The sequence below is a fragment of the Uloborus diversus genome, chromosome 9 (assembly GCF_026930045.1).
Source record: "Uloborus diversus isolate 005 chromosome 9, Udiv.v.3.1, whole genome shotgun sequence".
In the NCBI taxonomy this organism is placed as follows: Eukaryota; Metazoa; Arthropoda; class Arachnida; order Araneae; family Uloboridae; genus Uloborus; species Uloborus diversus.
Genome location: NC_072739.1, coordinates 57969915 through 58030862, shown reverse-complemented (window position 1 = coordinate 58030862; position 60948 = coordinate 57969915). Strand labels below are relative to the sequence as shown.

Sequence of the window (60948 nt, the reverse complement as noted above, 5' to 3'; positions counted from 1 at the left end):
TGAGTTTTTTAAAAAATGTTTTTTAAATTGCGTCTAAAATGAGATACCGAACCCAGTGTCAGTTTGGCACGTTATTTCGAAATATAAAAACTCTTAGGTCTGCTCCTCCGTTACAAACAATAATTTGGGCGCTCCTGACCTTCAAAGCTCATGAAAAGTGATTGGTAGTACATTGTATTACTATTTCACGTTCCAACTTGAGAATCAATTAAAGGTCCTCATGCCATTATTGGTATCTTTCGCAATTGCGACATTTACGACACCACACATCATTTTCTGTACCAACAAAACTTGTACATGGTACAGTTTACATTATTGAATTTTGATTAAATGAAATTGTAATAATAAATTTAAATTTCGGAGGAACCATTTGCTCACATTTAAACATTTTGATAAACTAACTTGAACTCATGGTAATTCAGTAAAATTACTGTTCAAAAGAAAAAATAAAGACAATCAATGCTTCCGCCTCCCCCCCCTCCCCCTCTCGTCTTTCGATTTTTTTTTTCATTTTTCTGTTCTCCCCCCCCCCCCTTACCATATGTCCACCAATGCGCAATAATGCTTCAAAAATTATTGCAACACGTGACTTTTTCGTCTTTTGGTCGAAAATTTAAGAACTCTACCCCCCCCCCCCCCGAAACAAAATCTTGGCTATGGCCTTGATGACCCCTCCTAGTTTTGTTTCCTTTGGTTATTTCTAGGAGGAAGAAAATAACGAAATTTTCCCACTGTCTGTTGTTATAAGACAGAGTTAGTATTTGATTTTAGGAGTATTCAGGAAACGACAATCATTTTTATTTATTTTTTTTTTTTGACTTTTTCATACTTGATTTCAAAATGTTGTTTAATTTGGCGTATGTAGTTATGTGTCGCAGTCCTCAATTTCTATTTTTATTTTAACATTGCTGGTCCTTGCTTTAAATTATGCATGACAGAATTTAGGTACTTGCAAAATAACATCTGTTACACTTTCAAAATGACAATTCCGGCTAGTTTCTAAAGGAGCTTTGGAGGTAACTGCTCTGCTGCAGTGGCGGATCTAGAACTCGAGCAAGGGGGGGGGGGGGGTAACCTAGGTCTAAGTGGGGAGTCACTGTTTTAGAGGGTCGTTTTTGCAGGTAATCTCAATCAAGAGGAGGGGGGCAGGACCTGATTACTGAATAGGCTGACTAGGCCATGACCTAGAGCCCCCACTTTTTAGGGGCTCAAAATTGACTAAAATTTTTTTGCCAATGACCAAAATTGTATGGTTTAGCTACAGGGGGGGGGCTCCGAAAAACTGTTTGGCGAAGCCCCCACCCCCGACCGATACCTTAATCGAGCCCTGGGGCGGGGGCATCGCTCTTAGAGGTAAAGACACCCCTGTTTAAACAATATGAAATTTTCTCTCCAAGAGATCCCTCTCCCGAAAAATTTAGGACTTCAAATATAGCTTTTTACTTGAAATTAATTTATATAGTATACTGAAAAATATAAATAATTGCGCGAAAATTTTAAAAGTCTGAAAACACAATATGCACCTCAGTTGGATATAAAGCTACAAATTACCGCCCCATGGCCAGAGCTAAGATGGAATTGCAAGTAAACACCGGAAAAGTGCATCCAGAGATTTCAGCTTGCGATCTAGCTTTATGCTCATGAATCTGGAGTAGCTAAAACCATGCTCAGGCTAAAAGCCTCATATAAAGCTGAGTAGATTATCATAGATAAAAATACTTTCGCATAACAGAAAGATGTGTGCAAACATGGTATGACTCCCTATCGAAAAAGTCAAGATAAAAGCTAAGGTATAAGCATTAGCATGATACCCCCCATAGTTCTCCTCCGGTAGTCTTTCGACATTGAATGAAGAGGGTTCGGAGGCTCTCTCTGGAAAAGTTTCGTCAGTGAAGTCCGAAAGACGCAAGTTTAGTCGATGTTTGGTTAAGTTTAGAAAATGGGAAGTTTTGGAGGCTTTCTATGAAAATATTTTAACAACTAAGTCTTGAAAAGGTGGCGTTTCGCTTGGGAAATGGAAAAAGTTGAGGGGCTGTCTCTGGAAGTTTTTTGACCCTTAAGTGCGAAAAAAAACTCAATTGTACGCCTTCTTCGTCAACATTAGGGGGACTTCCTAAAGTCACAAAAGTGATGTCAGGTCTTTATTCCGATTTTTTTTTCAAAATTGCGGTCCTATAGCTACAGGGGACTTAAGGTTTAGGTTTGGGAAAGATAGAGGAAAGATGACTCCCTGCCTCCTCTTGACTCTATCGGCCTCCTTCCCTCCCGAAATCTGTCATTTTTAGGTTCAGGTTGTATGTGAAGAAAAATGGTTCGGGGATTCTCCCGAGGAATTTTCTAAAACGAAATTTAAAGCTATCTCTAATTTAAAGCTAAGGGAGAGGTGCTGGGGGAGATCCTCCAGAAATGTATAAAAATTGAAGCCGCAAAAATTTGGCTGTGTTTAAAGACGTTTAGCGTGTAGAGAAGAATTTGGGTATCTTCTTCGGATAAATTTGGAAATTGTAGTTTAAAGGCACACTTTCTTCTATCTTCAATTGTAATATTAGGAAAATGAGTGTTCGGAGATCTTCTCCAGAACTTTTTCGAAATCGAAGTCTTTAAAACGCATTTCAGGCTTTCTTGGACGATGCTAGAAGACGAGTTGGGGTTCAGATGTTGTTTTCTGAAATGTTTTGAAAATGAAGTTCTGAAAACACAATTTTAATTTATATTTTGATGGAATGGGTTGTCTTCAAAGAAAATGTTTCAAGCTTGAAGGCCTAAATATAATCTTTTTTCAGTCACGTTAAGGGAACAGACAGTTTTTGAGGACCTTCAAAATTTCGACATTAAAGCTAGAAAAGCAATATTAAGCTTTTATAATGGTATTGTCAAATGAAGGAGATTCGAGAGTCCTTCGTCCTAAAAACATATTTTAAAGCTCACTTACGTGACGATAAATATAGATAAGGGCAGTGGTTGGAAGTAGCGCGCTACAAGTAGCGACGCTACTGTAGTAGCTACATTTTTGAGTAGTTTGTAGTGTACAGTGGCGGCGCGAGAGCAAAAGTAGACGTCGGCGATGCAGTTTTGCGAGGCCCTTTTAATCATAAAATATTTTCAGACAAACCATTGAATTCACGGAATTAATTTTTGTACTAACTATTGGCACTTATAGTTTCCAATTCATTTAATTGCTAGGGCAAAAACGTTTCGTGACTAGTAGCGCAATCAAAAAATTTTTTTTGGTGGTGGGGGGAGGGGGCGGCACATTGAAAGAGGAAAAATGTCCTGATAGAAAGGTGGGTCCGGGGGGTCCTCCCCCGGAAAATTTTTAAAATTTTTAGTTTAAAAACGCCATTTTAGGCTTTCTTTGCTGATGTTAGGGGAAAAAATTTACAGAGGTCTCGGTGGAAATTTCTAGAAATTGAAGCCTTAAAAACGCAATTATAGGCCATTTTTATTGACTTAAAGGGTCAGAGAGTGTCCCAGATCGATTCTTTTGTTTAAAAAAAATAGGTCAAAATCAATCCCCTGCAAATTCTCGAAACAGGGCCGATCCTAGCAGGTGTGCAGAGTGTGCACCGCACAAGGTCGGTCAAAGCAAGGGGCGGCCGCGGGCCGCATCATGTAGTTCTTATAAGCAAGAAAAATTCCTCAAGAATTTCTCACAAGAAAACTTATAATTAGTCGAATAAATATGCTGAATTTTAAATGTTCAATTATCAAAGTAAGTGTCGGTTTCCCGGCAGTATAGCATAGTTTAAGAAAAATAGAATGTTTGGGAACATTGTGTTGGTTCATTGTCCATTAGTATTTTCTCTTTACACACATGCTTCATTTGGTTGCAAAGTTTGTGACAGAACCGGTAATCAGGCATGGATACAGGGGAGGAGAAATGGCCCCCTCCTGAAGCACATGAAAGGGTGCCTTCTAAAAGGAGCACCGAGGGCGGCCACTAATGTTTATCCCCAAGCTTTTATAGAACTAAACAATGAAGACATATTTTATTTATATAGAAAAAAAAGCTATACTGATTTGACACTCTCGCAAGCATTTCAAACAACAAATTCTGTATTCAACAATCGTGGATGCATGGAAAGAAAGTGGAAAATTGCGACAACTCTGAGAGTCAAACATATATGAATGACGAACTAGAATTTTGTAATTTCCCCCCCTTTACGGAAATTTTTTCTAATTATAATCCCGAATGAACTGCCCGATTTCAAATCAGGTAGGAGGACAGGGCTCTTCCCCCGGGTAGCAAATTTAAACGAAGCTCCTAAACGAAGATCAAAAAGGATGCCATGACCTCCTTTACGAGACTAAAGAAGGCTTAAAATTGCATTTCTAGGACTTTAATTTCGGAAAATTTTGCTGGTTGAACCACTGATCTTAAGTCTCTGATTCCCAATTAAAATTATTTATTAAGTCTTTGATTCACCCCTTCCACCTTAACTTAATCAAACATAGCCTAAAAATGTTGGCTTCAAAATCCAAAATGTGTTTTTAGAAGACAGCCCTTCCTACTGTCCTCAAAAATTGCTTAATGACATTTTTCGGATTTCTTTTTCGAAATTTTTGTGATGGACTTTTTGCGATTACTAACAAAGACAGTCTCAATTAGCGTCTTTAGAGAGGCCCCTAATCCCTAACCCTCTCACTTAATTTATTGAAAAACAAAGTAAAGTTGCGTTTTTCAAACACCAGTTTCAAGAACTTTCGGGGAAGGACCCCGGATCCCCCTTTTCTCCAATGCAATATCACTATACCTCAAAATTTCGTTTAGACGGTTCCGTGGAGCCACAGAACCCTTCCTGCCTAAACTAGCCTGAAATTGACTTCAGTTTCAAAAAAACAGTTCGTGAGGACACACTGAACCCCCGTCCGCTCTTATCCCATCGTTATCAAACAATGCCTAAAATACGTTTTTGGGACTTAAATTTTTAAAAAATTCCGGAGGAGAACTGCTTGGCATATGTAACTTTTTACCGCACTAGGGCATAACCACCAGTCGTCAAGGTAAGGTGGAAAAAGTTCTATAGTTGTATTTTTCCGATATTAATATCGAAGAACATCCGTAAAGATCCGCCAAAGCTTCCCAGTTTCGTTAACGTCACCAAAGATAGTATAAAATAGCGCTTTTAGAAACATCCGCTTGGGAGTCCCAAAACCCTTCCTTCTAAAAAAAATAACCTGTAATAGATTTTAGTTCTGAAAAATATTTCGGTTCGGAATATTTTCACGTTTCCCCTATTGTTTTCAAATACAGCCAAAAATGGGTTTTTGAAACAATTGCGCCGAGAAATTACCGGAGGAAAGCCGCTAGATCCCCTACCGTCACCAAAGACAGCCTAAATTTGCGAACTTCAATTTCGAAAACTTTCGATGGGAGACGATTGAATCTCCCTCACTCTAGCAAGGTCAACAAAGGTAACCCAAAATTGCGTGTTTAAAACTTCAGTTTCGGAAAATTTTCGGGAAGAGCGCCGATCCTTCCTATGCTACGGTCACAAAAATAACTTCAAACTGATTTAAATTTTGAAAGAATTTTAGGAAAGAACTCCAACATTACTATCACCTGAAGTCTCGAAAAAGTTCCTAAAATTGCGATATTTGACGTCAATTTCGAAAATTTCTCCATGCACCTTGAATATACCCGACTCTTTTGTCCTTGCAACCGAACGCAACCAAAGATTAACTAAAACTATTTTTCATACGCCAATTTCGATAATTTTCTCGGAGCAATCCCCCCCCCCCCCCCGCTTCCGTCCTTCCTCTGATGTCACGGAAGACAGATTATAAAATGCGTTTTTAAAACTAGTAAATTTCGGTATCTATTACTTTCTTCAAAGATATAAATTGTACCTAAGGAGTTTATTATTATAAAACTTTTCTTTCTTTTTACAAATTCAACATTCTTCTGTTTTTTTTTTTTTTTTTTTTTTCCTCACTCTTTTTTAAATTATAACTTGATACAGAAATTTGAAGAAAGATTTATATAGACGTTTTAAAGATTAGTCAAAATATTCAAATTATTCTTGAGGGGCGGCACATCAGGTCTTTGCACACGGGCGGCCGACACCCTAGGATCGGCCCTGTCTCGAAATCGAAGTTTCAAAAACAGAATTTTAGACAAACTTTGATGATTTTACGGAAAGGGAGGGAGCTCTTCCCTCGAAAAATTTTGAAAATTATGCTTCTAAAAACTTTAGCAATATTTTATATTCAGGAGCCAGTCCACCTAAACTTTTTGTTGATGTAGTTTAAAAAACCTGATTGCTAATAATATAAAAGAAAGGCGGTATGGGAACCCTTGCATGAATATTTTCTGATATTCAAGCCTTAAAAATGCGATTCTAAGGCCATATTTTGTAATATTAGTTCGGTAATTTTTGAAATTCAAGCTACAAAAACACAATTTTAAGCGATTTTCGATGTTGTTTAGTATTTGGGGGCTTTAGCTTTAAGCTGGAAATATCGCGAAATTTAAGATCTCGAAACGAACTTTCAGATGCTCCATAATGCTATCGGTGCGCGCGTGTATGGAGGGGTGTGTGTTCGGAGGAGCTGCATTTTGAATATTTTCTAATTTTCCAACAAGAGAAAAAGAAAAGAAATAGAACGGGGTGCGGGGGGGGGGGGAATAGAGTTAGCTGATCAATAAGCTGTAGCTAGTGAATATTTTAAATTCAGGTTCCTACAGAATTGGGCCCCGCATTTGCTAAAGCTGGCTCTGTGCAATCTCCGCTGCACGCACTATTTTGATTACTTTTGTATCTGTTGCATTTAATAAGAGCTTCAATTGAAAACATGGAAATTTCTTAAAACTTTTGAGAATTTACTTCTGAGAATTTTGCGAGGCCCTATCTGCGCGAGGCCGTCGGCAGTCGCCGACGCCTAGCGCCGCCACTGGTAGTGTAGCGCACTAGTCTTTTTAAAAAGTAGTGTAGTGAGTAGTTAACTACAAACAAATAGTAGTTTGTAGCGATTTCTGGAAACTACTTTTAAATAAACTGAAAAAAAAAATCAAGGTTCAAACGAATTTGACTGGCGCAAATTTTACACAAGTACATCAGCGGATGCAATGAGAAATAAGATTCATAAAAATACGATCTGACCTCATTCATTTCATTTTGACGCCATACGTTCTATCTGTTTGACGCCATTAGTTTTTTGCCGTCGTAATTTTCATATTTCACCAATACTTATCTTGCAAAATGCACTTATTTTCGCGAAAATGAAGATATCGGTGATTTCGCGAGTTGAAAATTTGGTGAATTTTATATTAACAGACCGGAAGATTGTAAAACAAAAATATTTTAGCGAGGCTTTCGACAGTATTCACCAAATAAAAAGAAGCTACTAAAAATGTTATAGAAAAGGAGGAAATTGAACTGTTCTGGAGGACTTACAATAAATACGAGCATTACAGTGTGTGAGAGTAAGATAACGGACATTTTTCTTTGTGTCTTCTGATGAGCTAATTTATCAATCTTTTTTTGTTCAATCCTCTTACGGTGTGTGTGTGTGCATTAGGGTGCCCCCCCCCCCCAAAAAAAAATCAAAAGTTGATTTTTCCAGTCATACACTCTTATATTTTATCCTTTTACGTCATTAAAAAAAAAATCATATAATTTGAACAACGGCAGCAAGTGCCGATTATATCTGAAAGTGTGAACCAGCACTTGTGTAATGCTAGGCAAATTAAAATAAAATGTTTTTTTAGAAACTCTAAATTTCTCTTGATAAAACGTTGCTCCTATACCCCACATATGCACCACAAAAACATTTATTCAAATTAAAAACCATTTAGATAGCCCATACGTGCTAACATTTATAATTTTCTACAAAAAACTTAAGTTTTTGATACATATTTTCAGAAATGTAAGATTTTACGAAATTATCAAGCTGAAAAATATAAACAGTTAATTAGCGTTAAATAGAAATTTTTGTTTACCTGTAATTTTTAAGTCTCCCACATAGTACTCAAAGATCTGGTTTTTTTCCAGGTTGAGTTAAATTTTTCATTTAAAATATATTATTTTTTATTATTCGTTTGTATTTGTTGATCTGTAAATGTGTTCGCCAGTGATTTTTGAACTTGATATTCTATTTAAATTTATATGTAATTTTTTGAAAGGTAACTGAAAAAAAAAATCAGTTTTTTAAATAAAATTATAAATTTTAGGTCAAGTGTGGCATATCTAAATGTTTTTTAATTTGAATAAATGTTCTTGTGGTACATGTGGGGTGTTGGGTGCAGGGGCAATGTTTTATCAACAGAAATGTCGAGTTTCTAAAAAACTTTTTTTTTTATTTGTCCTAGCATACAAGTACTGTTTTTACCCGACTGCGCGTGCGCGACGCAAAGCAGGGTAATGTGTTTATCAGTCTATGTATGTATGTCCGTTTCTATGTGGCGTTCTACAGGCTAAACGCCTTGGCCAATTTTGGTAATTCTTACGTCAATCGATTTGTCATAACCTTGGGAGTGTCACTAAACGCATGACAGTAATCAAAAGTAGCATTTCAAAAACCGGTTGCCATTTTGTCAGTTCGGGATCGGCGTACGTCGGGTGTTGCACACTGTGTCGCACGCTACCTGCGTGTGACAAATGCAGGTAGTTTTCGCTGTCTGAATTTTTTTGTTTACTAAGTCTACTAATGGGGGTTTCAATGGCCGAGTGGTCTAAGCGATTGCTTCTCCCACTTGAGGCGGTGGGTCAAGACACCCTCGCTCCGGATGTACTTTCCCTTCTTTCTGATGTAAATTCTTTCATGTGTTCTTTATATGTATTCTGTACTGTAATAAAAAATATATCATGCGTAACGAAGGCAAGACACTCAGATTGTAGTCCTCATCAAAATAAAACCGTGCAATAAGCACCAAAATAAAGAAAGTCTACTAATTCGATTTTCATCTCTAACATGTTGCAATTGTTTTTGTTTTGATTCAAGGGACTGAGTTTCGCGACGTGTACTTTCTTGAGAGGTTTTTTTAGTTTGCGAGAAAGATTTCATTGACAAAGGGGGGAGGGCGTTTCCGATTTCGCGTCATCATGAGTTATACAGGCTGTTTATATAGCTGTGCTGTGGTTGAGTAAGTTTGATTGGTTGTGTAAGTTCGCGCATTTTTGCCGAAGGTCAAGCATATGTAACTTTGAGCCGAGTTAGGTCGCTAGACGGACCAATTATCAGTAGTTTAGATCACCGCAAGTTACTTAATAAACCTCACGATACAAACAAACTCTCTTAATGAAATGACAAGGTTGCGAAATGTACCATCTTATAATCATAATAACTAAGTCAATGAAAATTAACTAAAAAGTGTAAAATAAAAAATTATTAAATAAAAACCAAAAACCCGACTGCGTAAAAACCAAAAAAACTAAAAAAGGAAAGTGTATAAGCCCGGTAGTTTAGAATGTATTAAGTACTACTGAATAACTACACCGTTGAAATAGTTTTATAACCGTACACAGATAAGACAATTCATAAATTCAAAAGCAGAATAGAAAGATCAACAGTCGGGGCCCATTCCTTTCTGATTGAAGGAATCCCGTAAAATTTGAATGGGCCCCGACTGTTGATCTTTCTATTCTGCTTTTGAATTTATGAATTGTCTTATCTGTGTACGGTAATAAAACTATTTCAACGGTGTAGTTACTCAGTAGTACTCAATACATTCTAAACTACCGGGCTTATACATTTTCTTTTTTTTTTTTTTTTGGTTTTTACGCAGTCGGGTTTTTTGTTTTTATTTAATAATACACTTTCAGGTGCAAGTCGGCACGGGTTGCCGTTGTGCAAATTATATGAAACTTTTTCTCACGATTGTTTTGACACAAGAGGAAAAATACAAGAGTGTATGCGACTTGAAAAATTGACTTTTATTTTTTGAGGGACAACCTATTGTGTATGCTTTTTATTTACTTATTTTTTGGAAAGTAGCGAAGTAGCGACTACATTTCAAAAGTAGTTTGTAGTTGCTACATTTTGAAAAAAGTAGTTCTAGTTGTAGTTAACTACATTTGTAACAAAGTAGTTGTAGTTGTAGTTCGCTACGAAAAAAATGTAGTTTTTCCAACCACTGGATAAGGGTAGTTTCACACCAAAAGTAGTTTGATATTGAAACGCCAAAATAAAATTTCATTCTATGTTTCTCCAAAAAAGGGATGAAGACTGTAAATTGGGAAAAAAAAGCTAGAAAAATTTGTCCCAAAATATTCGAAAATAGTGTATTGAAAATGCAATTTTAAGTAATCTTTCATGACATTAGGGGGAAGCAGAGGCTCACACAACAAAATTTTCCGGAATTAGAGGCCTAAAAACAGTTTTAGGCTCTATTTGTAAAAGTATTGCAGTATTTAAAATCTCCAAAAATTCGGTCTCATACAGTGTGAGTTTTAACCTCATTGGGAGGGGTGGGTGTGGGGCTATATTATCAGCCCCATTACCTGAGAAAGAAGTAAAATATAAGACTGTGTTAATTTGAAACTGAGAACTTCAGATTACAAAACCTTGATAGCATCAGGACGAATATTTCGTCCAAGCCTTCCTATGCTATTGCAAATCACATTGTAATCTGTTGTAAGTTTTGACCGAATGGGAGAAGGAGTTACAGTTCCTTTACCCCCCTCCCCCAACTCACCATTAATACACCACAGTTATCTATTTAAATACAGTAGACCCTCGTTTTACACGGAGTTACGTTCCACGGAAATAGAAACTGCGTAAATTGAGACCTAATACTAGTGTTAAAATAGGGGTTTGGTTCCGTAGATAACAAAATATAATGTTGACTAATAGTATAATAAGTTTAATGTGTTTTATCGACTTATATACACATGATAAAAAATACATAAATTAATTTCGTGTGCTGTTTATAAGGAGGAGCTGGCTCTAATAGTCTTTTGGCAGTCATTAAGAATTTTTCTCTGTGATCCTTTGCAGAGCATTAACGCATCCATGATCACTTGCGTCATTTCCATGATAGAATCTTCCTTCACTAACAAATCAGAAAGATCATTTCTATTGTCTAGGGTTGGCTAAAACTTATCAATGTGAACGTTTTGATTGTGCGTCACCGACGTCGGTATCCTCGTTGGTTTTGGCCTCCTTTGTCACTCCTAAAAGCTCTTCTTCCAGTGAGTTCTGAACTGTGTGAGTTTAATAACTTTACTTCAGAAAAGAGGTCTGGAACAAATCACATAAAATGTCTCCAGCGGCCCAAGCTCGATTATTAGCACGCCAAAATGCAGTTGATCACGCATAATCTGCAATCTTTAGAAGTTTGGATTTTGAAAGAGAGGAAAATTTTATCTGTTTGCATTGCTACATCCGCGTAAAACTGAAACTCATCCACGTTAAAATAAAATAAAGGTGTCAAACCTTAAACCGCTTAAAACGAGAGTCTACTGTACAATGCATATTTAAATTCGGAAAAGCATTGAATTATTTTTAAAATCTTTGAAATTTCGGTTTTGTTCAGAGTTATTTCTGTCCTCATGGAAAGAGGGCGGGGGGGGGGGGGGGCATAGTCCCCTCAACCTGGGAACGAAGTTAATTATATGTGACTTGTTTAATTTGAAAATTATAACTTTCAAATTTAAAAAGAAAACGACTGCGGAACGAAACTGTTTCCTCCAAGCCTTTCCATTCCATTGCAGATCACAACTGTTTTAAGTTTTGAACAAATGGGAGAATGGGCGAGGCTACAGTCTTCTAGCCCCCCTCCCCCCCGCCATCTATTAATATGCCACTATATATTGTAGTTATATATTTAAATGTAATGCATGTTTAAAATCTCAAATATATTGCAGTATTAAAAGTCGTAGAAATTTCGATTTTATCTAGCGTAAGTTCGGACCTCAAAAGGGGGGAGGGGGGGGCTATAGCGCCCTAAGCCCCCCCCCCCTGGATCCGCCACTGCTCTGCTCTACATATTGTTTAAGTATGTCATAACGTTCAAAAACGCAACACAAACTCTGGAAAATTCTCAAGTATAAAAGCAGTTAAAAGTTCAGACAGATCACTCCTAGAGTCAAGTCACTCTCAGATCACTATAATATCTCTCACAGAATCAAGCTTAAATCATGATTTTAACGAGGCATAAATAATGCATTATTCTTTTTATGCCTGTTTCTACTCTTATTGTGTACTCAGGAGTTGCCTCGAGGGGGGGTCCATGGCACTGACTGCTGCACTGAAAATTTTAGGAAGGTTAATTTGAGTGGGTTTTCAATGCATGCTAGTGTGGATCCAGCTTCTAGTTTTGGAGGGGATTATTAGCAGAAGGGGTGGGGTGGGGGGTGTCAAAGTGAAATTTTTGAGCCCAAATAGGGAATCTGGAGTTAAAGGGAATTTCTGACTTTTCCCTGCCCTCGGTGGGGGTAAGAGAAATCACCGAGAAAAAATCCCGGTGATTTCTCTTACAGCCTGGTTTTGCATCCTTATCCATCTATATTGTTATACTACCTTGATACTACAAGAAGACTTTTACCATATAAGAAGTATTGGCATCTTTAATAAACATTGCTGTCTGTATTTTTCTTTAATGTTAAATAAGTTTTAAGGTTGTGAATTTGTTAGGGGAAAAAGTAATTTTAATAATTGGTTTAGTTTATTCGATAACTCTAAAAAACTTCATTGAGAAAAGAAATGTTTTTTTTTCCTTGGGGGACGGGGGGGGGGGGCTTTCTTACTCTCGGAGGTGTTTTTTCATAGCAATTGAGGGCGCCATTGTCCTCGAGAGGAATGGGAAATCTTCATTTACATATTTATGTCATATTTGATTTTTATTACACTTTATAATTGCATTTTTTCCTACAACACTTGCAATTAATAAAGCTTTTCTGAAAATTAGCCAATTCAACTAAGCAGGGACAATAATAGAATTTCATCAATCCTTTTATTTTTTTAATAATAAAGACAGCTGCTTTGAATCATTAAGCATTGTATTACAATATGAATTTTATTTACAATTTCATGAAAATGGAACATGATTAAAATTGATAGGACACACATTTTAACCATTCTCGTCATAATCAGCCTCCGATGGTGCTTGACTTTCTGAATTTGGGGCCGGAGGGAGTGTATCGCTAATGACAGCAAGAATTTCATTCATTTGATCTTCAGTAAATCTTTCTTCGCTTTCTTCTATCAGCTAAGAGTAGGAATAAAATATGAGCAATCTTAAATAGGGTAGACCGACCAGTGAATCAACGGTTAAGCACAATTTCATTTTTTTTAAATCCTATTAATTTTAAATTCTATACTACACAGATCGTGACAGCTAAAACATTTTAATTGATCTATGTAAATACCTCTAAAAAATCGCGGGAACTTAAATAGTACCACTTCCGCCTTTTTTATGTGTTTAAAGAAAAAAATGGCACAACGACCCAGTGAATGAACACCTCGAACCAATAAATGAACACAAATTGGTCCAGTGAATGAACATGATAAGTTTTGATTCAAAAAGAAACTAAGTTTCTTTGAGATGTATCTATCTATCTATATAACTATCTATATCTATTTATCTATCTATTTATGTAACTAGCTATATCTATCTATCTATATCTATCTTTTTATTTATCTATCCATCTATCAATATACCTTTCTATCTATTTTTCTATCTATCTATCTACTTATCCGTATCTAGCTATATATCTTATTATCTATCTATCTATCTATATATATATATGAACTTATCTATCTATCTATTTACTTATCTGTATCTAGCTATCTATATATTTATCTGTCTATATACTTATCTATCTATATATCTACTTATCTACATAACTATCTGCTAATCTATCTATCTATCTCCTTATCAGTATATCCACCAATCTATATCTATCGGTCTATCTACCTGTCTATATATCTAACCATCTCTCTCTATATCAGTATCTATATATTTCTATTTCTCTATCTCTCTATTTACCTGTCTATCTATCAAGAGAGATAAAGATATAGAAAGATAGGTGTAGGTAGGTAGGTTAATAAACAGATAGAGATATAGATAGATAAAAGATAAAACTCAATAAAAAGTGCATTGTTTACAAAGACAACTAGTATGTTGTGGCCATCACGAAACTTTCTTCTATATTTTTTTTTTTCTGATCCCGCCCCTTGCTTGACGAGGAAGCAATATTCCCAACAAAAACAAACTGACACATGCAAAAACTTGACGACTATCCCAATGTCTGAATTATTGCAAAAGCAAAGCAAAGAGCGAAAATTGAAAGTTATTTTAAAAGCCTTGCTTGAATGAATTACAAATATTTTATTTGTTAACAAACATAAGATGGCAACAGTTAAAAATTTTAAATCATTGAGATAATATTTCCTATCATTTCCATACAATTAAAATCACGAGAAATACGCAGACGACAATCTATTACGATATATCTTTCTTATTGTTGCATTAATAAAAATATTTTTATTCGCAAAAAAAAAAAAAAATCATCACCTCTTGGAGCGATCGGCGTCAAAATAGAACCAAAGCCTGTTTACATATGGATTCACATATATTCCAAATTTCAACCAGAACGTAGCATTACTTCTTGAGATAGGGCACTCAAAATGGAAAAAAAGAACGGGTGATTGCGCTACCCCCCTTTTAGCTGTTGACACAAAAATAAAATCAGTTCTTATACCCACTAAGGGCTACTTGCCGATAAATTTTTCTTTCATTCCGTTCATTATTTCTTGAGATACAGCAGTCACAATTGACGACAAAAAAACGTTCTACAGCTCAACCCCCGTTTGAGTTATTGACACCAAAATTGAATCAGCACCTGTTCCTGTTAATACCAACATATGGACCAAATTTTGTTTGATTCCGCCAGTAACTTCCTGAGGAATAGCAAGCACGCGTAACTCGAAAAACGTCCCATTGCTCCACCCCCCTTGGAGGAATTCGCGCCAAAAACTAATGGGCACAAGTTCACATAGGGGCACATATGTGTACAAAATTTCGTTCGATTTCATGCGGTAGTTTTTGTTGTAGAGCGGCCACAAAAAACTGGTCACACACAGACGTGACACACATACATACACACACACATACATACATACACACACACATACACACAGACAGACAGACATTTTCCAAAAATGGTCGAAATGGACTCAGCACACCTCAAAACGTTCGAATCCGTCAAAATTCGAAATTCGAAAATTTGCACGAATCCAATACTTTCTTCTATATATTAGATATAGAAGAAAGTAAAAATAAAGAAATTATAAAATATATAATGAAATACATAAATAAATAAGCATATAAAACTATCTGCATTAAAAAAGTATGAAAATATCTCAAAGAAACTTCAAATTTCTTTTTAAATCAAAAGAAATTTTGCCATTGTTCATTCACTGGATTTTTGCAATTTTTCGTACCCAGTGACTGAACACCCCTCTACCTGAAAATCTACGCATTCTGCATTGACTGAAATAATTTAAATCCATAGCCTGAATATGTATACTTAATTTTTCTTTTGTAGAGTTAAAAAATAAAATTTATCGATAAAAATAACATGTATCAAACTAATTGCTATCCCGAAACCAGCCTTATTATTTTGAAAGAGAGAAAAAATGATTCACTGCAGTAAAAATTTCAAATTTTTTCCAGGAAAAAAATACGTATCCAAAGTAACCAATCAGGTGTCAGATAGCTTAGAATATCAATAAAGAATGCTTTTGTAGTGAATTTATTCAGAAAAAAAAATTTTGGAAGCTTATTTTTTTTTAAAAAATGATGCGCTGTTCATTCACTGGGTGGTGTTCACTCACTGGTCGGTCTACCCTAAATACAAATTACAAACAACCCTATTTATTACTTTAAAGAAAATCTTAATGTTTTTAATACAATAGATTTTTGGGAGCAGTTTCTCGATTTGGCTGAGTCACCATTAATTCCATTTCATATCTTAATGCAATAAAAAGCCCAACACTTTTTAGACTTTCCTCCAAAATGCAGAGATAAACAGAGTAAATGAAAAGCTTAGGAAAATTTAACAATAAGCATAAAACTAAGCTTGGCATTAATTTCACCATATCAAACGTATTCATAAACAAGCATACAGAATACCACGCATACAGTTTCTCCATCTTTGTGAGAGTTAATCAGTAAGTTCACTCCACTTAAAAATAGACGCTTAGCATTAAAAAAAGTTTAGTTTCATTCAACAAAGTTAATAAGCGTATTTTTGCTGACCTAAAAATTATAGATCAGCAAAAATAAAACTTATAATTTTACAATGCAGCAAAGATGTAGAAAGTCTTATTAACCTACCAAAAATGGTAGGAGAATAAAATTTTTAATGACATTTTTTAAATTCAGAAAAAGCCAAAAAAAAAAAAAAAAACAGTTTCACTTGGAATAAAAGTTTAAATTTCTTTTAAACCATTTTATCTATAATTTCATTTCAGAATGCCTCACAACAAAAACCTTTCTCTTTCTAATAGTAATATTAAATAACTATTTCCTATGTTTAAGTAAGAAGCCTAAGGATTATCTACTCAGGCCCGGATCTATAAATTTTGCCCCCCCCCCCCCTGCAACAAAATGTTCAGGGCTCTAGAGGCCAACAGTGTATATTTGTATCGTTAATAAGTCTTAGTGCTATTGTTTTTTCAATTTTTTCATCCATTTCTTGGGTCTTTGGGCCCCTTACAAACGTACCCCCTCCCTGAACCTCTCCGACACACACACTGCGGGGTCTGCAGGTACGAAGAGTCGGGCCTGTATCTACTACTTACAGATAAGTTTGTTGACATTAAACATTTTTAAAAAGCTACAATAGTTTAATTGTTTTAACCTTTAAAGACGCAAGAAAATGATGTCCCAATTTATTAAATTAACTACAGTAGATCCTCATTTTACGCGGGTTTATTTTACGCAGTTTTGATTATGCGTGGTTTAAGATTTGACACTTTTATTTTATTTTAGACAGATGAGTTTCGGTTTTATGCAGATGCAGAGAAATGCAATCGAATAAAATTTTTCCCTCTTTCAAAGTGTAAACTCCTAAAGATTGCAGATTCCACATAATAAACTGCATTTTGGCGTGCTAATAATCAAGCTTGGGTCACTGGAGACATTTTATGCGATTAGCTCCAAAGCTCTTTCCAGAAGTAAAGTTATTAAACTCATACAGTTCAAAACTCACTGGAAGAAGAGCTTTTAGGAGTGACAAAGGAGGCCAAACCAACGAGGATACCGACATCGGTGACACACAACCAAAAACGTTCACATTGAAAATTTTGAGCCATTCCTAGACTATAGAAATTATCTTTCTGATTAGTTAGTGAAGGAAGATTTTATCATGGAAATGATTCAAGTGGTCATGGCTGTGTTAATGCTCTGCAAAGAATTACAGAGAAAAATACTTAATGACTGCCAAAAGATTATCATTGCCAGTTCCTCTTTATCTCTTTATGAACAGAACACGAAATTAATTTATGTTTTCTTTATACACGTTAGGCATAAAAATCGATATAAGTACACATTAAACTTATTATTCAATTAGTCAGCACTAGAATGAAGTATTTTTTTTATTTATGGAACCAAACAATTATTTTAACACTACTATTAGGTCTCAAATTACGCGGCATTTCCATGGAACGTAACCCCCGCGTAAAACGAGGGTCTACTGTAATGCTAACTGAGCAGAAAAAGGAAGAAATTATTGAGTCATTTTTATTGCTTAATCATGAAAAACACACAAATATTTGTTTCCAGATTTAATGGGGCTGTCCATAAATGTCACACTTCTTTTCAATGTTGACCTCACCGCCCACCATTTTGCCACAAAATGACACACCTCCCCCAAGGCAAAAAAAAGTTTCGAGCCTGGTTTTATTTTTCAAAATGTATGCAATATCAAAGTTTTAAAAAACACATGGCTGCTAAACAATTTATTGTAATTTCCTAATGGCATGACGTTTATACCATTTTTCTAAACTCCATTACAAAATTTTAATACAAACTTTTAAAATTGAATATTTAGAGCAATAAAGCATTAGAAATTATCTTTTCATACAATAACTTAATCATAATATTTCAAAAAAAGAAAAAAAGCAATTGTTTGAAAGAGATGGTGGGGAAAAAAATATAAAAGTCATTCAAGTCAAAACTAATATTGAAAATAATAGGTATGTAATTATAATCAGAAATGAAAAAATGCACAGAATAATAAATTAAATCTGAAAGCTTAAAAAAAAGAAGAGATAATTTGATTTACCAACTGAACTTCCACTAAACTGGTTGGGCGTAGATTCAACAGTTGCAGTTTCTCACCCCTGAAACGAAAATGATTTGCCTCTTTTGATCAGAAATAGTGTTCATGTTTAAAGTATTAACTTAAGAATTTTGCAGAAAACGTTAGGTAGAATCCATGTCAATTCAACAAGGGCTGTAACATGATGATCATTAAGCATTACGTAAAGAGTTCCTTAAAAAACCCCCATTTTTTCAAATGCCTCTAAAATCTGTTAAAGGAAAAAGTGGAAGCTCTCCTTTTCAGAGAATGTAGTGCTCAGTGGTACTAATGAACTGTAAAAAAACGAAAATTTTTGAAATTGACATATTTGAGAAAAATAAAAAACATTATTTTAGATTTTTTTTTTCAAAAGACAGTGGAAAAAAAAACTAAAGCACATATTTCAAAATGTTGCATAAGCTTTTAAACAAGAAAAAATATCCTTTTAAATAAAACAAACTGCCACAAAATTTGTTCTACCATTCCTGAGATAATGTACTTTAAAGATTTTGACGAAAATCCCAAGTGAGAAATCATGACAGGATCACCATCTTTGGCGACCTATATCTCAGCCCAGGAATTTATTTTGGGAAAAACAAAAAGATGCATTTCTTAATTTTTTTTATGAATTTCAACATATGTTCAATTCAAAAAAATCCAAGACCATAATGTTACAGCCCTTGTTGAATTGACATGGATTCTACCATTAGCATAATGTGATATTTGAAATATCTAACATTTTAAGTTTTTTCACAAAAAGCAAAAAAGTTGATAGATGACCAAATTCTACTGAAACTATTCTTTCAATTAGAGACGTATCGAGTGTTCGATAACTATTCGATACTCAGCCTACTCGGGAAATTTGCCGAGTACCCGGTACTCAGCCAATACCGAGTAGTTGCAAAAAATTGAATATTGTCCAAGACAGATAATAAAATTTATAAAAAAGCGCAAGCATATATAATATTCTGCAATCATTTACAATTCAAATTTAAATTTTGAGAATAATGAAGTTTGCAATGCTTCAATGGAATAAATCTTTATTTTAATGCCTGCAAAGAATAAAACTTAGTTATTAAAAATTGAAAAAAAGGCAAGTATAGAAAATATGAAATTTTTATACTAAAAATGGATTTTTGCTACAAACAAAAATTAGTTATAACAAACCTAAAAATACCTTTGCTCAAAAAATAAAAGGAAATAAAACAACATTAAAAGCACACTGCAGACATGTGTTTTGGCATTACAAGGAATTCTTTTTTCAATGCACAAAATGTGAGCTCATGGATTTAAAGGCATCAGACAAAAGTTGGATTTTTCGTCAAATGTCTTTACATTCTTTAGCTCACATTTTATGCACTGAAAAAGACGTTCCTTGTAACGCAGAAACAGGTGTCTGCAGCGTTCCTGCACATTTGCTTTATTTGTTTTTAAAAATTATTTATGTTTGGCAGACTAGAACTATAATAGTTTGGTGTAATTTGTTTTAATTCCAACTTGATTAATCATACCTTTTATTTATATTTATTTTTAATTAAAATTTTTTTTTTTAAATTTTTGACATAAACAAAATTTTTTTAAACAATGCATAATTAAATTTGAGCAGGAATTTAGTTTTAAAAACTATTATATGGACAAGGAGGTCTATACTACTATTCTAATAAGTTCAAAATTCATCACATGTGTGTCAGTGGTTCTTCTTAAAACATAATTGGTACTTAGTAACTCGGCCAAGTAGTGAAAGGCCGAGTACTCGGTAACTTGGTACTCGGCGGAGTATTCAGTACGTCTCTACTTTCAATCAATATATTTTTTAAAATTTTTTGAACCCAAAAATTGTATCAAGTCCATTCTAAATATTGATTTCATGTCTCTTAGTATTGAACCACTTTTTAAACACCAGTTTCATTAAATGCAAGGTCAAACCAGTTTTATATAATATCAAGGTTGCTGATAGTAAGTTGAACGGCGATGTCATACTTATCAGGTTTTGGAAATGTGGCATCAGTAAAACTTTTTTATGTACATCACTATCTCATTCGATTAGAAGTTCGCTCGAATTTATGAAAGCACAAAATTAAGAATCATATAAAACTATGAGTGCAATGGGCTAATAAGCTAATATATTTAGCATTTAAACTACTGTATTTCCCTGTGTATTATCTGTGGCAGCATATAATCCTCAGGTCCTAAAATCGGCCAGCAGAAAAAAAAAAATCTTCATTATAACCCCCAGATGATACAATGTAAAAAATGTAGTTTTGGCTTAGCATACTATTTTAGCATCTAAATTGAAAACATAAAAAAAGCAGTAACTTTTAAGGCATAATAAAAATTAATGAAAAAAATTATCTAAAAAATAATGGTTTCTTCTGGAAATTGTGATCTGGAAATATCTTGGGCAAATGAAGGCTTCTTTTTTCCCTGTATGGTTGTTTATTTTACATAGCCTGAATCGCGTAAGAGGAACATTCAAGCTGTGTAAAATAAACAAACTACAGGCAGCCAAACGGTCTCTATTGGCAAATCATACTGTAAAGACTGAGGCTAAATGTGTTGATGTTGAAAAAAAAAAGCACAGATAATCTACGGCTTATAGGCAGGAAAATATGGTAACTGATATGATCACTAAAATTTTAAGAGGGTTTTAAACCAATGAAGAAAATCCAGAATTTAGGTAACAAGCAACATTTTTTAACTTTTGTAAAATGTAACCATTGAAGTTCAATTATTTTGTTATTCCATTGTCATCTGAAACGCTTTTAATCAATTTTCAGAAAAAAACTAGTATGTTGTGGCCATCATGAAACTTTCTGAATATCTTTCTTATTATTCTAATCCCTCCCCATGCTTGACGAGAAAGCAATATTCCCAACAAAAACAAAATTAAACACGCCAAAACTTGACGACCATCCTAATTCCCCATTTATCTCAAAAGCAAAGCAAAGAATGAAAATTTAAAATCATTTTAAATGTCTTGCTTAAAATAATTACAAACATTTATTTTTTAACAAACACAAGATGGCAACAGTTAAAAATTTTAAATCATCCCGATTTTCTGTTTATTTTCCAACAGTTAAAATCACGCGAAATACGCAGACGACGGTGTATTACAATTTATCTTTCTTATTGTTGCATTTATAAAGCTATTTTTATTCACACAAAAAAAGAAAAAAATCAGCCCCTCATGCAGCGAATGGCGCCAAAATTGAACCAACGTCTATTTACAAATGGATTCACATTTATTCCAAACTAGCCGCCTGCGGCGACCAGCTGGTTCGCCTTCTTTCGTAATTCGCCTTTCTGTGCAAGCAGCCACCTACGGCGGCTGTTTGGTGAACTTGTCATTCAGCAGTATCAATCAATCCATCTCTTTTTTTTTTGTGCCATTCACATTTTTACGCCAAGATTGCCGCCTTCGGCGGCTATTTACCTTTATGATCTATCTCTAAATTTTGTTATCCATCTCTATTTATTTTAACCTCCCCGCCCATTTCCTAATAAAAACAAAGATCTGTCAAAAAACAGCTTTTTTTTTATTTAAGTAAAGCAAAAGAAAAAAAAAATCTCAAATTCCCCGTAGTAGTGCAAAAAGTAGTGTTTGACAAACATAAAAAAATCTCGCTGTTTTTATTGAATTAAATTCGCACAACCATGAAATGTAACGTAATATAGATACAGCAAAAGGTCCAGTTTGGGGGGGGGGGGGAATGCAAAAAGAAATAAATGCAATCCCTAAATTAAAAAAAAAAAAAAAAAAGCAAGCGCTGCCGGAAAAACACGTAGTCATCACGTCATAAAATGTTGAAGAAAGCTATATAGTAAAAAAAAAGATTAACATTGCTTACGATTAAGATTCCATCGTAAATATCGAATCGAAATCCAAGTAGTGACGTCACAAGTATAAAAGATTGAAGAACGCTTTTTTCGACCGATGCGTGAAAAGACATGATGTGTTCAGCATTAAAAAAATTGTAAAAAAAAAAAAACTATTCCGTATTTTTAAGAACTTTTTTTTTCTGAAGAGGGCGAAATGTTTTTACTATTACCAACTTAAAATTTATAAATGAGGCTTCTATTCTTCTCGCAGGATGATATTAGAAAAAAATAAAGCCCTGGAAAAAATGCAAATTAAAGGTTTTTTCAAAAATTCATAAAAAATATAAATATTGCTCAATCTTCAAAATTTTTTCATTCATTATATTTAAAATTAAATTTTCTACACTGTAGTACAAAAAATATTTGTATGGTGCGATTGGTTCGGGGTCTGTGAGGTAAAAATACTAAAAAGTGCAAAAAAAACACATAAAACATTAAATAACTTTTTTCTAATTAAAATATCAAAAATCGAAGCCCGAGGTGCACATCCTCGGCAAAAACTGTACCAGTATAGAGTCATTCCATTTCAAATCAGGCAGGCAGGTATGAAAAGTGTCATATGACCATCACCGATTTTTTTGAAAAAAATACAGTAGTTACAACTAAGGGACATATGAAATATCCTAAAAGGATTTTGCAAGAAAAATTTTTTTTCTTCAGTTACAGCCTATTAAAATTGTGCACAAAATCCGCCATTTTAGAAAAAAACGGCAAAACACTCCATTTCAAATGGACCTGTTTGAATAATTCTTTTTTCTAAAAATAAATAAGGACCCATGTATCCTATAGACATCGTTTTTGAAAGTTTAGTTAGGTTTTTTGATAAAGAAAAAAAATCATTTTTGTCGCGAAAAAACTGCATTTTTACCGATTTTATGATTTTTTTTTCTCCATGAAAAAAAAGATTTTTTTAACAAACGGAGATGGCAGTCTAAAGCCCTTATATGATAGTTTCATAACATATTTTATTATAATCCTTGGATGCATACAGCCTCGGAAAAAAAATTTGAAATTTTAAAAATGTTCAAAAATTAGTGATTTTTGAAGTGATTTTACTCAAAAAACCCATTTTTTAAAAATCTAAAAATTGGCTCATTTGAACCCCATATAATGCTTAACAAGTGGGTAGACACCGCATCCCGTATTTTTTCCCATAAAATGTTTTATGATTTTTTGAAAGTGACCTTATCGCCCATGGCATGCATGTAAAATAAAAATTTCTAATAATTACAGTCACTGAAAATCTGATGAAATTAATGCCTAATAGCTACAATAATGGTGCACTTTATCAGCAATAAAAAAATTTTTACTGACTTTTAATAATGTAGCAGTATCAAACCGCTTCTGATGACCCAGTCAATTCGTCTTTTTGTACTTCGTTATATGAATATATTTTTCTGCTGATCAGCGCCTAATTGTTATGAGAGCTGAGATCCCACACTTCCTTATTCGTTTCATTCAAATTTTTGTATTTTTGACTGATTTCAGGCCACTTACGCATTAAAATAAGTTCTGAAGACTATAGGGATCCTGACCTTCTTTTGTTAGAAATTGGATCCCAGGCTATAATAGCTACCTTTGGTGATCTGTTTGGTTACCTCAACTTACAACCATGTTCAATTAATTATTTCTCTCATAAAACAGTGGGCTTTTTAAGTTCTTAAACTACAAGTGAGTTTTGCGGTATGAATTTAGTATACATATTTTTACGTATAAAAGTAATCATACTAGGTAGGATCCAAAAATTATGTGACAACATTCGCCAATGTCAAACCAAAGCACGAAATTAAAATTAATCGTTTTAAATGCATTGTATTGTTCTTCCCTTTGATGGTTTCCCCTGTCGCGTAATTGAGTTGAAGAGAAAAGAATTGAAAGAGAAAAAATATGATTCGTTGCTGCATATGAAAGTAACGGTGAATGCATAGCTTTGGAGACAAAATAAAGTAATATTTATAAAATATATATATATATATATATAGATTTTTACTGTTACTGATAAAGTACATCATTATCGTAGCTATTAGTCATTAATATAATCACCAAAGGCTCTTCTATCTAAAGGCTACACACAGAGTCTTACAAAAAGACGAATTGACTAGGTCATCAACAGCGGTTTGTTACTGATATATTATTAAAAGTTAGTAAGATTTTAGTTGTTCCTGATAAAGGGCACCTTTATTGTAGTTATTAGGCATTAATATAACCAGAATTTTAGTTACTGAAATTATTAGACATTTTTATTTTACATGCATGCCATGGGCGATAAGGTCACTTTCAAAAAATCATAAAACATTTTATGGGAAAAAATACGGGATGCGGTGTCTACCCACTTGTTAAGCATTATATGGGGTTCAAGTGAGCCAATTTTTAGATTTTCAAAAAATGGGTTTTTTGAGTAAAATTACTTCAAAAATCGCTAATTTTTGAAAATTTTCAAAATTTCAAATTTTATTTCCGAGGCTGTATGCATCCAAGGATTATAATAAAATATGTTATGAAACTATCATATAAGGGCTTTAGACTGCCATCTCCGTTTAGTAAAAAAAACTTTTTTTTCGTGGAGAAAAAAAATCATAAAATCGGTAAAAATGCAGTTTTTTCGCGACAAAAATGATTTTTTTTCTTTATCAAAAAACCTAACTAAACTTTTAAAAACGATGTCTGGAGGATATATGGGTCCTTATTTATTTTTAGAAAAAAGAATTATTCAAATAGGTTAAATACTTTTGAAATAATGTCCATTTGAAATGGAGTGTTTTGCCGGTTTTTTCCAAAATGGCGGATTTTGTGCAGAATTTTAATAGGCTATAACTGAAGAAAAAAAATTTTTCTTGCAAAATCCTTTTGGGATATTTCATATGTCCCTTAGTTGTAACTACTGTAATTTTTTCAAAAAAATCGATGATGGTCATGTGACAGACCCTGCCTGATCTGAAATGGAATGGCTCTATACCAAATTTGATCTTTCTAGGCCTTATCGTTTTCCCGGGATGCGCGCCACACACACACACACACACACACACACACACACACACACAAACATCTTATTTTATTATATGTATAGATTTCATCCAGAACATAGCATTACTTATTGAGATATGGCACTCACAATGAAAAAAAAGAACGTTCGATTGCGCCACCCCCTTTCAGCTATTGACACCAAAATAGAATCAGCTCTTACACCTTCTAGGGGCTACTTGTCGATAAATTTTTGTTTGATTCCGTTTATTATTTCTTGAGATACAGCAGTCACAATTGAGGACAAAAATGTTGTATAGCTCAACCCTCGTGTGAGCTATTGACACCAAAATTGAATCAGCACCTGTACCTGTTAGGGGCAACATATGGACCAAATTTTGTTTGATTCCGCCAGTTACTTGCTGGGGAATAGCAGGCACTTATAACTCAAAAAACGTCCCATTGCTCCACCCCCTTGGAGGAATTCGCCCCAAAAACCAATGGGCACAAGTTCACATAGAGGCACATATGTGTACCAAATTTCGTTCGATTTCGTGCGGTAGGTTTTGTTGTAGAGCGGCCACAAAAAACTGGTCACACACAGACGTGACACACACACACAGACATTTGTGTCTGAGTGACACAAAGACACACAGAGAGACAGACATTTTCCAAAAATGGTCAAAATGGACTCAGCGCGCCTCAAAACGTTCAAATCCGTCAAAATTTGAAATTCGAAAATTTGCACGAATCCAATACTTTTTTCTATATATTAGATATAGAAGAAAGTAAAAAAAGGATAATCTAGCTTTACTTAAACTCGGAACTTTCAACTGGATTGAAAGTTCCAAGAGGGCGTGGCAAAAAAGCGATTGAGCAAGTCCTCTGCTATGTAATATGAGGTAAGAAGAGTTAAAATAATAGTAAGCACAAAATTAGCTATATCCATGTGGTAGAATCATATGGGAAACTTAAACGGGTGAATTTCAGTGTTGGAAGCAATCGGATTTTGAAATGCATAAAAAATTTGGACCACTGCAAAAAAAAGCCACTAAAATGTTGAAATTTTTATTAAAGGTGGCAAATATGTGATGTTTTAGCAAATGCGGAAATTTTACAGACCTGGAATTGCTCTGATTTTAAGCTAATTAAATGAGTTAAAAATAAAACATTAAAAAAAAACAACCTTTGCACAAGAAACAAAAACCGGTAAAAAAAAAAGACAAATCTCAAAAAAAAAAAAAGTAAAAAACAAAGCTTGTTGTTCCATCGCGCGATGCCATTTTGTGGCTTTGAAACTATCATAAGAATAAATTTATAAAAATTGCTTTAAAGTTTGGACCTGCTCCTTTTACTGTTAGCTAAAATGCACTGAACAACTATAAAGGGAGCATGAAAAGAGCAAATGATTGCTAAATTTAAAATGAAAAACCTTAGAGAACATTTCCTTGTATTCAAATGCATTTGCAAAACATCAAGGCAGACATGCGGCCATTTCTGTGATATCGATCAGCAATGAACGAATGACTAGCCAATAAAGCAGTGGTGTGCCGGGGGTGGGAGGGGGGGGGACTACACTCGTTTGCTGGGTTCCGAGCCTGAAGGGGGTCCAAGATTTTTAAAATGAGGGGTGAAATATGTGTAGAAACGCAGGGGTAAACAATATGGAGGGAGGGTGCATAAAAGTCATTTGTGACAAGCCGCAAAATTTCTGTGCAAGACCCTTGCCATGAAGATAAAGAGATTTTCAAAGTAAAAGAAAGCAAATTTGTGGGATTCTCCCCTGGGGATTGGGGGTAGTACTTGGATACAACCCCCCCCCCCTCTCCTTAAGTAAGCATTTGAAACTCCTATAAGTGGCAAGCAATTGAAAGAAAGAGAACTACAAAGGATTGGGAATACACCTTTTAAAACCTCCGCTTGTCATCCCTTGAGGAAAAAAATGAGCTCCACTCTGTTTTTGGTTTAACTTTCGGGGGGGGGGGGGGGGAATCTTGAGAGGAAATATCGTCTTGTGTGCTTGAAAAATCAGGTCCTTTTCAGGCCTCTCGAATCTTTTACATGACATATCACGTCAGCCGAACCCCTAATAAACCTCATTTGAAAGTTAAAATAAAACGAGCTGAGCCATGACTTCCTTTTACTCCAATTTACTGTCATTTTCTCATTATTGGTAGTTTTAATATGATTCAGTAGTTTACTCTCAAAATATCACCAACAAGTAGCCAAATTGAAACCAGATTAAAAAAAAAAAAAATTTAAAAAAAATTGCCAAATTTGTTGCCAAGTTGGCGACTAAAAGCTGGCGATATTTCGCCAAGTGTCTGCCAAATTATAACACCACTTGAGTTTACATCAAAATTAACAATGATTTCCCCCGAAAAGGGGCAAAAGACCCCCTTTGGAGAATACGAATGCAACCAAAAAGGAAGGTGCACAACTAGACCCCACTAGGAGTCTAGGTACCAAATTTCAACTTTCTATTACATTCTGTTCTTGAGTTATGCGGACAGACATACATACATACAGACGTCACTAGAAAACTCGTTGTAATTAACTCAGGGATCGTCAAAACGGATATTTCGGGTGTCTGTACGTTCCTAGGCACAGATCCACGTGTGGTCGAGTTTAAAAAAAAAAACTCGACATTCATTTTGGGGTGAGCAAAATGGAAATTAAGGCCCATTTTTGGGTGATAATTTTTTTGCGAATACAATACTTCCTTTTTTGTAAAAGGAAGTAAAAATATTGCAATAATTACAAACAAATGCCTCACACAAGTGATAAATTAAAACTAACAAAATTGAACAAAAGCAGCACAAAATAAGATGTAAAGCTTTTGAGAATTTCAACAACATACTTGATAACATTAGTAAAGAAAGAGAGAGAGAGAGAGAGAGACGGGAAGGAAAAAGATAAATATATATATATTTTTTACTTTGTTAAACTGTATGCACTTATAGCTGTTAAGAAAGTCTGCACAGATTCTGCATTCTGAGTAGCACATGGCATTTCTTCCAAGTATTTAACAGTCTGGAAAAGAGTAAATAGAAAATCAACATGAAAGTATTCTAAGAATAAATATTTCATATAATGAGAATATACAGAACTCGAAATTCATCAATCAATTGAAAAATTCAATAATTTTTTAGCTATGAATGTGAAAAGTAATAATTATATTTGCCCAAAATATTGCCCGAGAAGAGGAAAGGCAAAGAGGCACAAAATAGCAAAAACTCTTGTTTTAACACTTTCCTTCTTCATTCATACTTAACTTATTACATTACACCCAAAGCTGTTTTTGAGCATTGGATAGGGGCCGAATAAAAAAAAAAATGCACAAAAATAAAATTTTATAAATAACTTTGTTCGTTTTAAAATAATTTTGTCCATTTTAAACTAATTTTGTCAACTGAGTCCCAATCTGATTGAAATTTTCATTCACCGCACAAAAAAATAAATAAAATAAAATAAAATAAAATAAAAAATCACACACACACAAACACAAAAAAAAAAAAAAAAAAAAAAAAAACTTGCACAAAAACAGGTTTGGCTGCATTTCTTTTTAAGATAATACATAAAAATGATATTTCACACACTAAACTCATTAAATAACTTTGGTGGATGAATTTTGGGCAAAATGTACTGCAATAAAATAATAATCTAAAAATAAGCTAAAACAGAACAGACTTTTTTCAATTTTTTTTTCATAGTTAAATGAAAAATCAAAGAAACATTAAAAAATGGTCAAGTGAGGATAAATAGCAATTCATCATTACTCAAAAGAAGACGACGAAAAAATTAATGTTTGGAAAAGTAATAATTATACAGGTTTGAAAGTAAAAAACTACCAATAAACATTTTGCTTTTCAAATGACATAATGTTGTGACAAAAAATGAATTTTGAGTATAAAAAGAAAAAAAAAACCTAATATCAATAATAGTTTTCAATTGACTCAAAACTTTTCAAAAAGATATTTCCCTATTTATAAAAAAAAAAATCATTAATAAAATAATTACATCAAGAATTCAAAAATAAACACTTACTTCATAAACAATAGTATTCAGTCTCTGTAAGCCTTTCTCCTTTTTCACTAAGTTGTTGGGTCCATTTCATTAGCATTTTGTAGTCCATATTTTGAACCTTTTAAATCAGCTTTTAAATTTTCAAGTATCATCAATACCTATAAGCAAATGAAATGAAGTTTTATTGCATTATATTTCTCAAAATCAAGAGCTAAAATTAGGATGTAGGTAAAATGCAAGGATCATATACAATCAGTACACTTACATTATCACTAAATCTTGGGTATAAACAGGGGTGCCCATCCAGGGCCGGCTCTAGTAATTCAGCTGCCCTAGGCAACATTAATAAGTGTCGCCCCCTCCCCCAATTGAATAATAATAATATAAAATAATGTTTAATAAAATAATAGAAAAGTGCTTAAAATTAAAGTTTGTTTCTAGTTAAATTCCAGAATGGGTTTTGCATATCCAAGGGACTGGTACACACTTTAAATTATCTTTTTTAACATTGAAACAATGCATCTTTTGGTACTGACACAGATATTGATGTTTTCAGAAGTCTTTTAAATCAAGCAATTTGCCGCCTCTAAATTTAAATTGAATTTCTAGTTAAATTCTGAACTATGTTTTGCATATCCATCCAAGTACTGATACACATTCTTTTTTTTTTTTCAGCATTAAAGCAGTTAATTTTGTAGCGCTGAAAACAAAATATTTTATACTTTAAAAAAAAAGGTTTTAACTTCAACATTTTGCCGCCCCTAAAATTTACCTCCCTAGGCGGCCGCTTTACCCCAGTAGCCGGGCCTGTGCCCATCTCTCCTTCTGCCATGAGCAAGAGCCCTGCAAGAAAGAGAGAAAATACACTTCCAAACAACCCCTCCAAAAATTTCAATGGAGCCTGATCCCACCCCTAAGTCGGCACTCCTGGTATAAACCGCCAACCATCCTTAAATGGTAATGGTAAAAAAAGGGTGAGAATGATTTAAAAATAGAAGTTTTCTTCTTTTTTCTGATTTATACATACTTTCGAAAATACATTTTTTAAACTGTTCAACTTGAGTTAAAAACCGGATTAGCAACTTTAAAAAAAATTGATTTTAAAGGCTCAATACTAATTTCTGAATTAAAAAAAATATTGACTTTAAAGGTACAATACTAATTTCTGAATAAAAAAAATATACATACTTCTGTATTAGAAAGCAAAGCAGCATTTTCATTCAACCTAAAAATATAGACACAGCAAAAAGTTGGCTTTGTTACAATTAAAGTAAAATATTGCAAAATATTGAAAAGATATAAAAATTACGCATTTAAACTTAATAATGCAAGCAATATCAACATTAAAAAACATATTAACATTGTTTAAATTTATTTTATGACTGAATGAAAGCTTGTTGCAAATTTTGAACTATTTTGATAGTAGCATTTAAATGCTACATTTTAATGGAGAGAAATCTGTGAAATTAATGGAATTTGAACCGAAGATAAGAAGCAATTTTATAAATCTACTTCCACAATAAGCAAAAAATAAAAATAATTAATTTGAGACATTGAATACAACAAGATTTAATGTGTTATTCCCATTTTCCTGCTATTATATTACACCCATAGACGTAACAAAATTTCATCTCACCAACAAGGAAAATTTTGTGTCTAGCCACAATTAGTAGGTACAAGAAGTAAATTAAACAAACAATTTTACGGTGTAAACTACCTTAGAATTAATGTAAATTTATCTTTTCAAAAAATAAATAAATTTAAACAAATAAATAAAATCTCTTAGCAAAGAAGTAAGAGTCGAAAATTCTGATTTATTAAAAATAATTTTATTATACTTTATGAGGTACAAACAGTGGTGTAGCTAGGGTGGGGCGGAGGGGGCGGTTCGCCCCGGGCGGCACTTTTCTAGGGGCGGCAAATTACCCTTTTGATGTGGAAAAAATAAACGTATTTTCCTAATAAGGAAATTTTGGTTTTAATCTCTTCCTGCAAGCAAAAAGAAAAAATATCTTCGAAATCTTAGACTTTTGTATTACTACCAGATTTAAATTACTTTAATACAGAACAAGTGTTTTTCTTGAAATCATATCAGTACAATTCCTTGTTTTTTGTCTGAGGGGGCCACAGTGGAAAGTCATGGGAACAATGTTTTTTTTTCTTTTTTTTTTAGACCGTAGAGGTCAACTCCAGGAGGAAGAAAACAATGACATTTTCCAATTTTCAAAGAAAAAATTAACAATGGATTTTAAGAGAAATTTTTGAAAACCTCCCCATGAAACAAAAACTTCCTTTTTTTTTAATTTCTGGAAAATGGTGACAAGGGTAAGAAAGTGAGGAGGAGGTGTGAAATGGTACACGAAGCAATTTATTGCTCTTCACAGAGACGGTTTTATATGTTTCAGAGTTTGCTTTAATTTCTCATTCATTACAAGAGTTTTTAACTTTAAAAGAAGTAAAAGGGTTTTCACGCTTTTGCGAGTAGAAAATCTATGCGAAAACTACGGATCACACGTTAGTCTATTCCCTATAGATAGTAAGCTAATTTCATTTTACAACATTTGGTTAGTCCCCTCAACTTGGCCAAACAGTCTAAAAATGTTAAATGAAAAATGTTCTCTCGCAACTTCTGGTTGTGTTGGTGAGCTTTTTGCACTGATGAAGAGGCTCCAATAGCTATTTTCTCGAATATTTATGCTTTATTTACGTAATTTTTTTTCTCCTTAATCAGTCTAAAAATGTGTTTTAGTGTATTCAGTTTTAAATAATTCTCGTTGGGGACCTCTCACCCCTCTACTCTGTAGTCTGACATCGCGAAAGCTAGCTTAAAAATGTTTTTAAGTGGGAGAGCGCCAGGGCCGGACTGGGTGGTCAAAAGGGCGCGGGAAAGTCGAGTTGAAGGGCGCCGATTTTGCCTCTATAATATATAAGGACTTAAGAGATAGTGCGGACATTTTAAGGGGATAAAAAATCATTGAGAAGTAAATAAAGCCCTTTTTTTGTTACAGAAAATGTCCAAAAGAGAAGTCATATTTTTTGCAAGTTCGACAATAGTAGGAGAGACCCCCCCCCTAAGAGTGTTGGCATACTCCCTTAAATATTACTGATTACCCCCTAGAAAGAGACCCTCCCTAAAAAAGAGAGGAAAGACCCCCAAAATTCCCCCTGAAAATTTGAAGAACGCTGGGCGGGGGGGGGGGGGATATTTTCCAGTTTCTAAGAATGAGAAGTTTTGCTAAATGTTTCTCAATAGGCACTTCCGAAAATTCATTGCTTGTACGTCTTTCTTCTGGAAATGCATCATTCACTAGTTCAATAGCATTAGAAGACAACATTTCTTGCCGTGATACATTATTTTTTGTGTTGTCGATTGAATATTTTTCACTGGTATCTGCTGTCGTTTTAAAACATGATGCTGTTATTTTTTCACATAAATTTGTCGATTCTTTAAGCAGACGAGTTTTTTCTCCGTGCAATCAATATTCATGTCCAAGTTTTTTTTTTTTTTTTTTTTTTTTCAACGTATTTTTCCTGCATATCATATGCTAGTTGGTTACTTTCGACAAAATGCTTCTGCAGTTCAAAATTAAAGAGAGATGTACATCACATTTGAAACTGTTATCCGTTTTCAAAGACTGTTAAAAAAAATTTTTTTTTTTTTTCACTTTTTTTTCAATGCGCTAAGGTTTTAAAACTCAAAAGAATAAATTAAAAATATCATTTCATTATAGCATTGTTAAAAATCTTTGCATCTCTGCATGGTGCTTTCTTAAAGCATTTCAGTTATGCAATTATTTTGAGAGTAGGAGCGAGTAGTAGTAATGAATATCACAGGTTATGAGGTTTAAATAGGTCATTACTAGTTTCTATAAATGTACTTTAAAAAGGAAAATGGTACGTTTTTGGATGAATAGTAATACAAGAAAGGCATTCAGTCATGAACGGAAAACATGATTTTACAAATTGGGTAAGTCAAGAAATATTTATAACTTATCAGAAATGAAAATTAATAAAGAGTAATTAAGATGCAGAATTTAGTGCGGATATAACATGAGAAATGACACTAGTGATTAATTAATTTCAGCTCTTTAAAAAGAAAAAAAGTCGAATTATGTTTACTCATTTGTTCTGTACTTAAAGTATAATATTATTTTTTTTGCATCTCAAACGTCAAATTTGATACGAATTATGCATTTGTAATGAAATTGGCTTATTTACGCTATGATTACACTATGATTAGTAACATGATAATGTCATAGCAAATACCTTGGGTCAAAGTTACATGAAAATACAACCAATCGAACTCTTAACTCATCCAATGCACCTGATTGCCTCTTTGTAGTACGTAATAAATAATATCATTTTGATAACTGCAACTGTTGGGAAAAGCTTAAAAATTAAATTATTTGAGAAATCATTTTTTATGTATGGATATGCATTTAAAATTGCTATTATTGTTTGTGACCATTAGAAGGAATAAATAAGTTAACAAAATAAGTTCATTAATTAATAAAACTTTTGCAAGAAAACTCAACGATTTCAATTTAAAAGAACAAAATTTCTTGACCATTCTTGTCTAATTTTCCCCTTGCCTCCTTTTTTTATTTAAGAATTCCTTAATTTTTTCGAAGTAAAATTAAAATTAAAGTTTTTTTGTTCTGCAGGGTAAGAAAACAGGAGGGTTTTTTCCTAATGATATTTTTTCCCCCCATTCTTTAGAACACATAATCTAATTTCTGAAAATTCGTTTCAGAAATTCTCGCTATCCAAAGTGTTTACATTTTAAAAGTACATAATAGCAAGCGAACATTTTTTAAAACGTTTCCACTCATTTTTTATGGCATTATTTCCTTCAAGTTTAGAAAAATTTTTGAGTGTAAAATTTTGTTTTAGAAAAACTGACGCGAATTAGAAAGAGCCGTCATGAAATAAATTAAGGATATCAAAAAAAGAGGGAGAATGAAGAAAAGAAAAGTTCAGGGACACGCTTGATCTTAATCTGTTTTACTATTTAAAATAATAGTTTTCATTTAATAACACAAGTCACTTAGATTTTATCTTTTCAACTTATCTAAGTACGTTGTTTTTTTTAACTATATGTATTGTGGAAAATTTTGCAATATCATTTATTTGTCATTTCGTAGCTCATAGATCATATTACAGTTTTTTTTACGAATCATCGATCATAATTCTATAATTTAAGGTTATACATGAAGGAAAATATTATCACAATAAAAAGAAAATCAAAACTGAAACCTACTGTTGAAAAGATCCTTGCCTTGATGTATCCAATTTTGTTGCAGCTTCAAAATCACTTGTTTACTAACGCTAAAATCTGATCCAAATGACTCTTCGATTCATGTAAATAACAGCAATCGGACATCTGTCGTCTAACTGGATAAAATTTATGATGATTGCCCTTCCTTATCCAGCAGAAATCTGCTGCCACGAATCCCCAAGCATCGCAAATCCTTATCCATAAAACGCATGTTAAAAGGCGTCATTTAAAGCCATAAAACCATTAAAGTCAACGTGTGTGGTCTACATGTATGCTCCTTTTTTTCTACTTATCATTAAGATAGTTAGTCAAAAGCTCTCGTACAAGAATGCTGCGAAAGACCCTCATAAAATGCTTTATTAAGCTTTTATTCTGTGAAAGAAAAAGTGCTCTTTATTTTTAAGCAATCAAGGGCGCCCATATGCAAAATTTTAAGGGGGGGGGCTCAATAATTTTCCCCATGGTTTAGCAGAATATTTTCCCCACGGAAACCGATTTCAGTTCAGATTAGAGATATTAAAATTTGACATTTTAAATAACGTATTCATTAAAGGCTGGAAAAGAAATTTTTATACATTTTTGCAAGGAAAAAAGCACTCAAAGCAAGGAAGTTTTCATTTCTAAGGAGGGGGGGGCTAGAGCCCCCGCTTGCCCTCCTATACGGGCGACCTTGTAGGCAATATACTCTCCTAATATGTGTATAACTAACTGCAGATAGAAAACGAATAAGGTTTTCGATATTTCTCGCATTAGATTTCTAATATAGTCTTTAGTGACTCTTATTAATATTTGTAATACCAGTAGCGTACCTAGCATGGGTGACACTCGGAGCGGTAATTTGTGATATCACCCCCCCCCCTTTAAAATGGAAAAAAAGAAGTTTTGAAATTCTATGTAAATATGAAAATCTTAAATTTTCAGAAACAACTGCATTTGTGAAAAACAAAGTGTTTTTAGCGGGATAATATATAGAAGAAAAATAAAAACTATGACTGCTTTTTATGTAACTTGCTCCAGACGCATGTGGGCGTCGAGTGATCTAAAAAATAAGGGGGTCTATATGAAATTGTTGGCCCTATAATTACTTTAAACGTATCGCACACACAGGGAAAGATAATGGGTTTTCAGTTTGTTGGTATAAGAGGTCACTACTATGCCTAAGTATTGACAATATGAACCTAATTCGGAGTATAGTGATATTAATTCCATGATGTGGGTACTGAGGTTCGGGCGGTTCCACCCCCTGGAAAATTTTCAAATTAGTACTCTTGAAAATGCATTTCAGCTTCGTATTTTTCAGAAACTTGCAATTACACTTTGGGTGTCACCCCCCAGACAGGTCACACCCGGGGCAGACACCCCCCCCCCTTCGCGCCCCTTAGCGACGCCACTAGTAATACCTTTGCGTTTTACTTATTTCCGACATCGTTATGCATTCCTCCTTCAAACTCAAATTTCGTTTCCCACATAATGATTTGTATTGTTTCATTGATGCAAAATTTATTAGTAATAAACTTCGCAAGGAGGGGAGAGGGTATCGAGCTTCATATACAAGAGGAAAACACAGATTAAAAAACTTCTCAAAATGATATAGCTAAAGGAAGGTTATATCATTTTGAGCTAAATGGCTAAAAGCTTGAGCTAAAGGGCTAAAATGTAATAATATAACGATTTTATGCAGAAACTCACATATAAATATTTTAAAGGTAGTACTGTAGCTTACATAAGGGCAACTTCCTCCAAAAGCTACGCAGCGCCGCCCCCCCTCCCCGAAAACGTTACCTTTAACATAATATTTATAAAATCTTAAGCGATCCCCTAAAAATTTCAATGCCAAAGGTTATACCATTACCCTCCTTTGTGCACACCTCTGGCTAAAAGGACTAAGACAGTGAAGGAATTAAATCCAGTTACAAAAACTGGATTATGCTTTGAACACAAATTGACAAAACTTGGTTTAAAATCGAAAAATGTTTTACCTTTAAAACTTTTAGGCATCTTTATTGTGTTGAGTCCGATAATTCCCGAAATGTGCCTCCTAGGACCACTTCGAAATTTTACTATTTTTTTCTCAACTAATTTAGACTTATTATTTATAAAACGTTTTCCCACTTTTTGCAGAACCTCTGCAGGATAAATAAGGGCTATTCAATGCAAATACAAGAATCATATTTATTTTTGACTGTCAGTTACGAGTCATACTTTTATTTTGGGAAGGGCGCCATGCAAAAATCCAAGTTCCGAAAAGGGCGCCTTGACTCGAAAAGTATAGGAATCACCGTACAGTCCTGTCCTTTTTTTTTTTTTTTTGAAGCGACTAAAAATGCGACATTTGTCATTGTGTGCATCCATCCACTAAAATATTGATTTTATGCGGCTTATTTCGATATAACACTTTTTTTAATGCGCCGATTTCAAAAATTAACATTATTTGTAATCTTACTTGCTTCTATTGCACTCATGATCGTTATCAGAACAGGGAGTCATGCCAGCTATCCGCTCTGACAGCAACTTAAGGACAGTCAATAAATCAAACCATTCTTGACCATAGATATGTGTGCTGTCACTTTCACCCTCACATCCCTTTTTTATTGAGGAAACACCATGGGTCCAGGGTCTGCCATGGGTCCGCTTTTATCCTCAGAACTGAACCTTGGAGCAAAAGATAAGCCACAAACGGGAGCAGACCGTTTACGAAACGAGGGGGGACTAATTGCTTTTATGAGGGTAATAAAAGGGAACGTTTATATAAAAAAGAAGAACATTGCTTTTGCATGTGAAAATATTCACATACAAAATCACTTCTTGATTCTACATAATTTATTTCCATATTGCTAGAACATTGTTTTGGAAAATAAGAAAACAACAGAAGGGCGCCTTCCGAGAGGGCGCACCGGGAAATGTCCCGGTCAAGTCTATGGCCAGTCCGGGCCTGGAGAGCGCTCGAATCTCTCATCACTTTCCCTGATATCACCAAACATAGCTTAAAATACGTTTTTAGACCCCAAAGTTGGAAATTTTCTGGGCAGGGCCCCTAACACTTCCTTTTCCTCTAACGCAGCAAACACAGCCAAAAAGTACATATTTTGGCCTTTAATTCTGAAAACTTTTCCAGAGAAAACTTCCACTCTCTCTTCTGAAGTCCCAACATATAGCCTAAAATTACGCTTTTAAAACATTGATGCTTCAATATCAATTTGGGAAAACAGCATTTGACTCCTGAGTACCCTCAATCTCATAAAGTGTTTAAAAATAGCCTAAAATATTCTTTTAGAACTTCAATGTCGGAATTTTTCCGAGAGATACCTTAATCGCCCTCCCCCTCTCACCTAATGTCTCCAAAGATTTAAATGGCTCTTTGAAAACTTAATTTTAAAAAATTTAGGAGAGAAGAACGCAGAAATCTTCACCCCTTTTCCTAATGTCCCCAAAGATAGCCCAAAATTTCGTTCTTAAAAATTGCGTAGGTGGGAGAGCTCGGTACCCTTCTTTCTGAAAGGTAACTTGAAATGAACTTCAAATTTAAGAAAGATTATGGGAGGGAAACCTCCTTCTGTCCGCTCTTCTTTCTAACATTATCAAACAAAGCCTAGAGTAGTATGTCAATTTCGGAAATTTTCCAGGATAGAGCCGCCTGGCTTCACAACATTTTTGGTGCCGTGTGGCGTTAGGAAACCCTTTAACGACACCAAAGACAGCCTAAAATTGCGTTTTTCAGGCTTCGGTACCGAAAAATTTCCAAAGAAAGCACCCGAACATTCCCCATCCTACCAAACCACCAAAGATACCCTTAAAATTGATTTCAATTTAAAAAACATTTCAGTAAGATGCCTCAACGCCTGTCTCTCTTCCCTAACGCCTACAACTGGGTTGGAATACGCATGCAATTGGGTTGCCAAAGATAGCCTTAAAAGGTAAAAGAGGTGGTGGGGTTTTATTTTATGTTAGAGACAATTTTATTTGCAATGAATTGGTCATAAATGATAAGCCTACTGATATTGATATGGTTTGGCTGGAGTTGATGAGCAGTAAGGGCAAAAAGCTACGGTTTGGAAACATTTATAGGCCACCTAATTCAAACCAGGGACAAGATGAACAGATGTACCGTATTATTAGTGACATGTCCAGTAAGGGATCCGTTATCATAATGGGGGATTTCAATTTTCCGGGTATTGATTGGAATAATTTTTATTCTGGTAATGGCAAAGAAGAGGAATTTTTAAAAGTAATTGGTGACTGTTTCTTAGATCAAGTTTTAACTCAGGGAACTCGAGAGGAGGCAATTTTGGATCTAGTTTTTTGTGACATAGGTAGTTTTGTTCAGGGGTTGAGTGTAGGGGAGCATATTGGAGATAGTGATCATAACAGCATTAGGTTCCGGGTTAAATTTGAAGTGTGCAAAGATGATAATTTTAGGTTTGTGCCCAATTTCAGAAACACCGATTTTGTTGCACTTAGGCAGAGCTTGAAAGAGGTTTTTTCGTCAGGGTTGGAAAATAGCGACGTAGATCAGCAATGGACGGAATTTAAGGATAAACTTGCTAAAACCGTTGGGGACTATGTTCCATTTAGGAGAAAAGGTGTTAGTACCAAAATTTGGCCCATGTGGTTCTCCAGGGAGACTAAAGAAGCTCTTAATTATAAGCAAGCCACTTTTCGTAAGTTTAAAGAAACTGGTCAGAGTGCAGAGAGACTCCAGTATAGTAAGGCAAGGCGAAATTTTAAGTATTTGGTACGGATTCAGAAAAGGGAATTGGAGCAAAGGCTGGCAGATGACATTGATGGGAATCCTAAGAGGTTTTTTGCTTACGCTAATTCTGGGAAAGCTCGAAACAGTCAAATTGGGCCTTTGGTTGATGAGTATGGAAATTTAATCCAAAACGATAGGGATATTGCAAATGTTCTAAATAACTTTTTTTCCAGTGTGTTTAACGATAACTGTATCTCAACAGTTGACACTAACAAGACACAAGCTATTATACAGCTTGAGGATTTTGTATTTTCCAGGGAGGAGGTTTTATTTCATTTGAAAAAGATTAAAGCAACTAAAGCTCCGGGACCAGATAATATTTATCCAAAAATTTTAGTAGAATGTGCAGAGGAATTAGTGGATGTTATTTTGATTATTTTCAATGCTTCTTATAACTCGGGGACGGTGCCAGAGGACTGGAAGCTGGCTAACATAACGCCACTCTTCAAGAAGGGGTCTAAAGGTATTGCTGGGAATTATAGACCTGTAAGTTTGACTTCGGTGATTTGTAAGATTTTCGAAACTTTGATCAAAATTAAGATCATGATGTTCTTAGAGACTAATAGTCTGTTGACTAGTTTGCAGTATGGTTTCAGGAAAGGTAAATCCTGTACTACTAAGCTATTGCATTTCTACGACAAGGTTACCTCAGCTTTAGATAACAAAAAATGTGTGGATGTTGTTTATATTGATTTTCAAAAAGCTTTTGACAAGGTACCGCATGTTGCTCTTCTCAGCAAGTTAGCTGACATTGGAATAGGAGGAAAAACTTTACTTTGGGTAAGAAATTGGCTTACTGGTAGGAAGCAAAGAGTAGTTGTGAGAGGAAATCATTCTAATTGGAGTGATGTTTTAAGTGGGGTTCCTCAGGGATCAGTTTTAGGGCCTCTTTTGTTTATTATATTTATGAATGACATCAATGAAAATATTTCTGGAAGCATGAATTGTTTTGCTGACGATGTAAAAGTTATGGGGATTGTCGAAAATGAAGAACAAGTAAAACAGCTGCAAGAGGATTTAGATCATATTACTAAGTGGGCAGATAAATGGGGTATGGCAGTTAATGTAGGGAAATGTCAAGTGCTACACTTAGGTCATGGAAATAAGCGTATGAGATATCGTTTACAGGGTTCAGTCATAAATCAGGCAGAAAATGTTATGGATCTGGGTGTCTTTATAAATCAGGACTTCAAGTTTAGTCAACAGTGCAGTATTGCTAGTAACAAAGCCAACAAAATGCTTGGGTTCATCAATAGATCTATTTCAAACAAATCTAAGAAAGTTCTTCTGCCTTTATATAGGAGTTTAGTAAGACCTCATTTGGAGTATGCTGTGCAATTCTGGTCGCCTTATCTGAAGAAAGATATTTTTGTATTGGAAAGGGTTCAAAGAAGGGTAACTAAATTAGTAAGGGGACTCTCAAATTTAGATTATGATACCAGACTTAATAGGCTTAACATGTATAGCCTAGAGCAAAGGAGAGTCAGAGGGGACATGATTCAGTTATTTAAATTTATCAAAATGAAAGATGTAAATGGATTAAATTTTTGCGGGGAAAGCAGGACAAGGGGTCATTGTTTTAAGCTATTTAAATCTCAGGCTAACTTGGAAATCAGGAAAAACTACTACTTTAGCAGGGTCGTGGGCACTTGGAATAGCTTACCGGAAGAGGCGGTAATGAGCAAGGGAGTGGATAGCTTTAAGAGGGCCATTGATCTTCATTGGGGACTAATTAATTGACCAGGACCAGCCTAGCTGGGCCCAGAGCCTGTTGCTGGTCGTCACATTTGTATTTGTATTTGTATTTGTATAAATTGTATATTTCAGAACTTAAAATCTTCGAATTGAGTATTCGAGAATTCCCGATTCTCTTTTCTTCAAAGTAGAAGAAACTGCATTTGAAAACTTTCGTTTCGGAAAATTACCTTTCGGTGCCCACTGATCACTTAACGTTAACAAAGAAACACTAAAAGAGACTAACTTTGAAAAAAATCGAAAACAAACCCAACCCGCCCTTTCTCCTAACTTCACTAAAAATTGCAATTTTTGACTTTTATTCAGCATTTTTTTCAATTAGCCCTAATACCCCCCCTTTTGTTTTCTTTTGAGAGTATAAAGAAATTAATTACGTCTTTTGGCTCTCCTCTGATATGCCCCCCTCTTGGCGAGATTTTAATTTTTCGCTCGATACGAAAATCGCCAATAAGGCGATAACTTGGCAACCCTGGTTTTGCAACTTGAATGCTGGAAAGTAGTTTCTCGAAGTCTGTCTTTTTGCACGTGTCTGTGTGGTAGGAGGTAGGTGCTCATATGTTCCGCTCTTAGGGAGATTTTAAGTTGAATACTCTAAAATAAAGTTTCAATTCAAACTTTATTTTAGAGTATTCTTTTTCTTGTTGTTTTTTAATGTTAATTTAGTTGAATTTTCTATTTTAATTATGAGTTCGGTTTGTGATGTTGTCCAAATGTATCAATTGAAATTTTTGAATGAATCTTCTTTTTCTTTTTCGTCAGGTCGTCCAACGTTTGGACGTACCAGAGTCCTAAATAGATTTTTTATATTTAAACTAATTGAAAATAAAGAGGTTTTTTTAGAATTTTTAAGGGAAATTGGTTTACTTAAGAATGAAATGTTATGTTCTAGATGTAATTCTGTTATGAAAATTAAAAAAACTAAAAAATGTTCAGATGGGTTAATTTTTTTTTGTATAAAGGTTATTGGGGGTGTTGTTTGTGGAAAAGAAGCAACGATCAGGAGTGGGTCATGGTTTAGTTCTAGCAAGTTGAAAATAGAGGAGATTTTTTTGATAACATATGAGATTTTAATTGGGACCAAAACTGCTGATATTGAAAGTCAATATTTTTTTTCATCACAAACTTTAGCCGATTGGCGAAATTATATTAATGAAGAAATATTAAATTACATTGAATTAAAATCCGAACAAATAGGGGGGGTTGGGAAAGTTATTGAAGTTGATGAATCTAAATTTGGGAAAAGAAAATATAATCGGGGACATGCAGTTGAGGGACAATGGGTTTTTGGGGGGGTTGAACGCGGTTCGGGGAAAACTTTTTTGGTTGCTGTTGGGGATAGGGGTAAGGAAACTCTATTTTTGGCAATTAAGCAGTGGATACTACCAGGCATGACGGTGCACTCCGATTGTTGGAGGGCATATGATACATTGGGGGAGGAGGGGTATGAGCATTTAACAGTCAACCATAAACTTAATTTTGTAGATCCAGAAACTAAATGTCACACTAACACAATTGAATCCACATGGAGACACGTTAAAAGTACTCTACCAACATATAATAGATTAGGGGATTTTAAATTTTATTTAGCTTATTATTTATACAAAAAAAATTGTGAATACAAAAATGAGGATATGTTTGTAAAGTTTTTGGAAATAATTCGCGAAATTTATTGGGTGGAGTACAAAATACAAGTAAAATAAGGTTGTTTTTTTTGGAATTTTTTTTGTCAAAACAAACATAATTTAAATATTTTTGTAAAGTAATGATAATAAAAAATGGGATAATTTCCCTAACAGCGGAACATATGTGCACTGCCTCACGTGAGGAAGTAAAAGAAAAGTAAAAAAGGTAAGTGAACATATTTTGAATTATTGTGTTTTTAGTGTGTTTCTGGTAGTTTGTATTTTGGTCTGGTTGGCATTTTTGTAGCACAAAAATGGTGTTAATTTCACATAAAATCTGTGACTTTATTGTATACTGAACGGAGGAGATCTGTGACTTATATCCGACTGTGATGTATATTAAAAGTCGGAGGGATAACGGACCGAGGTCCTGGCGAGCCCGAGGTCTCATAGTACTTTCGTAATGAGACCAAGGCAGGGCCGGCGAGCCGAGGTCTCATTACGAAAGTACTATGAGACCGAGGGCTCGTATCCCGGAGAAACAACGGAAAAAAATTAATGCATTAATTTCATTAAATAATTAATGACATAATTTGAATTTTTCCTGTTGGCGCTAAAAAAGCATCGCTAAGAACGATGTATGACATATGACGTCATACATAGTTTTCTTGGCGACGCTTTTTTGGCGCCAACAGGAAAAAGTCGCCAAGAGGGGGGTATATCAGATTTGTTCCCGTCTTTTTTTTCTTTAACTAAACTTCTAGTTTTAATTTTAACACCTTTGACAGTTTAATGTGTTAGCTATTTCACAACGAAAGGGCGGCTAATTGAAGAATCGCCCCGGGCGGCAAACACTGTAGCTACGCCACTGGGTACAAAACTTAACAAAATTTTATTTCTTTTTCTGAAACAGGAATGTAATTGTTGAAAGAACTTGGGGAATAGGTGCAATTGTACCCCACTGCTAATTTAAAGTAAAAATAAACAAAATTATTTTCGAATACATAGCAGAATATCATTCAGATCATTTTTGAAAAGTTTTCTAAAAGCAAACGTTTACATACACTTCCATATTTTGCCTACCGGCTGAACGATGGACGTTGAAACATTAAAAACAATTTGTAAACAAAAATGTTATGTCCATGGTAACGTCACACATGTTAATCCCAGTTTAGTTGTCTCATAACATTTAGGATTCTGATTTTGTTTTTTTTATTAAATATTTTTTGCTAGTTATTTTGCATTTATGCCTCTCAAACGCTGTTGTTTATTTAGTAAATAATGCTAATTATTTTTAAGTATGCAATTTAAACTAAAGTAAAGCACTATTTTTGTAGTAACAGTGTTTGATAAATTCTGAAAATCTCAGTCTTTTTTTATGCAAAAAAATAAATAAATAAAGGCATTTAATAACATGTGTTTTATTGTAGTCTATATCAATTGCTTTTAGAAATAATAACCATTTTTGAAATAAATTTTCTAGTTTCGTTTTTTCATATGCAGTTGCGCCCTCTGGATAAGATTTAGTAACTTAATAGCAATTTTTTTTTTGCATACGAAAGTTGTGTCAAGGATTGGTTGTATGAAGAATGTGATTGAGTCATGTTTTGATTGACGTAAAGGTCTCGGCAGTACATTTAAATTTTTCAAAGAAAAAAAATCATTTGACTAGAAATTTTCCATCACCTTCGTGTGTCTGTTGTTACTGTGTTTGTTGAGCTAACCAGTTTGTCTCTTGTTTCTCATATTTGGTTTCGGACTGTCTTCAGTGATACCGATTTATTCATATATTTTTTTTTAATTTGAAATTGAAAATGGAAGATCTAGGTAAGTGCATAAATATTTCTTTTAACTCTTGATCTGAAAAGTTACATACTCTACGCAACTCATGTTTGCCGTTTTCTTCATTATGTTTGAGAACTGTTTTTGTTTTTTCAAATCGGCTAAAACTTTATAATTTCCTTTGCAATTATTGTGTACGAATATTTTACTCGTGTTTTGCCCATTTAAATAGAGTCCTAAAAATATAAATGTGTTGATTTTTACACTGTTCGAATATAGTATAAGGAGAGTCAGAGGGGACATGATTCAGTTATTTAAATTTATCAAAATGAAAGATGTAGATGGATTAAATTTTTGCGGGGAAAGCAGGACAAGGGGTCATTGTTTTAAGCTATTTAAATCTCAGGCTAACTTGGAAATTAGGAAAAACTACTACTTTAGCAGGGTCGTGGGCACTTGGAATAGCTTACCAGAAGAGGCGGTAATGAGCAAGGGGGTGGATAGCTTTAAGGGCCATTGATCTTCGTGGGCTAATTAAGTGACTAGGATGGCTGGCTGTTGAAAACATTGCTGATCGTCACATTTTGTATTTAGCCATATAAAGCTCTTACCCATTACTGCATTTTTTTCATTCTCTTATTCTTTTCAAAATTTCTCTTCGTCAAAGGTACAAAATGATGGTGTAATTCAAAACGCTTGAATGTTTTAATGTGGTTAAAACGATCGTTTTAAAGGAAATGTTAAAAAAAAAGTAAAAAAAAAAAGTCTTCCTTTTGGAGAAAAAAATACGACTTGCCTAACTGGGCTCAGAGGCTGTTGCTGTTCGTCACATTTGTATTTGTATAAATAATTGCTAGGTATTTAAATTTGTTTTAATTTAAGTTTTTCTATTGATATAATTTTTGACTTTCAACATTTTTCATTAGACTGATGACTTTAAGGGAGGGTTAAGATAGCTTTTCTCTCATCATACCATCTATTTAACTACGTATACTGTTGCAGTGGCATGTCCAAGGGGGTGATTCGCCTCCCCCCCCCGAAGGGGTGACCTTCTTTTTTGACCATAGAAAAGGACTAAAACTAACCATATCGTTCTCTAAATTTTTCTATGACTATGCCATTGTACGGATGGATCATCTTGCTCCATTTAGTAAGGGGTGGTTCACAAATGATGTCACTCTTTGAGGGGAAGGGAACTCATGAAATTGAGTTTGTGACAAGGAAAAGGAGGGGATAGCAAGTGCGATATCACAGGTTTTTGAAAAAAATGTTTTATGTTACATAGCATGACTTAGTGTCAAGGGGAGGGGTTAAGGTGAAGCATGACACTTTGGGAAAAAAGGGGGAAAGGGGTTAAATATTATGATAGCAAGTGACATCAGCCTCTAAAAAGGTGCTGAAGAGCTCCTGTTGTTTCTTGTAGAACAAACAGTGGCAGATTTATAGCAGTGGCGGCTTGTGCCTTAATTTAATGGGTGGGCCCGCTGTATGAAGCTTTCACAATAATATCTATACAGATAAAATGAAGAGAGCTATAGTTAGTAATGCTGAGCAACAAAATATAGTCCTTTTGCAGTTTCTTTATTTTGAGCTTCTCTTCAAGCGTCAAAGATGAAATTCGTGTTTTAGTAAATAATCCATTTGATTTTTTTTTTAATTTCAAGGTAAACAACCTAAATTTAAAGACACCCAACCCATGCAACTAGTACAAAACAACACCCAGCCTTAATCAAACTACTAATTACACTCTTTATAACAAAAACGATCAAGTTGATCACGCAGCAGCATTAATTTCGATTTAGCCGCACTTCCTTATATCAAATTACAAAATTGGTAATAATATTTTTTCTAGAAAGTTTCCTTTACTGCCAATGTATTCTTCTTTTTCAAAATTAGAATTACCTTTAGTTTATTGTGTGGAAACACATCACAATATCTAGTGATCAGATCACATTCATAGTTAAATTCATTTTTTTTTGCATTTAAATAAAATGAGTAATTCTTTGAAATCTTTGCATGTGCTTACTGACTAATCAATAATTTTTTTTTATTCCATTAAAAAAAATCAAAACACTTAAGAATATTTCAATATTATAAAAAATTATAAGACTTTTTTTGTTTTTGCACATATTTCAGAAATTTTTTTTGCTAAATGATCATAATAATCATTTCTAAAAAGCTGTGCATTTGTTTGCTTATCCTATTAATTAAAAATATTCTGTCGTTAATTATGTAAAAAATAATAAAACTTCCACAGTAAATTTTGTTTATAAGGATATAAAAAAACTTGCAACATTTTAGTAATTTATAAAGTGCTTATCCGATGGCACAATTTTGTTAAATATATTGTACTGACTACAAAATGTATTACTTTGAAGCTGTATTTTCAATATAAAAAAATGCTTAGCTCTTCCAATAACATGAAATGCCAAAAAAAAAAAGTTTGAGTTTTGAGATCTTGAATTCTCCCAAATTATGCTTTTCGCAATCGCGAATTGCAATAGGACTCTGCTTGTTGGCTTTCTTGTTTCTACTAATGGCATTTATCGCATAATTTGAGTTCAAGACGTAAAAATTCAAATGAATGGGGGGCTGAATGTTGTGTGCTGGTTACTGTTTTTATGTAAATAGGATTGTGTTAAGTCGAAAAGGGTCTTTTATAAATAATTCGATTCCGAAGCACGTGGACACCTGCATTATAAGCATAGAAAAATAAAATCAAAGGATGGGTGTCATCCAACTAAGCAATTTGTGATTGCTCAAAAAGAATTACTTCAGCCAACTATCAGAACAAAAAAGAAAATTGAATAGATCTCACCGAATTTAAGCTGTTTTGTAAAAGTTTCCGAAAAATTCAGAACTTTTATTAGCACCACACTCAAAACCAACTGATCTGTGCTACTCGAAAATAAACTCTCCATTCAGAAATTCCGAGAATTCCCCTCATATTAGTTCCAAGCAGAAAAATAAATAAATAAAAATATGCATGAGATGCGATAAATCCATAAAATTGTAAATCCCTTTTCCAGATATTAATAGCTGTATTAAAGACAAAAGAGGGACGGAGGAAAATATACGTTTTTTTCATTCATGTGGGCTCCCTTTTTCTGCCCTCCGAGCTGTTTTTTCGTACAAGTGACGTGCTTAAAATCCTTCCCCCACCTTCTGCAGCCATTCTATACTGCTATTGGGTGAAGATATTTTTCCATGGGCTAGAGAATTCTTGCCCATGGAGGATTAATTGGGGTGGTGCATCTTGCAGTTTTGGTTTGTCTGGTTGAATCGTTGTGATTGGTTAGGTGCGGAAGTGTGGCTGGGGCAACCCAGTCGAAGCCCCAAGAATCATTCTCAAAGCTTGCAAGCGCAAACACTAACAGATGGAAAACTTCTAATATTTCATTAGAGATATGAAAAGTGTTCTGTTGTTTTTTTTAAACTGAAATACAAAACGTTATTTATAAATAATTTATTTTTCTGTGCACAATTTTTCGGGGAGTGGGGGTGGGGGGCAAGCCCACCCGGCCCATAGTGACAAACCGCCCCTAATTTATAGGTCTGGGGCAGGGACGAACTCAAATTTTTGAAAGGGGATGGAAATTCACAATTTGCCAAATGGAACTCCAGCTTTTGCCAAATGGATAAAATAGGCACCATGCACTTTAGTTCACATAATGAAAAGGGGCATTAGGGCATTCAAAAATTGCCCCATTGAAATATGTCCCCAAATTAGCTGAATGGTTAGGAAATATTTGTCCAATAAGGACATTTTTAGAAGTCACAGTGACCTCCTATGGGGTGCCCCTGGCCTTGGGTTCCATCGCAATACATTTCCAGAAGCTCCTTTCTCTACCACAGAACTATAAAAAGCATTTATCATGTGCATTTTGAGCCGATCCTCTAGTTTCGGACCAGACTGACATGGCCTCTTGTCTGCTCTGCTCATATAGGTTTGGAATTAAATGAAACAGCAAGTGAAAAACAAAGCACCATAAAACTATAAAACTTTCTGTTGATAGTATTAAAAGGTACTAAAATTTCAACAACTCTCCTAAGACTGAATTAACTCAATGGTCTAACTAAGACTGCCTTTCGAAAGATGTTTTTCATTTTGGTTGTTGGAGGCCCGAACTGTAACTTTTAGGAGGTGGAGAAGTTCTCAGTTAGCCAAAAGGAACTCTTAAAATTTTATCGACTGATAAAGTATGGATATGCACATATGAGTACATCTAATCAATAAGGTGAATTGAACAATTGCAATTATGTCTCAGGACTTGCTAATTTGTCATACAAAATTTGCTGAATGATGAAGTTTTCCAGGAGGTCACAGTGACTTCCTGTGGTTTCTCAATGGGAGGTCATGGGAATGGGAGGGAAGTTATCAGACTTGGCAATTGATATATGGCTAAAATTATCTGAATGCACCATGGCATCCAATTTTTTTCAAGAGATATGACATTAACAACAACTTAATTTATTAAAATGAAACTGGTATTCCTTTTATAAAATTTTTGCCAGTTATTTATTTTTAAACTTAATTTGATGCAAATGCATTTGAATTCTCTATAATTTATGTATCTTGTTTTTAATCTCTTGTACCAAGTGAGAGATTTCCGTACTGGGAAGAATATTGACATTAAGTGAGTGTATGATAATGCACAGAGCTTGATAAACGCACAATCAGTGCTAGAAAAAATAATTTAAATCTAGGCATCATAATTAGAATTGTGGAAGAGGAGAGAAAATGACCTACTCCAACTCCTGAAATTTTTGAACCTTCAACTCCGACTCCTTTACCGAAAAATTAGTTCAACTCTCACTCCATAGCCCTGATCATAACGACACCTAGTAGTGAGTTTTTTGTTTCCTACAAGGGGCGTCCATATGAGGGGCAAGAGGTGGCTCAAGCCCCCCTTAGAAATTAGAACTTCCTTGCTTTTAGTACTTTTTTCTTTGCAAAAATGAAAAAACATTTCTTCTCCAGTCATTAATGAATAATTTATTAAAAATGTCAAACTTTAATAACTCTAATCTGCACTGAAATCAATTTCCATGGGGAAAATATCCTGCTAAACCATGGGGAAAATATCTGAGCCCCCCCCCCCCTTAAAATTTTGCATATGGGCGCCCTTGGTTTCCTAAATGAAAAACTTATGTGTCTTTTTTAATGAATCAAATTTATGAGGAAGTTAATGTTTGTTTGTTTTTTTCGACAATAACACGGGAGGTAACTACCTAGCTTATACGTTGTTGTTAAAGTCATGCTTTTTAACAATGGTTACTGAATGAGCATTTTCTGTATTAATTGCATAAAATTGCTCACCTTTTTCTATTTCCCTTAAATGACATTATTTTTTAAAAACTTTTGAGTGTGTGTTAGTGTTTCTTAGAGATAGGAACGGTTGTAAAATCCTCAGAATTTTGGGGGTAAGATTTTTTTTTCCAGAGTTGTTTATTTTCAATCAAGAAAAATGAAAATTTTTGAAATTTCTTGCATGCAATAATGTGTTCAGAAATTTGTATAGAATTTACTAGGGATGCGCCGTTAAGCAAGTTGGCTGATTACCGTTTAATGATCGTGATGGTTTTTTATTTTGTCCAACTTTTTTTTTTTTTTCAAACTAGCATTTCAAAATTTTATTTAGTTTCAGTAGGCAAATTTTCATATTGTCAATATTATGTTAACTAGACATGAAAATTCAAATATTTAGTTAGTTGCCTGTATTCAGAAGAAGCTTTTAATTTAGTTGTAACTTTTTTCTTATTAGTAACCACTTAACCCAAGATTTTCTTATTATTTATGAAAATTATAACGTAATCCTTAAAGCACCAAGCTAAAGGTTGGACGTAGGGAAAAGTATTGGCTTATGAAACATGTTGTGACATTGAAATTCGCATAAAATTCAAAACAGAAAAATTAAATTAACCAAACTAGCATTACTTCAACCATCAGTTTTTTTAAAATCAAAATGACAACGGAAATAACGAAGCACGAAAGTGAAGGATTATTTAGTGTAGGAGGAAATGTATATGAACCATCAAGAAATTGTTTATGTCCTGACAATCCTAAAATATAATCATGTTTTTTTATTACAATTTAAAAGTACCTGGATTTAATATTTGATTCTTCATAATGCTGTGTGAACGTCAGCTGTGTGGATTAATTTCAATGTTAATTCAGTTTTCTGCTAATTTTGTGTTCTTTCTTTTTATTTTAGGCAGTGCACTTTCATACTAAATGTTATAATTATGTTGTAGAAAATATTATATTGTTGATAAATTTACTCATTTTGATCTCTTCTTCAAAAAATACTTGAAGTTTTAACAATTACGAAAAATATTTTCCCCACCAATTAACCGGCAAAATTTCTCCAATTATGAATAATCGGCAAAGCGACCGAATATGGCCGATTATTAATTACTGTCGGTTGCTCGGCGCGTCCCAAGGAATTACGTTCCAATGCTTTTTTGGTTTAAATACTTATTTTAATGTTCTGTATCCCACATGAAAACATGAACTATGAAATTGCAAGCTGTGAGATAGTTTGATTTCCCTATGCACCAAAGTATTATGTGCAACATTTCTCGCTGAAACTATAAATGTATTCTCGGCACAGAATTATGTAAGTGCATGTAAAAAACTTTTTATTGTTAAAAAAAAAAGTCAAAAAATTCAATTAACAATTTATAAAAATTACACTCCCCTCAGATTTAACTGATGATGATTTGACTATTTTATACCCTTTTTGGTGTTTTAAACTATATTGATGGTCAGAAAACGGAAAGACTTTTTTAAATCGTAAAAGTTTTATGCATATTTCTTTGGAAAAAAAGTAATTTAGTTGACTGCATATGTTTTTAAATATTTATCACTTGTTTTTTCAGAAAATATAGCTACTAAACTACATTTTAATTTGTAAAAAAAAAAAAAAATTTCCAGGGGAAAAAAAAAAATTTTTTTTCACCGCTTCAAAACTTCTGGAAATTTTACATCTTAAGTTTCTCTCAAATATTTTTTTAATAAAAATAATCCTAACCATGTTTTTTTTTACCGTTCTCCTCGTGTGATTGTGAAGGTCGCTTTTTACTTCCTTTTACAAAAAAGGAAGTATTGTATTCGCGACAAAAAATTTCACTCAAAATTCGGCATTAATTTCCATTTTGCTCACCCCCGAATTAATGTTAAGTTTTTTTTTTTCAACCCGACCACATGCGGATAAGAGCCTAAGAATGTATAGGCACCCGAAATATCCATTTTGACATTCCTCGAGTTAATTACAACGACCTTTCTCGTGACGTCCGTATGTACGCATGCTTGTTTGTGCGGATGTGCGTATGTATGTCGCACAACTCGAGAACGGTATGTCCTAGGAAGTTGAAATTTGGTACGTAGACTCCTAGCGGGGTCTAGTTGTGCACCCCCCTTTTTGGTTGCATTTGAATGTTCCAAAGGGGGGTCTTTTACACCTTTGGGGGGGGGGGAAATCAATGTTAATTTCAATGTAAACTCAAGTGGTGTTATAATTTATGCAGACACTTGGCAATATATCGCCAAGTTTTTGGTCGCCAAGTTTTGTCGCCAAGTTGGCGACAAATATGGCGATTTTTTTTTAAAATCCGGTTTCCATTTGGCCATTGTTGGTGAGATTTAAAGAGTTAACTATTGAATCACATTAAAATTGCCAATAATGGGGAAATAACTTTAAATTGGTGTAAAAGGAAGTCATGTGATGCACACATCAGCTCGTTTTCTGCTGGTTTTAGTATAGTATTGTAAAAAGTAACACTGATGAACCTTTTTCAATGTGTAAATAGAAATTTGAAGAGTTTCTCTTCCAACAAACAGAGCATCCATTTTACCTGCTTTAATGCTTTTGATAGATGACTGGATTTTTTTTTTTTTTTTTGCTATTTTTGACTCTACAATGGTGAAACTGTTCTAGATAGGTTTTTGCTACTGGTGGATAACTGGACAATTTTAGCAAAATTTGAATTTTTCAAGTATGGCATTGTCGGGACTAGATATCGTCGCCTCAGAGCAGCAGTAAGATATCTAACATCAGAAATAACACTAAGATATCTTACTGTTACTCTGAGGCGACGATATATTAGCCGTTGTTTTTATTGTAGAAATATGGTAATGCATTTTTCTTTCATGTAATCCTAGGTTGTGAAACGGTAATCCATCAAAGCTAGATTAAAATAATAAATAGTTTTTAAATAGGGGGATGGAATTATTTTGAAAAAATTATTTTGCGTTTGAGGTTTTAATTGACGCAGTCCTTTTTGCATTAAACAAAGAGTATTTTAGCTATATTATACTTCTCTACTTAAAACGAATATTATAATGTCTATTGTTTCGGCGTTTTCATCGTTCAAGACTCGGGCTATGCAACGAGAAAAACAAGTTTTTGTTGAATTTATTATTATTATTTTTGTATTTATCTACTTTTTTTATTAAAGAGAGAGAGAGAGAGAGAAACCGAATTGAACGCATGCAACTTTATGATAAATATTTTGGAGAATTAACTGAACATTTTTTTTTCTCTTATTCCAGAGTCAAATAATTATATTTTCATCTGTGATATTGGGAGAAACTGAAGGGTTGTTGCTCCATTTTTCCTGCGAAAAGAGAAACAAAACAATCATAAATTCACTCGCAAATCTGCTACAAAATGCAAAGAATGCAAACAATGTCACACGATTGCGGCACCGTTTCGCCATATCCCACAAATCGCCGTTCCTCGAAGCGATTTTGTGTCGCCACGGCATTATTTATTTATTCGGCGCGTAGGCGCCTGATGATAGATGACTCAGTTTAAACAGCAGAAGACAGTAAACCCTCCCTCCAAATGCATCATTCCCTCCGTTAATTTGTCTGATGAACCAACTGTCAGAAGTGTCGCCTTTAGGGAAGGCATGTCATCAAAAAAGTATATTTTTACTTCTCTGTCTCTTCATCCCTCTTTCATTGATTCCTTCTGATACCTGTTTTTAAAACGATAAATTGAGAAGTTATCGTCTTAGAATGAGATGGAGAGAGAGGGAGAATAATAATAATAATAATAAAATTGTTTTGATTAATACAGTAAAACCTGTCTGTGTCTACAACGATACTGTTGGGACCTAAAAAAATATCGTAATAGACAGGTCATCGTTATAGACAGTTTGATTATTCATGCTGACATTTTGCTAGGGCCAAAAAAAAAAAAAAAAAAATTGTTATAGACAAGTTATTGTTGTAGACAGTATCGTTATACGCAGGTTTCACTGTAGTTGACACACCTAAAACAACACCGCCACTAGTCAAAAATTGTCGATTTTGCGTGAAAAACATGTCCTGGTGCATTTTTCTTAGTTTCTATTAAATACAAGACAGCCACAAACGGGGGGGGGGGGGACTTGTTTTTTTTAGATGTGTCAATGTGTTACTATGAGAATTTAAGCTAAGGCGCATTGACATTTTAATTCATTTTTCTCGAAAAGTAGTTTTTGCAGTATGTGACAGAGTTGTACTAGTTGAGCCATGTTATGTGAGCTCTGAGTGAACCGATTTGCAACTTTGCCGTTCCGTTTTGAGGGTTTGCACACTGACGAAGAGACGTTAAGGTTTCATCGATGTCTTTTCTGCAATTCTTTGACATCATGAGTTGTATCTACATTTCCTAAATTTAAATTAAAACAATTACATAGTAATAATAATAATTCTTTGGGCTAATGAAGCAGTAACTACAAAATTTCGCTGATCCGTATTTTTAGCCTTCCACCTTGGTTTTAAAAATTAAAAGAAAAAACACAAAAATATGTAAAACAGAATTAGTATGACAAAGGAGTCAAACAGCAATAAACAGGTCTCAGCCACTGGGTAAGGTACGAAATAGCAGGCATTTTTCTGAAACACCAACATTAGTCAGGGAATTCAGCCAACAAAATCTAATCTCTGTTAATGCTTCGACTTCTATTAGAGGGATTAGAGTGACCAAAACAATTAGTTGTCTGCAGAAATTAACAGATATTTTCTTGTAGGAAGACTAAACAATGGTCTGATCTTTCTCTAAAGAGTTTCAAAACATTATGTTGCTTAAAATTTTTAAATTGAAAACAGAAATAAAACTTTGTTCTACTGTTCAGATGGACCACTAAAATTTATTCTTCTGTACCAATGGTTTTTTTTTTTTTTTTGGTCCCGAACCAGCAAGGCGGACGAGAGGCCAGTCAGCCTAGTCCGAAACTAGGGGCTCATCCCGTGAAGGGGACCTGGCTCAGAACTGGAGTAATATAAATTTGACAAGTTTTATGGGGGGAGGCGGACCCTAGCGAACATGCTGACAATAAACCCGCCTCGGCTCTCAACTGCCCTGCTTACGAGCAGATCTCTGTTAATTCCGAGCTCAGGAGAATATTCATTTTTTTCAACGATGGCAAAACCTTATCTTTTTTTTTTAAACATTAATTTCAAATTAAAAAGGAAGCTAAAGAAAGGAAAGAAAAATTATTAGGCATGATAAGTTTCGCAGATGAGATTTATCTACTAACTTCTGTCGTGGAATAAAAAGAAACTTGCTCTCAACAGGTTACAGTTTTTTCAACTGATTTCGATTCTTAAATACAGCTTTTCATTCTTTTCATGCATTCTGGCTAATGATAGCTATTGATAACTTCGGAACTATTTTCCCACTTCAATTTATTCAATAATTTCCATGGAATAAAAAACATAAATAAATTTAAAAAAAAAAACGTTTCCATGTTGGTTTCATTCAGAACAATCTTTGATTTAGATTCAATCTTTTCTTTTTGTTTTTTTTCCTCTCCTTCCAGGCCCGTCATTTGAGTAATCAGAAGGTGGCGGGTTCTGATATTCCCCCTAACCCCTCGAGTTTAAAATCATTATGTCATTATGCATTTTTGTTTTATTTTGATGCTTTTCCCCTGTAAAATGCATTGAATTCATACCCCCCTGGAAAACTTCGAACTGACAGGACTGCCTCTTATTTTAGTTATGGCTTATCAGCTGCAAACATTGCTTGCTCTAAGGAAGGCTGCAAATAACTTCCGAACTATCCTTCTTCCTCAATTTAACTATCTTTTACAGAATAAAATGTTCAAAAAGTTGTAAACTTTTCCTCAGGTTTCAGTCAGAACAATCTTAGGTTCTCTTATCCAGCATTTCCGTTTTCTTCTCATGCAGTTGACTGTTGCCAGCTATAAATAACTCGGATCTATCCTCGCGCCCCACGCTAATTTGCGCTTGGTTCTCCATCCTGTTTGTGAAGAGGAAAGATTCAGGGGACGGGTGAAACACAGGAAGTGCAAGGGTGGTCTGGAACGCTTTTATAGGGTGCTCCCTCCTCTCCTTTTGCTCTTGCCGAAGAGGAGAATGTTTATTTCCTCTTGCTTCGGGAAGTTATTCATTTGCATTTGATTTCGAACGTTGTTCCTAGCATTGGATTCTTCACGGGATGTGTGCAGTTTGTTTTCCAAATTGTTTGCTAAGTGACGTTGCTAATTATTTGTACCTGTTTATCTTGCCGCACTCTGTGGGATAGAAGTGGGTTTGGGTGTTAGAGGTGCGTCTGGTTTGATCACCTAGAGAGAAGCTCTTATCCATAAAGCTTGGCATCAATCAGAGAGACTGCGGATGACCTTGAAGCGGAAAACATCATTTGGAATAGGTTGTTTGTTAATATTTTGTTATAAATAGGATCAGTGAGAACGAGCCTCTTACTCCTCAGCTCTTTCTGACTGATTCTACCTTTTACAAATAGTACAAATGATGTTTCCACTCCGAAGTCATCCGCCATATTTACGTGGTCAAGCTATTCCTTTACTCCGTGTAAGCCGCTATCATTAACAGCATCTCGAAGTTGACCATCGTTAAATATCAAGATCGGCCAAAGATCTAGTTGTTGCCACTCTCTACTTGGCAACTAAAAATGTTCATATTATTCGCCTCCCGGTCGCCACTTTCTTCGACCCCACCTGTAATATTAATTAGCGTTATTTCCATTAATTAGTTACATTAACACTTATTCAAACTAATAATATTTGTTCAGTAATAGCAGTTTAAAAGCTGATTTGTTGTTCCATCACTTGTTTTGGCATAGAAAAAATAATGGCGCCTAATAACTTAGCTTCTACTCGCCACTGATGGCCAACAAAAAATCCAAATCTTGGTCTTTACCGTCCGTCCCGTTGTGAAAGCACAAACTTTAAAAACGTGTGACTTTTTTTCTTTTTTAATACCATGCAGTTGCTTCAGTCCGAAAAGTACTGTTTGACCGCGGATTGTATGTAATTTGGCAATCTGCCAAGTAAAGACTATTCCATCTGAATTAATCTAGGCAGGGGAGAAGGGAAAATAACGATGGAATTTTGATACACGCTTTTTATAATGTAACTGGTGTCTTATTCATTTATTGCATTCTCTAAAATAAAATAAGGGAAAACAAAAATAGTTACCATGGAAACAACAAAAAGAAAAGAAAATATTTTCATTTCGTTCAGGAACGTAAAAGCAAAATGGTAAGCTCAAAACTTAATTGTGCATAAATAAATAAATCAATTAATTTTTGCCCTGAGAATATAGATCGAATATACTTCAGATTTAAAAAATGTTGCTGTGAGCAAATTTTCATTTTTACAAAACTAAGGCTAAATAATAGAGAAGCAAAAGTGCACATCTGTAGCAAATCAACTAACACCCCTATAAACTAATAGATACGTCCATTTCCGCCTATAAAACGGATATCAGTCTTTCCATGTAATCGATGGTCAATCAGTAATCGGTCCCTATAAGTTCTCACATTTGGAAATACAGAAAGTATTTTCAGAGTTATATTAGTTGGGTATCTTTAAAGTCCTCGCTAGTGGAGAATACCTCTCTCCACTTTGTTATGAAGAACCTGTACTCAGCTAAACGAAACTATTAAAGATTGTCTACAGGGGCGCTCCGATGGGAACCACTGTGACCCGCCAAAAAATTTCTTAATCAGCTAATTTTATCTCACGATTCGGAAAAATTACCATCATACGGAAAAATTTGAAGTTCCATTCGGCAAAATTTGGAGTTTGACTCTGCAAAATTATCATCATTCGACGAAATTTGGAATTCCATTCGGCAAAGTTGTCATTATTCGACGAATTAAGAATTTCCGCCCTCCTTAACTTAAGTTAAGGAGGGCGGAAAATAAACATTCAGTGGTCCCCCAAACTTAAGTTTGGGACGCCACTGAATGTTTATGCCTGAATTTTTGCACACAGTTTAGAATTCTATCAACGGCCGCTACTGAAAATACTGATATCGAATCAGCATCTACGTATTTATTTCTAAACGATCAACAACGTAATTATTGTTGAATGAATTTATTCATCTTGTTGTGGAATCATTATTACGTTGGAAGTGACTTTAAATGTACATTGTACACTTCAATCGTTTAGTTTACATCTTCGTTGCATGTTTGCATAGGATAGTTCAATTAATGTTCGTGAATGTCATATCATTTTAGACTTTAGTGGCGAAAATTGCCCAATTAACTCTGGTTCATTCATTTCAATAGTTATTTTACTTTACTTTGTTTAAATCAAAATTAAGCAGAATTCTTTTCGAGTTATTTTGCCCGTGCCCATTTGTGCGTGCATGTAGTTTTAGTATACAGTAGAGTAGACCCTCATTTTACGCGGGCTTATTTTATGCGAATTTGATTGTACAGTTTAAGATTTGACGTTTTCATTTTGTTTCGGAAAATTTAGAGACGGAGCTGCAACATTGCAATTTCTTTTCTTTTCCTTTCTTTCTATGTGTGTGTGTGTGTGCGTATGTGTACATATATATAGTGAGGGAAATCTCGCTACAACGAATTTCAATACAACGAAATGCATTTTGAGTCCCTATTTAATTGCTGTTACATCGCTTGAATTCCATTACAACAAACGAAATTGTGGCCCTTTATAGAAGTTTATTGTAACGGGATTTCACTGTAGTTGTAGCCGTTAATTTTTTTCTTAAGATTTTGTTGTTTTTGAACACAAGGTAAAGCAATGAATAAAAAGAAAACGCGTTCAGGCACTCGAGGATTCTCCACACAACAAACTGTTCCCTTCCTTGGCCCTTTTTCGACAGCATTGTATTCTCCTAAGTATAACGTGCACTAATTTAAAAATCAGGATAGACATTTTCTTTCTTTATTCTGTGATAAAAATTTTTAACAAATGAGTCAATGGCATCCCCGTCGCTACATTTTTTTTTTTTTTTTTTTTTTGTATATGACGTATAATTACTCGATCATAGTGTCTGCTATCATCCTCATATATATAATAGTGAATGATCGAGTAGCGCTCGCGCCACGGCATGACAATTCGATAATATTTTTACTTTCTTCTACATGTAATGTATATTCTGTCATACCAGATTTATTCATAGACATATGTTTTACCGCGAACTAGCTTCTCTATGTCGGGGTGCCTCCCCCCCCCAAAAGCAATGGTGCCCCCCAAATATCAAAGACCCCCCCCCAAGAACGAGAGCTGCCCCCTCCCCATAACAAGAGAAAAATACATCTGGAAACAACCCCTCTAAAAATTTCAACGGTGCAGTTTGCGTCATGACCTCTCCTCCTCCTTCAGGTGAGCACCTCCCTGTCTACGTAACACATGCAATGTCAATCAGACAGTGTTTAATATCCTCTCCGCTCCGTTTGTTCAAATTTCAATCACATTCATTTCAAATTCTTAAATCATCTTTCTTTGAAGGAAATTTTAGGGGACACACCTCGTTCGAAATTGATCCCCTTCCTTCAAGAGATGGGGTTTCTTAGTGTTCAACTTTTTGCCCTTGTTTTTGGTCTCCTCTTTATTTAGTTATTGATGTTTTTATGCTTCAGTTTATTCTTTTGATTTTTTAATTCAAAATTTAAAACTTCGTTTGTGTGTTTATTTCGGCACAGCTTTTCAAAATTCTAGAAATTTTATGTCTGTTATTACTTAAACAATTTCACTTTTTTGGCACTTTTTTCTACTTTCTTTCATTTGGCGCAGTATAGCCTATTACGGTTTTTGCGCTAAAAATCCTTATTGAACTGTCAACCAACCAACGTTTTGTTTACAGAAAAAAAAAGCTAATGTTTCTGCTCGTCATCCTTATCCATAGAAAAAATCATGGTGCATGGTCACCCTTGTTTGCTTTAGACAGCAGTACTTGTTGGAAAGAAGGTTGATTTCCGCCCTGTGCACTTTTTTGTACGTGACTAGTTTGAAAAACGTGCAGTTCAGTGATGAACAGTTGTATACCAAGTGACACTCTCAAAGCTCTTGAGTCAGCACTCTTCATTCAGAAGCTAAGTGATCGTTTCCGTTCTGTAAGATTCACTTTATCCCGTTACTTAGTTGATGGGGTTCTTCAGAAATGTGTTTTTCTCCGATGATAGTTTTAGAACATTAGAGCTATGACTAAGTTTACGATGACGAAAGGAAGAAACACTCCGTCATAATTTCCCTCCACGACCTATGAATAGGATGTTTTATAGCTTTTCTAATGCTGTAGTTTTGGGGGGAGGGAGGGGATAAGTAGAATGCAATTTTTTTAAACCATATTTTTGGGAAAGAAAAAGACTGCTTTTTGATTTCAATGTGGCACAAATAGTCTAAACAGTCGCCAACCATGATACATACGTACTCTGTAAAAAGAGGTGCTTTCCCCCTATGTTTTTTCTCCCAACTGTTCAAGCACTGGCTTTTACCTCAGCGGTATAAAATTATATTGATGATACGAGAATTTAATTGTGACATAAGATTGATTACTGTTTTGTAATCCTAAGTTGAAACAAAGTCGTTGCTATCAGGGCCAGTTTGAGTCCCCTTCAGGGGTGCTTCAACCTTGACTCCCACAGGGCGCACAGGTTTGAGGGCAAAAAATAAAATAAAATAAATAAATAAATAAAATATAAAATAAAATAAAATGAAAAACGAAGTCCCACAAGTATTCTATTATTACTGATGACCGATAACATGTTATGCGCTTGTAAAGTTTATTTCACTGCAATTTCACTCTTAATATAAAGAAACTACATTTACAGATTTTTTTTTATTTCCGAAATTCATTTTGTAAAATAGTTTTTGAATGTGTGAAAAAGAGAGGAGGAACAGGGAGGGGGGAGGAGAACTTGAGTGATTGATAAAACTTGAAATCGATTTAGTGTTCTTAAATTTACCATACGTTTGACTCTATTATTATTGATTAATGAGCGCTCGCTATGCGCTTGTAAAGTTTACTTCACAGCAATTGAACTTTTAATGTAAAGAAGCAATATTAAGAGATTTACTCCTCCTCCCCCCCCCAAAAAAAATGAATTTTGTAAAATAGTTTTCGAATTGGTTATGAGGAGAGAGAGAGGGGGGGGGGGGAAGAAAAAGGGATAAAAGGTTTTTTTATACACAAACTTGAGTGATTGAAGAAGCTTGAAATTGCTTTTTACCATACATTTGGCTCTAGTATTACTGATTATTCAGTGCATGTTATGCGCATGTAAAATTTACTTCACTGTAATTTAACTGTTAGTATAAAGAAGCAATATTTGCAAATTGTTTTTTAAATTATTTTTACGAATTGAATTCTGTAAAATATCTTTCGAATGTTTAGGAAAGAGAGAAAAC

At 34.3% G+C, this 60948-nt stretch overlaps 2 protein-coding genes across 2 annotated transcripts in view; one reads left to right on the top strand and one right to left on the bottom strand.

Moving 5' to 3' along the window:
• Positions 1 to 12898: 12898 nt before the first annotated feature.
• Positions 12899 to 31929, bottom strand: LOC129230236 (DNA-directed RNA polymerase III subunit RPC9-like). Its single transcript, XM_054864636.1, is given in 7 exon segments — positions 12899 to 13150; positions 18234 to 18291; positions 28030 to 28124; positions 29139 to 29201; positions 29204 to 29275; positions 30306 to 30371; positions 31915 to 31929. Coding segments are annotated over 7 exon segments (507 nt in total). The 3' UTR covers positions 12899 to 13012.
• Positions 31930 to 44112: 12183 nt separating this feature from the next.
• The window catches only part of LOC129230235 (paxillin-like), a 90834-nt gene continuing 73998 nt past the window's right edge, over positions 44113 to 60948 (top strand). The window contains exon 1 of the mRNA XM_054864635.1: positions 44113 to 44349. Within this exon, the coding sequence (XP_054720610.1) occupies positions 44337 to 44349 (13 nt within the window). The 5' untranslated portion in view covers positions 44113 to 44336. The remainder of the gene's footprint in view (positions 44350 to 60948) is intronic.